At 44.9% G+C, this 69,271-nt stretch overlaps 8 protein-coding genes across 14 annotated transcripts; 4 read left to right on the top strand and 4 right to left on the bottom strand.

The window, feature by feature from the left end:
* Positions 1,882–2,749, top strand: LOC8056021 (two-component response regulator ORR5). The gene is made up of 5 exons (XM_002448158.1): positions 1,882–2,002; positions 2,113–2,159; positions 2,262–2,339; positions 2,448–2,518; positions 2,662–2,749. Exons 1-5 carry the CDS (start codon positions 1,882–1,884, stop codon positions 2,747–2,749), a joined length of 405 nt encoding a protein of 134 aa, XP_002448203.1.
* Positions 19,673–21,321, top strand: LOC8082846 (UDP-glycosyltransferase 73D1). The gene has a single exon (XM_002448157.2). It carries the CDS (start codon positions 19,705–19,707, stop codon positions 21,214–21,216), a length of 1,512 nt encoding a protein of 503 aa, XP_002448202.1. The 5' UTR covers positions 19,673–19,704; the 3' UTR covers positions 21,217–21,321.
* Positions 23,706–25,392, bottom strand: LOC8082845 (UDP-glycosyltransferase 73C7). Its single transcript, XM_002446760.2, has one exon. The coding sequence runs from the start codon at positions 25,320–25,322 to the stop codon at positions 23,856–23,858; it is 1,467 nt and encodes a 488-aa protein (XP_002446805.1). The 5' UTR covers positions 25,323–25,392; the 3' UTR covers positions 23,706–23,855.
* On the bottom strand, positions 27,107–32,563 carry LOC8056020 (cytokinin dehydrogenase 8). 2 transcript variants are annotated; one of them, XM_002446759.2, is made up of 5 exons: positions 31,731–32,563; positions 31,438–31,565; positions 31,061–31,345; positions 30,615–30,877; positions 27,107–27,778 (listed from the first exon to the last, which is right to left on the bottom strand). In XM_002446759.2, exons 1-5 carry the CDS (start codon positions 32,308–32,310, stop codon positions 27,442–27,444), a joined length of 1,593 nt encoding a protein of 530 aa, XP_002446804.1. In that variant the 5' UTR covers positions 32,311–32,563; the 3' UTR covers positions 27,107–27,441. The 2 variants fall into 2 exon arrangements, with proteins under 2 accessions (XP_002446804.1, XP_021318380.1); XM_021462705.1 differs by having other exon boundaries at positions 31,438–32,563.
* Positions 42,505–44,681, top strand: LOC8056019 (regulator of nonsense transcripts UPF2). The gene is made up of 3 exons (XM_002448156.2): positions 42,505–42,720; positions 43,166–43,333; positions 43,923–44,681. The coding sequence occupies exons 1-3, from the start codon at positions 42,505–42,507 to the stop codon at positions 44,490–44,492; spliced, it is 954 nt and encodes a 317-aa protein (XP_002448201.2). The 3' UTR covers positions 44,493–44,681.
* LOC8082844 lies at positions 55,454–61,140 on the top strand. Of its 2 annotated transcripts, none has more exons than XR_002454077.1 (9): positions 55,454–55,997; positions 56,713–57,186; positions 57,421–57,520; positions 58,365–58,433; positions 59,090–59,189; positions 59,865–59,953; positions 60,181–60,242; positions 60,337–60,452; positions 60,620–61,140. XR_002454077.1 is itself a non-coding variant. In XM_002448155.2 (9 exons), the coding sequence occupies exons 2-9, from the start codon at positions 56,891–56,893 to the stop codon at positions 60,668–60,670; spliced, it is 864 nt and encodes a 287-aa protein (XP_002448200.1). In that variant the 5' UTR covers positions 55,454–55,997; positions 56,713–56,890; the 3' UTR covers positions 60,671–61,133. The 2 variants fall into 2 exon arrangements, 1 of the variants encoding a protein (XP_002448200.1); XM_002448155.2 differs by having other exon boundaries at positions 60,356–60,452; positions 60,620–61,133.
* Positions 60,692–62,476, bottom strand: LOC8082843 (psbQ-like protein 3, chloroplastic). Of its 2 annotated transcripts, XM_021462828.1 has the most exons (3): positions 61,540–62,476; positions 61,331–61,425; positions 60,692–61,227 (listed from the first exon to the last, which is right to left on the bottom strand). In XM_021462828.1, the coding sequence occupies exons 1-3, from the start codon at positions 62,029–62,031 to the stop codon at positions 60,894–60,896; spliced, it is 921 nt and encodes a 306-aa protein (XP_021318503.1). In that variant the 5' UTR covers positions 62,032–62,476; the 3' UTR covers positions 60,692–60,893. The 2 variants fall into 2 exon arrangements, with proteins under 2 accessions (XP_021318503.1, XP_002446803.1); XM_002446758.2 differs by lacking the exon at positions 60,692–61,227 and having other exon boundaries at positions 61,241–61,425; positions 61,540–62,435.
* LOC8056018 lies at positions 64,229–68,355 on the bottom strand. Of its 4 annotated transcripts, XM_021462830.1 has the most exons (4): positions 68,257–68,338; positions 67,879–68,026; positions 65,132–65,424; positions 64,229–64,669 (listed from the first exon to the last, which is right to left on the bottom strand). In XM_021462830.1, the coding sequence occupies exons 3-4, from the start codon at positions 65,381–65,383 to the stop codon at positions 64,532–64,534; spliced, it is 390 nt and encodes a 129-aa protein (XP_021318505.1). In that variant the 5' UTR covers positions 65,384–65,424; positions 67,879–68,026; positions 68,257–68,338; the 3' UTR covers positions 64,229–64,531. The 4 variants fall into 4 exon arrangements, with proteins under 4 accessions (XP_021318505.1, XP_021318504.1, XP_021318506.1 ...); XM_021462829.1 differs by lacking the exon at positions 67,879–68,026 and having other exon boundaries at positions 68,257–68,355; XM_021462831.1 differs by lacking the exons at positions 67,879–68,026; positions 68,257–68,338 and adding an exon at positions 68,102–68,204.

Raw genomic sequence — 69,271 nt, 5'->3', positions numbered from 1 at the left:
CTCGAAGCGCCAACTCCCTCCGATTCCCGCGCCCGCCGCACGCACGCATTAAATTCGCAGGCGAAACGTCCCGTCCAAACAGGGGCGAGACGGCACAGCCGTTTCGAGTCCCCACGCGCCGCGCCTCAAAAGGAGCGCCCTGAAAAGTTATGACAGGGCGGTTCCTTCCAAGGGACGCGGTGCCCGACCCCCCTGACCAAGCGTCGCATGGAGGTCTCTGTCAGGCGTCAGATTACGTCTCGCCCGACCCCGACGCAAAAGAACGAGTCTGAAGAAAGCCTTCCGAGGCCCAAAATCCCCAGGCCATGACCCACCTACTCGTCAATTCCGACCAAACTGTGTAATTAGTTTTTATTTTCATCTATATTTAATTCTCCATGCATACGTCTAAAGATTCGATGTGACGGGGAATCTGAAAAGTTTTGCAAAATTTTTTGGGAACTAAACAAGGCCTAGTGTGTTATCCTTGCTCCCGTGGACTATTTGCATTTGTGGTCACCACTGCTTATCTCGTTGGTTTAATTGACTGAGTTCCTTAGGAACGTGTGACGATAGATCACGATTTGCCTATCAATGTACGACTGAGTGAACGAGTTCTCTTCATTAACGTGTGTGGAAACAAGTTTGGAGGAAGTACCGTACCGTCAGCGGCTGTAGCTGTACTTGCATCTGCGCGTAAAGGTAAGTGTTCGTGCGGTTAATGTTGTACTTAGTCTTATTTAGTGGAGACTTGATGCTAGCTAGCTGCATGCACGCACGTACGCAGTAGTATCCACCATTATCCAATCAAGTACGTCACTGCTGTACAATGGACCTCCCACAGTACCGTATCATCTCGGTTTGGAACGAAAATATACAGCGGCTGCGGAGTAGTACACTCCAATGTTAATGACAGGAGGACGCAAAAAAAGATATTACCGAGATTGTGTCTCGAGATGCACTGCATAAATACTACGTACGTAAGTAGGAGTACCTCTAAAAGTGTAGTAATTCTAGCGTACAGCAAGTACCGTGATTACCGAGATTGTGCGAAGTTAACGTACTAGTCATCAATACATGCATCACGGCATGTGTGTACAACGTATCCTCACGTGACGCCCCCTATACTATGTGTACGGGGCAGGCGCACAGTGATCGATCTACTGCCGCGCGCGATGGAACGCATTGAAGATACGGTGCCGGGGCGTGGCGACGCTTGAGTCGCTGAGGCATGGCAGCGGCGAGCCAGCGACAAAAGATCTCTTCGTTTCGGGGTGGCCGCTTCGCAATCGCGTCAGAGATTTTGCATGCGATAATACTGTGCCTAGTGCATGCGTCGCGCCAGCTTTTGCATGGCTCGGCCGGCGGTGACGGATGTCATGCTCATGCATGTCCCCCGGATCCACTGTACCGGACGCCGCCGGCCCGGCTCTGGCTGGCCCCCTGGGATTGCATATGGACAATCTGGGATCCGGCCGTATCCGATCCGCGCCGCGGCGCGGGCTGCGTATCCACCAGATTCACTAGCCAACCTGCCTGCCTACTCGGCTACTCCTCCTCCTCCCTCCCCTGCTGCCGCGCGCGGTATCTCTCGGTCGCCGCACCGCCGCTGCTCTCCGTCTCTCGCCATGCATAGCCCCCCCGTAGCCCGCCCGCCCGCCCGCCTCCCAACCGTCCCGCGTCTCAGAGGGCGTGACGAGTGATCTACCACTCCACCTGGCCTCCCTCCTCTATATATATAACCCCACGCCCCGCACCGCGTCACAGAGATCCATTTGAGGTCCCGGTACTAGGTAGGTTCAGCGTTCGTCGTAGCTCCGCCCACTCTATCGTTCCGTAGCTAGCAACAACTAACGCAGCACCAGATCAGAGGGCCGGGGGAGCGACGACATCCACACGCCGATGGCGAGCCGCACGGGTAGTCTCGGAGGCGAGGGGAGCGCGCCGCACGTCCTCGCGGTGGACGACAGCTCCGTCGACCGCGCCGTCATCGCCGGCATCCTCAGGAGCTCACATTTCCGCGGTGAGCAAATCGTGCCTTCTCTCTATGCCGTGGCTTGGCTATTAGCTGCTGGCTGGCTGTTGTTATCCTCAACCAAATTCGCGTTCCGTTCCTTCTCTGCATGCATGCAGTGACCGCCGTCGACAGCGGGAAGAGGGCGCTGGAGCTGCTGGGCACCGTACGTTTCTTTTTTTACTAGTCTTTCTGTTCATTCTGTCTGTGTGTGTTTGGTTTGATGTAATGTACTCAATTACTCATGTTATGTGTCGTTTGGTTTCAGGAGCCCAACGTGAGCATGATCATCACCGACTACTGGATGCCGGAGATGACAGGATACGAGCTCCTCAAGAAAGTCAAGGTACACAAACCATTCACCTTCCTTCCAGCCTTGGTGTAGCACTAGTATACAGATGCCAAATCACTGGACTCGTGTGACTGCATAATGAGATTCGTGGATGCATTGCAGGAGTCGTCCAGGCTCAAGGAGATCCCTGTGGTGATCATGTCCTCGGAGAACGTGCCGACCAGGATCAACAGGTTTGTTTGCATATCTACACATATCCCATGCCCAAACACCCAATCTATTCCTATATATATTCATCGTTATAGATACGGTACTGCTTATTTCCTGCTGGATGCATGTTTCTTGACATGTTTGTGTGCATGATATGATTCGCCAGGTGCCTGGAGGAAGGCGCCGAGGATTTCCTGCTGAAGCCCGTCCGCCCGGCCGACGTGTCGCGCCTCTGCAGCCGCGTCCTCCGGTGAGCACGTCGACGGTGACAAGGAGGGAGCATGCATGCTCGATGGTTCTTTTTGGAGGATGCTTGCATGGCCTGATCATCGAGGTAGCAGTAGCAGCAGCGTTCCGGAGTTGCGTGTTTTCTACTAGTCGTGAAGCATGGGGCTCGTATACGTTGGATATGGGGGAGCCAGCTGTGTATTTTGCTCCTCTTTCTCTCGTTTCTCTTTTGTCGTGCTAGGCTAAGCTGCTAGCTAGTGTGCTAGTTCAACCGTAGAGGTGGTGTGCTTGGTTAGACAGTTTATTACCCCTGTATGTTCAGCTAATGAGGTTCCGTAAAAAAGGATGTTGCCTTTTCCCTGCATGAGTCAAGTTCTCATGAGTTTGAACTTTGTGACATGTGTTTATTTGCATCGGCCGGCACGAGGTTTGCGTTCGATGCTATCCGTTTACATGGAGCAGATGTTGTACTTGTACGGCTATTTTCTTGTAGCCTGGGCTCCTGGCACAGTACATAAGCATGTACCGTGATCTCGATCTCGCGTTCCAGCATGTACGTAGTACAGTACTGGAACCATGGCACGGTGGGCCCTGGGAGTAACTAGCAAGATCTTTTGCTGAACGAAAATGATATCAGATGGCACAGTGACTTCTCTCCTACTGCGAACATAGGTCCTTGTTTGGTTTCAAAAAATTTTATAAAATTTGTAAAATTCTTCGTCACATCGAATCTTGTTTCAAAATAAAACATTAAATATAAATAAAAAAATAATTAGTTTACATATAAAACATTAAATATAAATAAAAAAATAATTAATTACACAGTTAATTGTAATTTGCGTGACGAATCTTTTAAGACTAGTTAGTCTATAATTGAATAATATTTATTAAATATAAACAAAATGCTACAGTGCTCAGTTTATAAAAATTTTTGGAACTAAACAATGAGATAGTACTTGTCCCTGCTCATCTTGGTCATGGTTGCATATTAATCGTCGGTTCGATTTTAGTCTAAAATCCATTTTTTTTAGTATATTTATGACTAGCGTCGTTTGTTTCTGTCAAATAAAGTTATTGTGTATATTCTTAATCGACCGCCGGCACTCCTCGATGAGCTTGTAATTTTTTTCTTATCTTTGCTCTCTCATTTGTCCCTCACTCTAACACAAATACTCGTATAGACATCTTATGAACTTTTTCTTTAGGGCCTGTTTAGATTGGGGATGAAAATTTTTTTGGTGTCACATCGAATATGTCGGAAGTATGTCGGGAGGGGGTTTTACAAAGTAATAAAAAAACAAATTACATAGCTCGTCAGGAAACTGCAAGACAAATTTATTAAGCATAATTAATCTATCATTAGCATATGTGGGTTACTGTAGCACTTAAGGCTAATCATAGAGTAACTAGGCTTAAAAGATTCGTCTCGCGATTCTCAACTAAACTGTGTAATTATTTTATTTTTTATATATATTTAATGTTTTATGCATGTGTCTAAAGATTCGATGGGATAGATGAAAAAAATTTTAGTAGGAACACCAAAGCTCTTCCATATAGTACGTATTAAATAAGATCTGCCCCCCGCGTGGTTGTCATATATTTTATTTAATACGTACTATATGGAAGAGCTTTGGTGTATTTATTATAGTGATGATGTGTGGAATGTAGATGGAAATTTGAAGCTATCTTAGGCCCTGTGTTTGGATAAACTAAAACTAGTTATTGGTCTTGCCAATAAGTCTTAAAAATTAGCACAATGATAAGAGAAAATAAATAAGTGTCCCAACACATTTAATAAATCACGTATTGCAGGCGAGTCATCTGCAGTTGTCTGCTAAGCGTCCACACAAGTTTCCAAAGTTCTCGTGAGCGGTAGTCTCGCATGCAAACGCTAGAATTTGCTTTAACTTGGTCATTGACGGCAGCCCGCCTGCGGTCTCTAGTGGACACAACTGAGTGTCAAGCCAGATATGGCCCAAGAACACCATCTCTGAATCATCAACTACCGAATATTCTATTAAATCTGCAGTTGCCATCGAGAGAAATTTCAAGGGGATAATCTGCGGTTGGCGTCAGGAGAGAACAGTTGTAGGCAAAATCGCAACATTCAGGATCGGTGTAAGCCAGCAATGGCGCCATGGCTTCGAATTCAAATCGAACAGCTCAACCTCCCAAGACCAAAGCCTATTTCTGTGTGATCGAGCTGTATACAAACCAAGGCTTGTTTAGTTCACCCTAAAACTAAAAAGTTTTCAAGATTTCTTATCACATCGAATCTTGCGGCATATGCATGAAGCATGAAATATTAAATATAGACGAAAACAAAAACTAATTACACAGTTTGCCTGTAAATCGCGAGACGAATCTTTATCGATTCTAGTTACTCTATAATTGGACAATATTTGCCACAAACAAACGAGTGCTACAGTAGCAAAATTCAAAAAAAATCGTATCTAAACAAGGCCCAACAAATAATCTCCGATTACATCAACGAATGTAGCAACATTCACACTGACAACAAGCAGAACCGGCGGTATGCAAACCCGGCCGCCGCCCTGCAAATCACCGGCGTTATGAAAACCGACGAAAGCCATGGTGAATCTACGGTGGAAGTAGGCGTACGTCTAGCTCCAGCGCTATGCCGATGTGGGCAGCCAGCCTAGTTAGTTCAGGCTATACAAAAACGACAATGCACACATGTCGCCACGCCACCAATCTTGTTTTGCTTGGCTTTCTCCACTGCAGTCCTGCGGTGTATATAAGGCATGGTTTAGTTCGCAAAAAATTTTAAGATTCTTCGTCACATCGAATCTTTAGTCGCATGCATGTAGCATTAAATATAAACAAAAATAAAAACTAATTGCACAATTTAACTGTAATTTGTGAGATGAATCTTTTGAAGCTAGTTACTCCATGATTGGACAATGTTTGTCAAATAAAAACAAAAGTGCTACAGTAGCCAAAACCCAAAAATTTTGCGAACTAAACTGAGGCAGAACCTCCTGAATTAAATGGCCCACATGCACACATCATTGTCCCAAAGACTTCTGATCAACGTGCACGAGTTCCAAATGACTCAAGAAGTCTGTCGGGTGTCCTCGGGAAACCCGAATCATCCACGTAACAATCTTTTCAGGAATTCCCTCATCAAGCATCACAGTATTACAACATTTCATAGATAAGAGAAATCAGAGTAAAAGCGGAAAGGTTACATAACATAGATTGAAACTTAAGTTCATAGTTTACAAACCATAAGTATTTGATACATAAAAGCTTCGGAACTTTATTATTACATAAACCATAGATTCACACAACAACTTTTACTTGCCCAAGGTCACACATCAGAAACCTCATCGTCATTTTCCTCCACAAGAGTAAAGTAACCATGACCATCGAAATGATAATCAAGAGATTCACCTGCAACATGGGTTAATAAAACCCTGAGTACAAAAGTACTCAACAAGACTTAACCGACTATAAAAGAGGTGAAGACTCAAGTATGCAGGCTATAGGGATTCAATGTAAAGCTTTAGCAAGATCAAAGCATTTCTTTTGCATAAAAGCTTACTAAGAGTAAAGCCTACTTTCAAGTTTTAACTCAAGATTATCACTTATAACTAGCCAAGATCATTATCCAACTTTCATAAGCAAATCACCTCTTTCTTATACCAAAGATTCACTTATTACTACGATGATGGTGTGAGGATTGAGGCTCCATATCCGAGGAAACACGGCGATTCGAACCGATTAAACCCAGCTGGGGATTCAGTACCACACGACATATGTAGAACTTAATCTTGCATATGTCAACCTTTTCTATAGATCCTCCCATACAAGAACGGGTCCAGCGTCACCCGAGAGTACAGTACACCACCATCCTACAGCCAATCTAGATGTTTCCCGGTCATCTCAGATCCGTAAGGTGGGTACACGCTACTCTCGCCATCTTTCCACTCCCAGTACGCGGTTAGCCGTTCTCAAGTATCGGAATAGCTATAGGTAAGGCTTACCGCCGCATGTGGGCTGTACTCAAAGGTCTCAATCACAACAGGCCAATCAACGGTACGGTCCTTAATCGACACAGTTGGAGACACTACTTTAAGACTCCATTCTTAAAGCAAGTCCACCGACCGGTCTCAAATTGAAACATTATTGACCATAAAAGTATGCCACAACAACCCTTCAAACTTTCTCATTTGAAAGCCTATCTAATAAGCAGGGCTAAGCATACTAAGCATTTTCATAAACATGTATCAAGGTTAACATGGAAATCATCAAGGTAGATAATGCAGCAAATAGGATTCACTCAACTCCTATTCACCTAATGCATCATATTAACTCAAGTGATATAAATAACTTTATGAAAATACAAGGATAGGGTTTAATGTCCGGGGCTTGCCTTGACCGGAAGGGAAGTTCGGCAACTCAGCAAAACCAGATGGTTCTTCAAACTCGGAAGTGACCCACTGAGGATCTGATTCTTCCGGAGCGTATTCTATACGTAAAAGTGCATATGCATGATCAATGATATACTCAAGGTATGATAAAGACAAGTTACATGGTCTTGGATATAAACAACAAACTATGATTATCTCGAGTACAATTTACTTTCACGGTATAGAAACAACTAACTTAACTACCCAAAAACATGGATTATTTCTAAACAAGTTTTATCATCTTTATTAAGCAATAAAGTGAATCTATCATATCATAAAGATTATTTATATGAAAATAAACCATAACCAGGGAGCATATCATGCTAAGTAACCATGGTTATCAAACAATCCAAAATATCATCCAAATCCTAAAAGGATTAATTATTTCTATTTCTTTTATAAGCATTTTAAATAGCCTTATTAAGAAACAGAGCATACTTGATCAAACAGAGCTGAAATTAATCATGAAGCTAAATAACATTAACACAAGCTCACATATTAAATTTCATGATTTTTGGATATACCCATAATTTACTAAAAATCATGGAAGATTTATTTATTATTAAACAGGGGCAATTTTCATATATATGCAAACTGCCAGAAAATAGAATCTAATATTTTTCATGTGTTCTACTCATTTTAAGAAAGCCATACAAAAATTTTCATAATTTTTGGATCAGCAGATAATCCATAGCATAAATTCAAACATCACTCATTTTTAAACAAAAAGAAAAAGAAAAGCAACACTGTGCTTCTGCAGCCAGGAGCTCGGCCCAAGCCCGCGTGAAACTTGGCCCAGCCGGCCCTCCCCCGCGCGCGCTGGTAGCTTTGCAGAAAAGCCCTCGGCTTTCTTAGCAACCAACCCGCAGACCAGGCTACTATTCACATGAGTCTACGGCTTTGCAAACGAACCCCTCCCTCTTCTCGTCTTTACAACTGCGAGGTCCCCGATGCACCCGGCCGTCCAGAGCGCGACATCCCGCGGCGGCGTGGCTTACGCCGGCCAACTCCGGTCACCCCGAGCCAAACTGAGGCGAGCACAAGCACCAGCAAGCAACCCGCAACCGAACAAGCTAGCAAACCCGTACTCTACTGCTCTAGCGAGCTCTGATCACGAGCGACGGTGGACATGGCCGCGGCGGTGCTTACGCCGGTGGCTCTAGACTGGTAGAGAAAGAATGGAGAGGCCAGGAAGCATCGGTGTCTCACCCTGGGTGTGCTGACGCAGAGAGAAGGAGCGGAGAACAGTCGGGTGTTGCTTGTCCACGCGACCAGAGACTCCGGCGGCGAGCTCCGACGAAGAAGCCGACGTTCCGGTGACAGCTGTGAAGCAACGGAGAAAAGAACGAGCCGATGAGCATCACAAGGTCATGACGAAGCAAAGACGAGAGAAAAAGAGAACAGAAAGTTGCCCGGATGGGCTGACCACGACGAGCTTGACCACGGTGGCGCTCTGTCGCCGGCGGAAAGGAGAATGGTGAATTCCGGTGCTCTGGTGCGAAAGAGGGAAGAAGGGTGGGTTCTGGAGATGCGCAAGGAAGTGATGAAGATATGCCCGCGGTGAATTTGGATATGGATCAACCGTGGCGGTGAATTTTGGATTGGAATGGAGAGCTGTCCGTCGGTGCTCCGGTGGCAATCGACGTCGGTGAGCGCAGCAGAGAAGGGCACGTCGCGCTCCACTTTGCCAGCAGCTGCTTCACCTTGCCACGGATGCGAGCACGTGCTTGGACGAGATGAAACGGTGGTTCACGCGCTGGCAAACGTCGATCAACACCCGGTTGTCCACCGCCATGAACAGGGGCTGGAGCTTATCCCCCTCCTTCCCCAAAAGCCCTTTCTGTCCTTTAGCGAAAAACAACCAAAATTTGAACAGAAGTCAAATTTTCACCAAAAATAAACTTGTGCAAAATTTTGTAAGCTACAAAACATCTTTAATGACCAAAGACAGATTTGAAATGGAAAGGGATGAATTTGAGCCAAACAGTTTGAAATTCAAGTTTAATTCCAAATTTTTGAATTGGGGCAAAACAGAATTTCAGAAATTACTTTTGATTTTACACAACAACTTGAAAAACTTCCAACATGAAAGTTGTTCAACTTTTCAAGCTCTACAACTTTCATGTTGACAAATTTTCAAAATTCCAAACAGATTTTGAATTGGAGATTTAAATTAGAAAAGGGGACACTTTCCGGAAATCTGTATTTTCAAAATTACTTTGAATTTTGCTTTGAAACTTCAAAAACTCAAAACACCAAAGTTGTACATCTTAACAAGATCTACAACTTTGCTTTTGAACTTAACTTCAAATTTTGCTTGGTTTTTGATTTACACAAAAGGGGACAAATCTAGGGTTTTTGAAATTAGGGTTTCCCCCCTTAAGTCTTTCGGAAAAACTTTCACCCAGGGTTTTTAAACTCCAAAACAAGCATCCACACATAAAATAAACACACTTAAATTCCTAAACACATTCATCCAAAATAAACTTATTTTAGGTTAATGCATTAGTGTGTGCTTAACATATTTTTGATGCAATGCTCATGATGACATGTCCCATTTTTAGTTTGCTTAACACGAGAGTGTTACAGCTCTTTCCCCCTTAAAGAAATCTCGTCCCGAGATTTACCTTAAAGGCTAACTAATGGAAAAGGAAATTTGTCAAGCATTTCCAAAACCAACCTTTACAAAAACAGGGGTAGATCATTACACTACAGATTACAAGGATAAGACAGAAGAAAGAAACTCAGGAAAACTTCTTAAGAGAAACTCTTCGGATTCCCACGTGGCTTCATCTTCGGTATGTTGATTCCATTGCACCTTGTAATATTTGATAGTTCTTCTACGGGTAACTCGATCTTTTTGATCCAAAATCTTGATAGGATACTCTGAATATGTCAGATCAGGCTTTAACTCAATTTCTTCAACATGAATGATATGATCAGGCACTCTAAGACATTTCTTCAACTGAGAGACATGGAACACATTGTGTACTGATAACAACTGTGGTGGTAAATCTAGACGATATGCCACCTTTCCACATCTTTCAAGAATTTGATATGGACCTATATATCGAGGTGCCAATTTTCCTTTTACTCCAAAACGAGTGACTCCTTTCATAGGTGACACTTTGAGGTATACATAATTACCAACCTCAAAGCTAAGAGATCGACGTCTCTTATCAGCATAACTCTTTTGCCTGGACTGTGCTACCTTCATGTTCTCTCGAATGAGCCTGACTTTTTCTTCGGTTTCTTTGACTAAGTCAACCCCGAAGAGACTATGTTCTCCAGGCTCTGACCAATTCAAAGGTGTCCTACACCTTCTGCCATACAGAGCTTCGAATGGTGCCATCTTAATGCTCTCTTGATAACTATTATTATAAGAGAATTCTGCTAAAGGCAAACATTCGTGCCACTTCTCTGAATAACTGAGTACACAAGATCTTAACATATCTTCTAAGATCTGATTGACTCTTTCAGTCTGACCTCCAGTCTGTGGATGATAAGCTGTACTATGCAGAAGTTTGGTACCCAAGGACTTATGCAGATGCTTCCAGAAAGCATTCACAAATTGTGTCCCTCTATCAGATACAATAGTCTTTGGAACACCATGTAGACTCACAATTCTGTTAAAGTATATCTTAGCATAGTCAGAAGCTCGATAATCTTTTCTTACTGGAATGAAATGAGCCGATTTGGTCAGACGATCAACAATGACCCATATGGAATCAAACCCTCTCGAGGTTCTGGGTAAACCCACTATGAAGTCCATACTAATGTCATCCCATTTCCAGGATGGAATTGGCAATGGTTGCAATTCTCCAGCAGACCTAAGATGAACTGCTTTCACCTTTTGACAAGTATCACATCTAGCCACATAACTAGCAATTTCAAGCTTCATCTTAGTCCACCAGAATCTTTGTTTTAAATCATGATACATCTTATTACTGCCTGGATGGATTGAAAACCTTGTTGCATGAGCTTCATCAAGAATTTGTTTTCTGAGTTCAGGAACTTTTGGGACTACTAACCGATCCTTGAACCAAATCACTCCAGCTTCATCTATTCTGAACTTGGAATTCTGCTCAGACTGGATCTTTTCTTTCAAAAAGCTCATACCCTTATTTTCTCTCTGAGCTGTAATAATCTGATCTTTGATAGATGACTGAACTGTCATATTTGCAAGACTTCCTTGTGGAATCATTTCAAGACTTAACTTCTCAAATTCATAACACAAGGTAAGGTTTATTGGCTTAACTTCCAGACAATTGCAATGACTCTTTCGACTGAGTGCATCTGCCACTACATTGGCTTTGCCTGGGTGATAGTGTACCTCAATATCATAATCCTTTATCAGTTCTAACCATCTCCTCTGACGCATATTCAACTCTGACTGAGTAAAGATGTATTTCAAACTCTTATGATCAGTATATATGTGACAAGTATTTCCCAATAGATAATGTCGCCAGATCTTCAGAGCATGGACTACAGCTGCCAACTCTAGATCATGGGTTGGATAATGCTCTTCATGACGCTTAAGTTGTCGTGAAGCATATGCAATGACTCTGCCTTCTTGCATTAGTACACACCCAATGCCCTTGCCTGAAGCATCACAATACACATCAAAAGATTTTTCAATATCAGGTTGAGCTAGCACTGGTGCAGTGGTCAACAACTTTTTCAAGGTCCGAAAAGCTTCTTCACACTCGGATGACCACACAAACTTGGTATCATTCTTTAGCAGTGTTGTCATTGGTTTAGAGATCTTGGAGAAGTCAGGGATAAACCTGCGATAATACCCTGCTAATCCTAAGAAACTCCGAACTTGATGTACTGAAGTTGGTGATTTCCAGTCAAGAACTTCTTGAACTTTGCTTGGATCTACTGCAACACCTTCAGCTGACAAGACATGGCCCAAAAATTGAACTTCATCTATCCAAAATTCACACTTGCTAAACTTAGCATATAACTGATGTTCTCTCAGGCGAGTCAACACTATCCTGAGATGCTCTTCATGCTCTTCTTTAGTTTTGGAATAGATGAGAATGTCATCAATGAATACCACCACGAACTTATCTAACTCTGGCATAAACACTGAATTCATCAGATACATAAAATGTGCTGGGGCATTTGTCAGACCGAAAGACATGACCAGATATTCATACAAACCATATCTGGTAGTGAATGCTGTTTTCGGAACATCTTTTGGCTTGATCTTAATTTGATGATACCCCGATCTCAAGTCTATCTTTGAAAATACCTTAGCACCAGTTAGTTGATCAAAGAGAAGATCAATACGGGGCAAAGGATACTTATTCTTGATTGTTACCTCATTCAAAGGACGATAGTCTACACATAGTCTTAAGGTATGATCCTTTTTCTTCACAAAGATTGCCGGACAACCCCAGGGTGATGAACTAGGTCGAATAAAACCTTTATCCATCAATTCTTGCAACTGAGTTTTTAATTCTGCTAACTCTTTTGGTGGCATTCTATAAGCTCTTCTAGATATTGGTGCTGTCCCTGGCTTGAGCTCTATTTCAAACTCCACATCACGATCCGGTGGCAAACCAGGTAAATCTTCTGGAAACACATCAGGAAACTCACAGACCACTGGAATATCCTTGATTTCCTTAACAGAGGTAGCACATACTTGCTCAACTGCTCTCTTAAGGGTAGGAAGATGGATAAGAAGTTGAGATTTACTATTAGGTAAGTTGACCCTGATAGTTCTATTTAAGGTGTCTATAACTGCACCTCTCTGACTCATCCAGTTCATACCCAAGATCACATCTATACTCGGATCTTTTAACACTATCATGGATGTTGGAAATATATATCCACCCAAGTCTATTGGTACCTGATGTACCATTTCCTTAGTGCATAGTCGACCCCCAGGTGACTGTATAAAGAACTCATCTTTGGTTGCACCAATAGGTATATTATACTTTTCCGCAAATGCTCTATTCATGAAAGTATGTGATGCTCCAGAATCAAAAAGTGTAAGTGCTGGGTGTTGGGCAACAGGGAACATACCAAGCATCACTGGCTCTCCCTCAGGTATAGCTTCAACTTGAGTATGGAAAACCCTTCCTGTTTTCTGAGTACCCTTACCTTTCTGCTGATTCTGGGCATTACCCTTGTTGGGATTTGCTTGCTGATTTCCAACTGGTCTTGGTGCATTGGCATTTGGAATATTTTGCCTTGGATATGGACATTCACGAGAAAAATGTCCACTCTTCCCACAATTGTAACAAGGGTTGTTTACAGCTTGTGACATTGGCGGACGGATGGCAGGAATATTTGGCTGACGTTGAACATTGAATGGCATTGTCGGCCTTGCAAAATTCCTCTGCATATTCTGCTGCTGAGGTGGTTGATAAGGAGGACGATAAGATGGTCGGAACTGTTGAGCTGGATGATATACAAGCCTCTGACGCTTCTTGTTGCCGCCAGATGATCCAGACCCTGAGACAAACCCCTTCTTCTTCTTAGCCTCCTTATGTTTGCGATTCTTTTCTTCACTGGAGATAGCAATGTTCACTGCCTCATGATAAGATATATTGCCACATGATGCCATCATCAGCTGAAGCTTTGTATTCAAGCCTCTCATGAAACAATCCTTCTTCTTTTCATCAGTGTTGACTTGCTCAATTGCATATTGGGACAGATGATTAAACTTTCCAATATACTGTATAACTGAGTCATCCCCCTGACGGAGAGCTAAGAACTCTTCGAGCTTCATTTTCATAACTCCCTTGGGAATGTAATGAGCCCTGAAGGCTTCCTTGAATTCTCCCCAAGTGATTCGGTGGCGGGCTGGTTGAACAGCTAGTAAATTTTCCCACCAAACTCCTGCTGCTCCTCTCAGCTGCTGAGCGGCAAAAGCTGGCTTCTGAGTTTCAGTACAGTTGATGAGACTGAACTTTTGTTCCATAGTGCGAAGCCAATCCTCAGCTTCAAGAGGTTCATCAGCTTTCGTGAATACTGGGGGACGAGTATCTGTGAAGTCAACATATGTGGTTTCTTCTCTGTTATGGCGACCACGGCCACGCTGACCAGCATTCTGATTTTGTGCTAACAGAGTTGTTGCATTGACCAATGCTGCAATTGCATCAGCCAAAGAGGGTGGAACTGGTGGTGCATTAGGAAAATCATCCCCACCCTGGGAAGAACTAGCTCCATGGTTGTTAGCAGACATCTGTTTAAAAACACATCACACTTTAATTAACATGCACACTTAACCATCATACATCATGGCTTACATAGCACAAACAGTTCATCTTATTTATCATACAAGTCCGCTCCCGGGCAGGACTACTTGAAACCACTATCTTACACAACTTCCCATACTAGAGGTTTTCTGACTAACTAAGTTACAAAGTCAGAAGATCACACTCGGTCATACTTCTTGCCTTCTCAACACCTAGTCGTCATCCATCTCCGAGTCACTGGTGGTAACACCCTCATCTGGAGTGGGGGTTCCTGGCTCCTCTGCTTCATCCTCAGAAGTATCACTATCCACTTGGATGACAACTGGTCCTTCCTCGGCTGCTTCAGGAGCCTCAGGTGGATTGAGAGCATCCTGCAGCTGGTGCACTTCCTCATGGAGGGTGTTGGCATAGGCTTCAAGAGTGACCACATACCCCGCCATATGGTACAGCTGAACTTCCATATTGATGTTGTCAGTGAGCATCAGACGCAGATCATTCTTCATAAGCCTGTAGGTCCTTGGCGAAGGAGGACCTCCGCTGGTGTCACTCCCGTTTCCGTCGCTGGAGTTGTCAGTGCTGCTGTCGCTGCTATCGGAGGGTGGCGGATCCCTTGATGCCAACTGGTGCCTGGGGACACGACCTCCGGTGGACTTGCGAGCGGTTAGGCGGGTACGAGCCATCTGCCAAAATATTTTTATTTTGAATATTAGAACTATATATGTTCCAAGGTTAAAGGATAGAGTTTTACAATTAGATGGACATATTACCCCTAGTTATTAACAACTTTAAGGAGGAAAGTCTATTACATGTTATCATTAATGATGCATGAAGCGTACTTACGAACAAAGCATACATCAAACAAGTAATTATCTTTAAATTAGTCACTTGATATAAAAGTGCATAAACATTCTTTTCATAAATAGGGCAATATTATAACATTATAAGCATCGTTCCTTGTATATAAATATCACCATAATTATACTAAGAACATATCCAGTTGGATAGAAGGATAAGTCTAAAGAATGAATTGAGACAAGTTAGAAGCATAAGACAAGCTTAGAAGCAATTTGGACTCAAACTAATTTGAAATTTAGTTTGACTCAAAAGCTTTTGAAGTTTTTAAAATCGAATACTGCTATACTTTCTAAGGGAAACCAGGCTCTGATACCAGCTGAGGCAGAACCTCCTGAATTAAATGGCCCACATGCACACATCATTGTCCCAAAGACTTCTGATCAACGTGCACGAGTTCCAAATGACTCAAGAAGTCTGTCGGGTGTCCTCGGGAAACCCGAATCATCCACGTAACAATATTTTCAGGAATTCCCTCATCAAGCATCACAGTATTACAACATTTCATAGATAAGAGAAATCAGAGTAAAAGCGGAAAGGTTACATAACATAGATTGAAACTTAAGTTCATAGTTTACAAACCATAAGTATTTGATACATAAAAGCTTCGGAACTTTATTATTACATAAACCATAGATTCACACAACAACTTTTACTTGCCCAAGGTCACACATCAGAAACCTCATCGTCATTTTCCTCCACAAGAGTAAAGTAACCATGACCATCGAAATGATAATCAAGAGATTCACCTGCAACATGGGTTAATAAAACCCTGAGTACAAAAGTACTCAACAAGACTTAACCGACTATAAAAGAGGTGAAGACTCAAGTATGCAGGCTATAGGGATTCAAGGTAAAGCTTTAGCAAGATCAAAGCATTTCTTTTGCATAAAAGCTTACTAAGAGTAAAGCCTACTTTCAAGTTTTAACTCAAGATTATCACTTATAACTAGCCAAGATCATTATCCAACTTTCATAAGCAAATCACCTCTTTCTTATACCAAAGATTCACTTATTACTACGATGATGGTGTGAGGATTGAGGCTCCATATCCGAGGAAACACGGCGATTCGAACCGATTAAACCCAGCTGGGGATTCAGTACCACACGACATATGTAGAACTTAATCTTGCATATGTCAACCTTTTCTATAGATCCTCCCATACAAGAACGGGTCCAGCGTCACCCGAGAGTACAGTACACCACCATCCTACAGCCAATCTAGATGTTTCCCGGTCATCTCAGATCCGTAAGGTGGGTACACGCTACTCTCGCCATCTTTCCACTCCCAGTACGCGGTTAGCCGTTCTCAAGTATCGGAATAGCTATAGGTAAGGCTTACCGCCGCATGTGGGCTGTACTCAAAGGTCTCAATCACAACAGGCCAATCAACGGTACGGTCCTTAATCGACACAGTTGGAGACACTACTTTAAGACTCCATTCTTAAAGCAAGTCCACCGACCGGTCTCAAATTGAAACATTATTGACCATAAAAGTATGCCACAACAACCCTTCAAACTTTCTCATTTGAAAGCCTATCTAATAAGCAGGGCTAAGCATACTAAGCATTTTCATAAACATGTATCAAGGTTAACATGGAAATCATCAAGGTAGATAATGCAGCAAATAGGATTCACTCAACTCCTATTCACCTAATGCATCATATTAACTCAAGTGATATAAATAACTTTATGAAAATACAAGGATAGGGTTTAATGTCCGGGGCTTGCCTTGACCGGAAGGGAAGTTCGGCAACTCAGCAAAACCAGATGGTTCTTCAAACTCGGAAGTGACCCACTGAGGATCTGATTCTTCCGGAGCGTATTCTATACGTAAAAGTGCATATGCATGATCAATGATATACTCAAGGTATGATAAAGACAAGTTACATGGTCTTGGATATAAACAACAAACTATGATTATCTCGAGTACAATTTACTTTCACGGTATAGAAACAACTAACTTAACTACCCAAAAACATGGATTATTTCTAAACAAGTTTTATCATCTTTATTAAGCAATAAAGTGAATCTATCATATCATAAAGATTATTTATATGAAAATAAACCATAACCAGGGAGCATATCATGCTAAGTAACCATGGTTATCAAACAATCCAAAATATCATCCAAATCCTAAAAGGATTAATTATTTCTATTTCTTTTATAAGCATTTTAAATAGCCTTATTAAGAAACAGAGCATACTTGATCAAACAGAGCTGAAATTAATCATGAAGCTAAATAACATTAACACAAGCTCACATATTAAATTTCATGATTTTTGGATATACCCATAATTTACTAAAAATCATGGAAGATTTATTTATTATTAAACAGGGGCAATTTTCATATATAGGCAAACTGCCAGAAAATGGAATCTAATATTTTTCATGTGTTCTACTCATTTTAAGAAAGCCATACAAAAATTTTCATAATTTTTGGATCAGCAGATAATCCATAGCATAAATTCAAACATCACTCATTTTTAAACAAAAAGAAAAAGAAAAGCAACACTGTGCTTCTGCAGCCAGGAGCTCGGCCCAAGCCCGCGTGAAACTTGGCCCAGCCGGCCCTCCCCCGCGCGCGCTGGTAGCTTTGCAGAAAAGCCCTCGGCTTTCTTAGCAACCAACCCGCAGACCAGGCTACTATTCACATGAGTCTACGGCTTTGCAAACGAACCCCTCCCTCTTCTCGTCTTTACAACTGCGAGGTCCCCGATGCACCCGGCCGTCCAGAGCGCGACATCCCGCGGCGGCGTGGCTTACGCCGGCCAACTCCGGTCACCCCGAGCCAAACTGAGGCGAGCACAAGCACCAGCAAGCAACCCGCAACCGAACAAGCTAGCAAACCCGTACTCTACTGCTCTAGCGAGCTCTGATCACGAGCGACGGCGGACATGGCCGCGGCGGTGCTTACGCCGGTGGCTCTAGACTGGTAGAGAAAGAATGGAGAGGCCAGGAAGCATCGGTGTCTCACCCTGGGTGTGCTGACGCAGAGAGAAGGAGCGGAGAACAGTCGGGTGTTGCTTGTCCACGCGACCAGAGACTCCGGCGGCGAGCTCCGACGAAGAAGCCGACGTTCCGGTGACAGCTGTGAAGCAACGGAGAAAAGAACGAGCCGATGAGCATCACAAGGTCATGACGAAGCAAAGACGAGAGAAAAAGAGAACAGAAAGTTGCCCGGATGGGCTGACCACGACGAGCTTGACCACGGTGGCGCTCTGTCGCCGGCGGAAAGGAGAATGGTGAATTCCGGTGCTCTGGTGCGAAAGAGGGAAGAAGGGTGGGTTCTGGAGATGCGCAAGGAAGTGATGAAGATATGCCCGCGGTGAATTTGGATATGGATCAACCGTGGCGGTGAATTTTGGATTGGAATGGAGAGCTGTCCGTCGGTGCTCCGGTGGCAATCGACGTCGGTGAGCGCAGCAGAGAAGGGCACGTCGCGCTCCACTTTGCCAGCAGCTGCTTCACCTTGCCACGGATGCGAGCACGTGCTTGGACGAGATGAAACGGTGGTTCACGCGCTGGCAAACGTCGATCAACACCCGGTTGTCCACCGCCATGAACAGGGGCTGGAGCTTATCCCCCTCCTTCCCCAAAAGCCCTTTCTGTCCTTTAGCGAAAAACAACCAAAATTTGAACAGAAGTCAAATTTTCACCAAAAAGAAACTTGTGCAAAATTTTGTAAGCTACAAAACATCTTTAATGACCAAAGACAGATTTGAAATGGAAAGGGATGAATTTGAGCCAAACAGTTTGAAATTCAAGTTTAATTCCAAATTTTTGAATTGGGGCAAAACAGAATTTCAGAAATTACTTTTGATTTTACACAACAACTTGAAAAACTTCCAACATGAAAGTTGTTCAACTTTTCAAGCTCTACAACTTTCATGTTGACAAATTTTCAAAATTCCAAACAGATTTTGAATTGGAGATTTAAATTAGAAAAGGGGACACTTTCCGGAAATCTGTATTTTCAAAATTACTTTGAATTTTGCTTTGAAACTTCAAAAACTCAAAACACCAAAGTTGTACATCTTAACAAGATCTACAACTTTGCTTTTGAACTTAACTTCAAATTTTGCTTGGTTTTTGATTTACACAAAAGGGGACAAATCTAGGGTTTTTGAAATTAGGGTTTCCCCCCTTAAGTCTTTCGGAAAAACTTTCACCCAGGGTTTTTAAACTCCAAAACAAGCATCCACACATAAAATAAACACACTTAAATTCCTAAACACATTCATCCAAAATAAACTTATTTTAGGTTAATGCATTAGTGTGTGCTTAACATATTTTTGATGCAATGCTCATGATGACATGTCCCATTTTTAGTTTGCTTAACACGAGAGTGTTACATAAACAAGGCCTAAGCTCTGCAAGCAGAAGCAAAACATGCATTGTGAATCCTTGCAAGCAGATACCTCCCCTGTGCAAAGTTCTTGCAGTCTTGAGCAAGGTGACAGCAATATAGGAAAAAAAATGGAGGTGACCCTGTGCCCAAAGCCTCATTTCGTGGTCATCCCATGGCCAGCCACCAGCCACATGATTCCCATCGTGGACATCGGCTGCCTCCTCGCCGCGCACGGCGCCTCCGTCACGATCATCACCACGCCGGCCAGCTCGCAGCTCGTCCAGAGCCGCGTGGACCGCGCCGGGCAAGGCTCAGCGGGGATCACGGTCACCGCGCTCCCGTTCCCGGGCGCGGAATCCGGCCTCCCGGATGGCTGCGAGAGGCTCGACCACATCGCCTCGGTCGACCTAGTGCCAAACTTCTTCGACGCCACCACGCAGTTCGGCGAGGCCGTGGCGCGGCACTGCCGCCTCCTTATGGCGACGCACCGTGACCGCCGGCCGAGCTGCGTCGTCGCCGGGATGTGCCACACGTGGGCGCACGGCGTGGCGCGAGAGCTCGGCGCGCCTTGCTTCATCTTCCATGGCTTCTGCGCGTTCGCTCTGCTGTGCTGCGAGTATCTGAACACGCACAAACCGCACGAGGCAGTCGAGTCGCTGGACGAGCTCATTGACGTCCCCGTCCTGCCGCCTTTCGAGTTCAAGTTCCCCAAGAGGCAGCTCCCGATACAGTTCCTGCCTTCTTCCTCCATTCCGGAGCACCGACTTCGGGAGCTCCGGGAATTCGAGCTGGCCGTGGACGGCATCGTCGTGAACAGCTTCGAGGAGCTGGAACACGACTCGGCCGCGCGCCTCGCGGCGGCCACGGGCAAGACCGTGCTCGCCGTCGGCCCCGTCTCGCTGTTCGGCGCACCACCGCCTAGCCTCCTCGACTTGAGTGCCAGCTCGGATGACGCCAGACGTTGCATGGCGTGGCTGGACGCCAAGAAAGCCGAGTCCGTGCTCTACGTCAGCTTCGGCAGCGCCGGGCGCATGCCTCCAGCGCAGCTGATGCAGCTCGGGCTGGCGCTCGTGTCGTGCCCCTGGCCTGTCCTTTGGGTCATCAAGGGCGCGGACACGTTGAACGACGATGTCAGCGAGTGGCTACAGCGCAACACCAATGGTGACGGCCTCCGCCTCCCGGGGAGCCAGTGTCTTGTGGTTCGCGGGTGGGCGCCGCAGGTCGCCATTCTGGAGCACCCGGCCGTCGCCGGCTTTCTGACGCACTGCGGGTGGGGCTCGACGCTGGAGAGCGTCGCGGCGGGCGTGCCCATGGCCACCTGGCCGTTCTACGCCGAGCAGTTCCTAAACGAGAAGTTGATCGTTGAGGTGCTTGGCATCGGAGTGTCTGTCGGCGTGAGGAAGCCCACGGAGAGCGTGCTGACCGGTGCCATAGACGGCGGCGGCGGCGGCGGCAAGGCGAAGGCAGATGTGGGAATGGAACAGGTGAAACAAGTGTTGGATATGCTGATGGATGGAGGTGTGGAGGGGGAGGCAAGGAAGACGAAAGCTAAGGAGCTGAAGGCCAAAGCAAAGACTGCTTTGGAGCTTGGAGGATCGTCATATATGAATCTGGAGAAGCTGATACAGCTTGGTGCTTGAAAATGGATTGGTCTTGGGTCATTTTCAGCACGCAACTTAGTTTATTTCTGCACTTTTCCTAAATGTCATGTGCCTTAAAAATTGAAGTTACATCAGGCACGTGCTGGCTGTATGGCAAAGCCATATTGTATTTGTCCTATTGTGATTTGTTTATAATTTGTTAATTGTCTTCATGTTATAATATATTTTTTTATTTTTGTCTGCCTATAAAAAATATAAATTGTTAATTATCTTTGTGCCAACATATATTAGACTTTTGTCAAAAAAAATGGGAATATGATGAGTAAAAATAATGAGTGTAGTTTTCCAAAAAAGAAAGGAAAAAAAAAGAGTGTGGCGGGATTCAAACATCACATAGTTATAATGTCAGCTACCTACAACTACATCACATAGTTATTTTGTGTTATACATGAAATATTTTTATGATTATATAACAACCAAGCAATTTCAGTCTAAGGAAATACTTCACCTCACAAGAAAAACATTTTAAATAAAAATATTACCATAGGACATCTCATGAAATATGGGGAAAAACTTAAGCAATAGGAAAACAAACAAGGAAAAAAGGGGATGTAACAGAGAAACAAAATGAAAATATAAACTAAAAGAAAATAGTAACCAGTGTAAATAAGTGGAAGAAAAAAATATAATAAGTATAATACAAAACATAGCATACAAAACAGATAGAACATTGCATGGATACTAGAACAACCTAAAATATACAGAGAACATGCCATAAGTATACGTGAATACTCAAAGATAATCAAGTAACATTCCATTTATATTAAGTTAACATCACGAAATGCAACATAGAATATCACATGTACACTATGTGAATATCATAACAAAATATTTAGGTGTATATTACGTGAACATCATAGAAAAATATAGAAATAATGAAAATAAAAAACATATAATAGAGGAGAATAAAAAAGAGCACCACATAGATATTATTTGAACAACTTAAAACATATCATAAAACATCTCACAAATACTATATAAATAACTAAAGATAATCATAGAGCATTTTACTTATAGTATGAGAACATGCGGAAACATATAGTAGGGCACTACATGTATACTATACAGACGTTATATCTATATTTCTCATGAAATATATTAACTTAAAATTAAAAGAAAAATGGAATTAATAGAAAAGGAAGAAACTATAATAAATGAAATAAACAAAAGGAAAAAGAAAGGAAAGGGAAGGAAAAAAACAATCACGTAATAGTGGGAAAATAAAGAAAGAAAGAAAGAAAGAAAGAAAGAAAGAAAAGTGAAAAAATAAATTAAAAAGGAAAATTACAGAGCCAACAGGAAAAAAAGAAGGAAAACAATGATAGAAGAAAAGAGAAAAGAAAAAAAAACACAACCTGGGCTGCATGGTTAATCGTAACGTATCCTTGTGGCCCAACAGTAGTTTGGGCTTGCTTCTATGTAGTCTAAAACAACGTCTAGAAAATATGGGTGTCTTTGGTTGGGTCATGGCTTTTGAAAAAATAGATGTGAGTTGTGGCTTTCTGAGAAGTAGTTTTGGAAAAGTAGTTATGAAGAAGTTAAAAGCCCATTTGGTTTAGCAACTGTGGCTCCTCAAATGCTGCCCTCACTGACAAGTGGTCTCCGTTCGTTGTCCTCTTTTCTCCTCTTCTTCTAGTGCGTGCTGGGGAGGGGGATGGAGCTCGCTGGGCGCTGCCTCGCTTGGGAGGAGGTTCATCGGGAGGCACCACACAGGGGAGAGGACTCGCCGAGCACCATCACGGAGGGGTGGGGGATGCTGGACGCGAACACGTAGGGGAGGGGAGGGGGCTCGTCTGCCATAGATGCCGGAGGCATAGAAGGAGCTCACGCGCGCCGGTAAGGATAGGAGAGGGAGACTCACCGCTGGATCTAGGGCCGCACCTATGCGCGCCGGAGGCAACAAAGGAGCTCGCGCACCGCCGCTGCCGGAACCAGGGAAGGAGCCCCCATGTGGCCATTGAGGACAAGGGAGGGGGCTCGCCGGCCGGAGAGGACAGGGGATGGGGCTCATCGCTAGATCAGGGCTTGGGGCTGCATCAACACCCGTCGGAGGGAGGGAAGGACCTCGCGTGGCCGGTGAGGGGCGGCAGAGCTCTTCCATGCCGCGTGCGAACCTCGCGACCTCTGCTTTCTTCGTGACAGATGAGGATAGAAGAAGAAGAAAATGAATCGGTATGTTCCATAACCAGTGGCAAGGTGGATAAATTTTTGCTCCAAAAGCAGTTGGAAGCAAGAGATAGGTTGCTTTCAAGTTTGTACTATATTAAAAGCAGCTTTTGAGCTAAAGCAGTTGTGGCTTTTGGGCTCTTTGTTTGGTTTTTGGCTTTTGGAAAACCAAAAGCAGGTTGGAAAAGCCTAACTAAAGAGACCCTTAATCGAGCGCTGGCCATGGACGACTAAATGACTATTTTAGCCCCGGTGAAAAAAGATTAAAATGCAAAACTTTGATATGTTACGACATAAAAGGATAAACAATAAATGACATAAGTGACAAATTACTTATGTTGATCGGTAGTACAAAAGTGTTGCTTGAAATTATCTTAAAATTCAGGCATTTATAATATAGGAGAAGTGTGAAATAATCTGATTATTTATTACCAATGTAAGCCAAGACAGATTTAAGCGGCGAACTGGATCAACTTCTCCAGATTCATATACGATGATCCCCCGTTCTCCAAAGCAGCTTTGGCTTTGGCCTTCAGCTCCCGAGCCTTGCTTCTCCGATCCTCGCCTTGGGCTCCTCCATCCATGAGTTTGTTCAGGGCCCTCTTCACCTGTTCCGTTCCCACCTCCGGCTCCGCCCCGTCTTTGACACCGTTCAGCAAATTCTCTGTGGGCTTTGTCACGCCGACGGACACGCCGATCCCTAGCACGTCAACGATCAGCTTCTCGTTCATGAACTGCTCGGCGAAGAACGGCCAGGTGGCCATGGGCACGCCCGCAGCCACGCTCTCCAGCGTCGAGCCCCAGCCGCAGTGCGTCAGAAATCCACCGACGGCCGGGTGCTCTAGGATGGGAACCTGCGGCGCCCACCCGCGAACTACAAGACACTGCCCGTCGGCATCATCGGTGCTGTGCTGTAGCCACTCGTTGACGTGGTCGGGCAGAGTGTCTGCACCCTTGATGACCCAGAGCACAGGCCAAGGGCATGCGACGAGTGCCAGCCCGAGCTGCATCAGCTGCGCTGGTGGCATGCGCCCGTTGCTGCCGAAGCAGACGTAGAGGACGGAGCTGGCTTTCTTGGCGTCCAGCCACGCCACGCACCGCCTCGCCTCATCCGACGACCCGGTGCCGGCGCGCGAGTCTGCGCCGCACAGCGAGACGGGGCCGACGGCGAGCACGGCCTTGCCCGTCGCCGCCGCGAGGCGCGCGGCGGAGTCGCGTTCCAGCTCCTCGAAGCTGTTCACGACGATGCCGTCCACGGCCATGTCGAACTCCCGGATCCCTCGAAGAACGCCATCCTTGATGTTAGTGGACTGCTGGAAAAACACCGGCAACTGCCTCCGGGTGAACTTGCACTCATCAAAAGACGGCAGGACTGGAACATCGAAGGGCTCGTCCAGTGACGCCACCGCCTCTTGCGGCCTGTGCGTGTACAGGTAGTCGAAGCACAGCGAGGAAAACGCACCGTGCCCGTAGAAGATGAAGCAAGGCGCGCCGAGCTCGCGCGCCATGGCGTGAGCCCACGTGTTGCACATCCCGGCGACGACGCAGGTCGGCCGACGAGGCGCCATGAGACGCCGGCAGTGCTGCGCCGCGGCCTCGCCGAACAGCTCGGTGGCGTGGAAGAATTTCTGCAGGAGGGCGACGGACGGGACGTGGTCCAGCCTCTCGCAGCCATCTGGCAGGCCCGCCTCCGCACCCGGGAACGGGATCGCTGTGACCGTGATGCCCGCCGAGGAGCCTTGCCCGGCACGGTGTACGCGGCTCTGTACGAGCTCCGCGCTGGCGGGCGTGGTGATAATGGTGACCGGCGCGCCGTGCGCCGCGAGGAGGCAGCAGATATCTACCGTGGGGATTATGTGGCTGGTGATTGGCGATGGGATGACAACCAAGTGAGGCTTCGGGAGCTGGGTGGTCTCCATTCCTATCGCCGTTAGTTTCTTCAAGACTGCACGAACGCGGTATAGTTATTCTGGCTTGCTGTTTAAGATGTGTTTGCCTCTACTGGGATGTTTGGTTGGGGTTGTTAAAGTTTAACAAGTATTATAATATTTTTGTTTTATTTGGTAATTAGTGTCCAAACATAACTAATTAGGATAAAAAGATTCATCGCACAAATTACTCTCTAGTCATGTTTTTAGTTTCATAAATAATCTAAATTGTTGTGACAGACTTGCTTCCAGTTGAGACAAATTAATGGAGACAAGGTTGATGGCGACATACAAATTATAGTTTTTCCAGGCCAAATGTTATAGTTACTTGGAATTGTTAACTCGATGATTGGCTGGATTCATCCGAATTCCACAAAATAGAGGATAAGATTTGCATCAACCTTTCGCGCCTGTGAGTGCTTTGGTTGAACTTTGGTCGCAGCACTCGTTTCGTATGTAATCGTTATACTTGCTTCCAGTAGTTAGGCTTGTTCTTTGGTTGGCTAGTTGTTGTTCGCGCCTCGCGGCCGGCGGCGGGCTGCTGTCTGTATCTCTGTTTTTTTCAAGGGGCATTACTACCTTTAGCTACACTAACCTCCTCCCTTGCCTCGAGATGTTGAATTATCTCTACCAAAGAACTCTGTATGTAGCAGTACCTTTTTTTTTAAAAAAAAGATTGATTAGAATTATATTTATGTGAACATGTCATCATAATTCAGTCAAAATGGATTGATCTAAAATAATTGCACAAAATGTTGTGATGGATATTAATATAGCCTTAGATGAATTGATGGTACATTAGGTTTTCAAGGAGCACTTTTTAGGATTGCTGAACATTGAAATAGACGCTTTTATATATTAGTAGTGAAAGAAGTGGATAATTTAGAAACATATACAAATAATATTTAAGGCTATTTAAAAAATTTCATAACAATATATGCTCATATGTAAACTTGGGGGTTGTATTTTATTTAAATTTGAAAAGGCACAAGTCGGTAGTTTATATGTAATTTTTTAGGGGTTACTTAATTAGGTAATTAAAAAGCAAAATTTGTCGGTCACTATAGATTTTGTTTCATATTAGCAGAAGTAAGTAATTTAGGTATAAATTTAAGAATTTCCTTTAAGTTATTTTAACGACGAGACAAATTTTAAGGAAAAAATAGTTGTTACCGTTAGCAATGGTAATTACTATCTTTAGAGTTGGCGGCTAGATCTTTTCTATTTGATATGAAAAATTTACATATATTAGCATGTCTCGTAAGGATTAATATTGAGCGCCATTTTGTTGCAAGGACTTGTTTCTTTTTAATTCTGGTGCTACCGTTATTTTCTTGCAGTACCCTAATTATCTTCACGGCAGGGGCGAATTTGTGTGCGTTCATTGGGGCCAGTTGACCTCGGTAACTTGCTAGAAATTCACTTAAAGTTATTTGATCCACCGGCAAATTACTCTATCAAATTGAGAATCAAAGTTATTTAATCCACCTGCAAATTACTCTATCAAATTGAGAATCAACATGTATTTGGCCACGTTGCTTAGTTGTTGACCCCAATGACATGATTTCCTGGATTTACCCCTACTTCACGGTAAAGCAAGTTGTGTCGCTTAACTTTTGTATATAAAACCAAATGAGATTTAGGAGGCAATGCCTACTTAGCATTTGAGATGCCTTGGACATGAGCTCTCGAGCTAACGTTTGATTGAGAGGAGGGCTCGCAAATTAGGTTTTCCGATTGATTTTATATGTTTTCACATAGATATGAAAATGTAGTGGCATGCAGAAAACCGATGGTCATTCCAATGATCGAAATGGAACAAAACCAGCGGAGGAATTCTTTGTTCTCGCCAAACAACTACTTTTAGGATCCGAGGCCACTAATCAGCTAAACACAGCACAAAAATAAGTAGCAAAAAAAGAATGAACATTAAACCTTGAGCCTCCTGCCAACAAAGTACCTAGGAACCTAAATAGGAACTCCACCTGAATGAACAATATGACAATCTCATCTAAACTAGCATCATCAACTACTCATCAGCCTAGCTACTACTTCCACCGCTAGCTGCTAAGTTCGTGAGTGGACCAAAAGCCCACCACCACCACCACCGTCACAACGAGCTCGCGGAGTCGTCGGCCCACGAGAAAATCCCCTGGCCCGGCCCAAGCACGTGCATGGGGTCGAAGCGGGCCTTCCGGGCCACGAACCGGTCCCAGGCCGCCGGCCCGAAGTGATCCCGCCAGTGCGCCCGCGACGGCTGCCTGGCCAGGTACTGCTTGGCGCCGAGGCGGCGGCAGGCCTCGTCGGCCACCCGGCGGTGCTGCTCCAGGATGCCCTCCACGCAGGCGCCGCCGCACCGCGCCGGGTCCGTCGACCGGAGCACGCTGAAGACGTACACCACCCCGTCCGGCGACGCCGGAACCACCGCCGACATGTTGCCGTCCCACCTGAAACATTGCAGCGCAGCAGGCAAGCGATGATCAGCGCTCGGCAGGACTGGACTGACGGATCTGGCATGTGACAGAGTCATAAAGGATGCTCATGATCCGACAGTGTGCTGTACTCCCAGCATTGCCATAATGGTAATGCCATTGATGATGCTGCAAAAATCTGAACGGATTTTACGTTTTCGGGCGGTGGTGGCACCCTACAACGCCTTCCTGAAATGGCAAGGAGGAGCCAGGCCGTGACAGGGTGGACGGCCTCTCTGGCCCTGCCAGGTAGCGAGTGGCAGGATGTAATTTTCGCTGTCTGGGAAAAGCAGAACATGTGTTCCGCGCCTGGATCGTGTCAGCTCTGAAGGGGTTTTTCATGAGTGCGGGGTAATCTTGTTATTTTCTTTAAAGAAAATAAATGGAGTAGAGAATCTATTTGACCATAGGTATTCTTGTTATTTTCTTTAAAGAAAATAAATGGAGTAGAGAATCTATTTGACCATCAGAAAGTGCGGCCGTGCAAGCATCTTCTCTGCTAGCCTACTGCGAACAGAGTGGCACAGAGCCTGCGAACGTGACAAACCCCTGGGGGCCTGGTAATCCCGAGTTCTGAACCTCACGAGCAGGAGGTGTTCATGAGTTGCTTGACACATGCTGATGCTGCCCACAAGCAAACAAAACTAAACGAAACAAGCACTATATACGAGTATGTCCAAAGAATGAAAAAAAAAAACTAATGAATCATAGTATATCTCCGTTCAAAAGAAGATGCAATTTCATATTTAGATTGGTAAAATTTTCATTAGGTTTGACTAGGTTGACAGAAAATATAGCTAATATTTATGACTCCAAACAGAAACACTATAAAATATATTCCATGACAAATCTCATCGTAATGATTTAATAGCATTAAAAATATTAATCTTTTAGTATCCATTATTTAGTTAAAGTTGGGGTAGATTGATTTGGTAGAAAACTAAAATTATAGCATTTCTAAGATGGGGAGAGTAATTACCACCATCATGTTACCACAGTACTTTCTCCTAGCAAAGCCAGTCAGGATTCAGGGAGAGGGAGGGCTTGACCATGGGCAGGAAAGGATGTGCACACAGTAGGGTGCCACCAAGCACCATACTGTCCATTTGAGGAGACTGCACTGCACTGATGAATACCCTCGCGACTTGCTGATTGCTGCATCAGAGCAGTGGCTACGAGTAGGTAGCAAGCTAGGCCAGGCGACTGCATAGAGCTCACACAGCCTCACAGGCTCACGCTGTGTTACGCCACACCAGCTGGGCAAGCAAGCGCTGCAACTTGCAAAAGGTAGCACTGGGCTGGGCTGTAACTCGAAATAACTAATTGCAACGTTTGTATCTAATTTACGATAAAAATATTTTGATTCTAAATAGTCTATAATTAAACACTAATCATCAAATAAAATAAAAATACTACAGGATTTGAATCTAAAAATTTTGGAGAACTAGAGAGATTCACGGACGAAAAAGACTGTTGTTTCTTTTCTGAAAGGAAAAAAAACAGAGTTTTCATTGTGCCTAAAGTTGAGTGCGAGTGTGACCATTGACAAGCGACGCAAAGGTGCTGTCCTTCTGGGAAAGCTGTGTGAGGCCTTGTTTAGTTGGCAAAATTTTTGGGTTTTGGGCACTGTAGCACATTCGTTTGTTTGTGGCAAATATTGTCCAATCATAGACTAGTTAGAGTCAAAAGATTCATCTCGTGATTTACAGATAAACTGTGTAATCAGTTTTAATTTTTTATCTAAATTTAATACTCCATGTATGTGCCGTAAGATTCGATGTGACGGAGAATCTTGAAAATTTTTGCGAACTAAACAAGGCCTGAGTGTGAGTGACTGTGACTCTGAGGGAGAATCGGAGGAGAGATGCCATGGCATTGTCACAATTGGGCCAACATGTTGCGCCGAGTGTTGGCAACCCATTTCTGGGAGGATAAGGGCCTGTTTTGATTGGAAACGAAAATTTTTAGGTGTCACATCGGATGTGTCGGAAGGATGTCGTGAGGGGTTTCTAGAAACTAATAAAAAAACAAATTACATGGTTCGTCAGGAAACTACAAGACAAATTTATTAAGCATAATTAATCTGTCATTAGTATATGTGGGTTACTGTAGCACTTAAGGCTAATCATGGAGTAACTAGGCTTAAAAGATTCGTCTCGCGATTCTCAACTAAACCGTATAATTAGTTTATTTTTTTATATACATTTAATGTTCCATGCATATATCCAAAGATTCGATGGGATGGATGAAAAATTTTTGGGTGGGAAACTAAACAGGGCCTAACAACGTGCCAAGCAAGAGAAAAAGGGCCGGGTAAAGTTTTTTTTAAAAGAAAAAAACTAAGCTAAGCCTAAACCTTAAACCACAAGGTAGGGCTGCACTTGACTTGATGACGTGCAATCTGCCGTGTTCATTCATAAATCGCCCAGAAGAGAAAACTAAAAGGCATGCGCTTTCGTCTCATATTTTTGGAATACTTTGAGATTCCCTGCGGGTGAAAAGGCGATCACGCCACATCATCCAAACGATTTTCTGCGCAGGCAAATCTTGCAGATTAATACTATTGTGATGTGAAAGAGACCCCCTTTATCTACCCGCGTGGGCCGTGGCCATCAGTTTTTTTAAAAAAAAAAAATCAGTGAACCCTTTTAACCCAGCATGAACAACTTCTTTTATGAATGAATAGTATGAACAACTTTTATTCATGGCTAAGCTATCCTAATAAGCCACTAGTTCGATCATGCAGCATGCAGCCAAACGTGTCTTCTTCTTTTTTTTAATAAAAAAATAGAGTGAATGTGATGGGTCTCACCTGTCAGTGAGGAGGGGGTAGACGAGGACGGGCCCCTCGAAGTCTCCCTGCGTGACGGTGTCCATGAGCATGTCCTTGAAGCGCGCGGCGCCATGGCTGGGCACGAAGAGGTTGAGCCAGGGGTGCGGCACGTCCCAGAGTCCCCGGCTCCTGAGGCTCTCCTCCTCCACCCGCACCCTGTTGAGGAAATCCCAGTAGGCCACCTCCACGCTGTACGCGTGGGGCCTCAGATAGCTCAGCTTCCCCGAGACCAGGTCCACAACCTGCATGCATCGCAGAGGAAACAAAATCACACAAAGGCCCCGATCGTTCGTTAATTTCATCAATGCTCAATCATTAACCAATGGTCCTTGTCGCGGTTACTGTTGACGACACTAACGCGACGACGGGGTTGCTGTCTGTTACGTTCCTGAATGAGTGTGAGTGGTAGGAGGAGACTGACATACATGATCAGCAGTGGCGGCGGCGGAGTCTTGCTGTTGGAAGTCATGCACCGCGTACTCGATGCAGTAGTAGACGACCTTGTTGCTGCTGCTGCTGCCGGCGTCGGAGCCGAAGTCCGGGGTGAAGTTGACCGGGGCCGGGAAGGCGACGGAGGAGCTGTGGAGGGACTGCTCGTTCAGGACCATGAACCCCTCCACGTAGTCCACCAGCTCCGGCATTGAGACCAGAAGCTCCTGGTCCTTGGTGAACGTCTCGAAGCTGTCGTAGAAGGCCCTCACCCATCTCACCTAACCATCAGGATTCAGGACCAGGCCGCAACGCAACCATAGAAAATCATCGGCCAAAGCTAGCTTTCAGCTGGGCGTGTGTGTGTATGTACCTTGGGCGGAGCAAGTTGCAGCGGGATCCTTGCCCTGGTTATGACACCGAACTGGCCGAGGCCACCAAGAACGGCGAAGAAAAGCTCCGGGCTCTGGGTGGGTGAGCATGTCACCACCTCCCCTGTGCCTGCAACCGACGGGACGACAAGCAACACATAAACAAAACAGCAAAGAAACAAAGCCCCGGCAGAGAAAAGGAAGGGACATGGAGGGGAGGGAAAAAAAAAGAGAGACAGGGATGATTTGGCGCGCGGCAGATGGCGCATGCGCGCAGCGAGGCCTCCGGGCGTACCGGTGACCACCTCCAGCTGCAGCACGTTGCTGATCTGCGGGCCGTGCTTGAACGCCTGCCCGCTGATGCCGCCGTTCGACAGCGTCCCGCCCACAGTCAGGTACAGGTAGTCCGTCCACGACCGGGGCGCCAGCCCGGCCCTCAGGCACGCCTCCAGCACCTCCACCCACAGCGCGCCGCCGCCCACGTCCGCGTAGCCGCCGTCCCCGTCCCCGTCGCTGTCCCCGCGCCGCACCACCTCCACGAGGCGCGGCAGGGCGCGGGTCTCCACCACAATGCCGCCGCGCGCCTGGGCCTGCCCGTGGAGCGAGTGCCCCGCGCCGCGCGCCGCCACCCTCGGCCCCGACGACGACGACAGCGCGCCCAGGAGCCGCGCGATGTCGGCGGGGGACCCGGGCTGCATCACCGCGATGGGAGCCTCGGAGACCACGGCGCCGAAGTCGCGCGCCGCGGAGGGTGTCGGCTCCAGGAGCGCCACGGGGCCGAACACGTCGGAGGGGCTCTGGATGAAGTTCACCGCGGAGCAGAGCAGTAGCGCCACGGTGCCGGCGTACATGTACAGCACCCTGTTGAGCTCCATGGTTCTTGCTCTGTAACGTAGCTAGCAGCTTGGAGAGCGAGCTCACAGCAGGGGTAGCATGTGCATTTGGGTTGCCGCTCGCGCGCTTGCCAGTGCTCGTCAGGGCCAAGACGGATCGGAAGAATAAGGTCGAGACGTCCCCGTCGAGATCGATCGATCCCTGGGTTCCCACAAGAACTGTGGACGGATGGAATGGAACGGGAAGGGAGAGAAGCAACGAGAGGGAGAGGGGCCGGAGATAAGAGGGGTGACGGGGCAAAGACATGAAGCGCACCGCGAGGAGTGCGTTTTTATATAGCCGGTGACCGGTGTCGTCGCTGCCGAGGCCGGGCCCCGAGAATCTAATGGAAACCGGGGTCGGTGTACGCGGGCCCGCGCCTGCCCCTGCCTGCGTTTTGCTTCGCCGTCGCATTGCATTTCGGTGGTGATCGCAGCTTCATCTGGCCCTGGGGATAAACACGAAACGTGTCTATATTGGACGATTGCCTTGCAATGATCAGAAATACACCGATGCATGGGCTCCGCCTCCAGCACGCTACTAGAGTAGTACTAGTAGTATTGAATAAGTAGGCAGCTAAATTATATGCACACCCCTAATTTCTGCGGAGACCAGAACCAGACTAGTCTCTTCGCTCGTGGTAGGGAGCAGGTGCCGATAGAGACCAAGGGTGACGCTTGTTCCAATTCATCACTGCCGTGGATCACTGTTGGCTTTACACCGACCATAAACTGGTGAAATCGAACCCGAAATGAAGGTAGTAGAAATGAAGGTCACTGACCGGTCAAGCGTCTGCCTATCAGGGGCACTCTCAATGCGAAACTATTTCTATACCTAGGCCTTGTTTAGTTCCAAAAAATTTTGCAAAATCGACACTGTAGCACTTTCGTTTGTATTTGACAAAAATTGTCCAATCATAGACTAACTAGGCTCAAAAGATTCGTCTCGTCAATTTCGACCAAACTGTGAAATTAGTTTTTATTTTTATCTATATTTAATACTCCATGCATGGGTTTAAAGATTCGATGTGACGGAAAATCTGAAAAATTTTGCAAAATTTTTGGGGAACTAAACAAGGCCCTATTAATTTTTATAGACACTATATATAGAAACTATGGTCTCAATGGCTAGTTTCTATAGAATATTTTTTTATCCAATCACATTCATTCTCTCTTCATTCTTAGCCAATCATAGCACTTCATGTCTTGAATTTTGTATAGACATGATTTCTAACTTAGACCTAGTTTCTATGATTTTTGCTCTCTCTCTTTAATAACTCTCTTGCCACATCAGCAAAATGCTTAGGTGGTACTGCAATTAATATCTATAGAAACCACGATGGTTTCTACATTGGGAGTGCTCTTAGGACACTCACAATGTAAGACTCTATCACAGAGTCCAAGACGCTTAATTACATATTATTTATGATATTTTACTGATGTGGCAGCATATTTATTTAAGAAAGAGGTAGAAAAAATAAGACTCCAAGTCTTATTTAGACTCCAAGTTCACATTGTTCGAGATAATAAATAACTTTAGACTCTATGATAGAGTCTGCATTGTGAGTGTCTTTAGTGATATGATATTCCGTGCTACGTTAGTGGCTACTTGATATATTTATTAATGCTTCACATATATCTCACTGTCATCACTTATCTCGCATGATTTGGTAATAAATACATCATAATTTGCCCTATGTTCGATTCTTCGAATCACCTAGAAGCTCAGGGGCTAGACCCATCGCGTGAACCTAAGCGACCATCACAAATAAGAAAAAAAAAACACTCAGGCTTCAATTACAAGGAACCCTCCATTCGATTATCTGAATCGCACAAAGGCTCAAGGATTCAATTACAAATAATGAATTTTTGGACTTTACCACCACAGTTTGATGGCATTAAAATATGAACTTTAATTACATGTATGAGGTTATAAAGTTTTTGGAGCTACATTTCAATGTGCACTCAACTCGTTAATGACCTGTATGAAATTATAAACTTTTTATAATGTCGCACGAGGAAAAGACTCTTTCACCGACGGACGGCGCATTGGCGCTCGTCGTGGCCCCGCCATGTGTGAGATGGGCCCCTGGATCCAGCGACATCAGCACCCAAACCATGGTATTGATGGATGTGGCCATGGGAACATGAACTCTGTACAGTACCACAGAGCAGCCATGCAAATGCATGTCGTGACCCAGTCAGAGTTCCGAACGCGCCTGACCGCATCTGAAGCCTTGCCTGCCTGCCTGCCTCGCTCCACGCCTCCACGGCAGCCCGGGCCCGGCCGATTGCTTCCCCCCGCCCGCCCAAGGGGTTTTGTCTCCGCAAACGCAACCGAGTGATCGAAGGCTGAACTTGTGTGCTGGGCGCTAGCGTGCGGCCACAGTAGTTCTAGTTCTTTTTCTTGGGGGCTCTGCATCACTGCATGCCACAGTAAGTCCGTGTTTTGAACGACCAATGCAGCTGCTGATCGTAGACGAAGATCTCCGCGCTGGCGCTGTGTCGATCTCCGTGTCTGCGGCGGCAACATGAATGGCGCGTGGCGAGCGACCTTCCAGGGATGAATCGTGAATGCGATCGATCGATCGATCGCTCGCTAGCTCGGTCTCTGATGAAGACGCTGCTATACATGGCCGTACGTGTGCCATCGATCGGTCGCCATCCGATCTGCGCAGTACTGTATCTTAGGCAGCGTTGGACTACGGGCACGGAAAGGACGATCTCGCATATACTGTATCTACTACCAACGGAGTATACTGGCGTTGGACTACGGGCACGGAACGCCGTCGTGATGCATGCGGCAATGGTTCGTCGGTCGCCAAGGTCTACGGATACGAAAGCCAAGTGCATTTTTTTGGTAGCCAAATTCTTTACTTGCATCGATCCATCGAGAGGCGCACGAAATCCGCATGTGTGACTGACTAGTACTAGTAGTACAGCTCAGACGATCGCGAGGAGAGTACAGCCGGCGTGGCGTCCAGGACCATGATCTATCGCGGAGCAGCAGAGACGTTGGCTCCATGCGGAACAGAGAGAGGCGTCCGAATCCCACAAGATCCCAGTGATTGGACGCGCGTGGACCTGCTCCTGTGGCAACAGGCACTGTTCTTCTGACAGATAGTCTATTTGACGGGCAGCTTTGACCGTTTGTCGTCGTTCCGTCGTGTGGGCGCCAAACCAAAGTGACCCGATCGAACACGAGATACGGTACACCACAGTCCACACACGCCGTAGCCATCCTTCCCAGCACACACAAGCCAAGAAGCAACCGGAGTAGTATTAGAATTTCAAAATTCGAAATTTGCTACTCTATTTCACTGGCGTGAACACCGTGCAAAACACTGTCTGGGTAGCTATCCTAGCAACCCCTCCAAGGATGTTTTTTCATCGCGATGGATATATACTCCACCAAGCTGGGTACCTCTTCATTTCCAGTCCACATCTCCTCATAGTTGTGTCATTGTGTGCATTGCATTGCTCACGTGGATCCAACCCACCGAGCTGTGCTGTTGCGATTTTCTCTATTCGTTCCCTGGCTCACTCTCTACCACAAGCTCATTCCACAATTCTCCTTCGATCTGTGTCTCCTTCTTTCATCTTCTATACAAAACTCAAAAAGAAGAAAAAAAAAAGAAAGGAGAGATACAAACAAGCTGAGGATAAATCCACTTAATTTGGAGAGCAAGGCCAAGCCTAAACATCATTCTTTGGGGGCATGGATATACACTTGCACACAGAAAGATCCTAATGGTGGACAATTTATTAAAGGACGGTCACTATCACCTGTGCAAAGATTGTCCATTCATGTCGCAAGTGTAGGGGGAAAAAATCCAACGTGGGGAAACATGCATGATGGTCTCCTTGCGAAGTACTAGCTCAAATGGTTCCATCTACGTACAGTTGGTGGAGAAAGGAGTAGAGCAAAAGTTGATAAAACGTTTCATAAGGGATTTTATGAGCTATCAACTTCTACTTTATGATGAAACACATGGTACAAGAAGACTTTCTAGCAAATTTCAAAAGGCACAGCTGGTATTAATTGCTCTCTTAACCAAAGAGGCAGTGGATCAAGATCATTTAGCCAAGTCAGACTATACTCAAAATAAATGTGTAACATCTTTTATATATTGTCTCCTTTTCCGGCCTCTTCTCTTGTGGGTACCTGTAGTCTGTTTGGTAGGTCGAGGGTTGATCTGCAGGATGTAAGTAGTTTGTTGTTGTCGTCATTGTTCATATATTTTCATTTTGTTCAACTAAATAAAAATACGATAAAACTCCTTCCGCCTTTTTTTTAAAAAAAAACAGCTCATGATATCCAACCAGCTCTTAATACAAAGTTCGTAGCCATGGCATGGTCCTGTATTCCCTGAGCTGTAGTTTTAGAGTGGCAGTGAGTTCGTTGGCCCCAGCCGCTAAAAAAGGAGAGTTACTCCTAACAAGCTACGAGCACTAAAGATTAGGCAAGGAGATCCTGCGACAGTAGTCACTATTCAGTAGCCCCGGTCTTTGAACGGACAATAAGCTAGGCCTTGTTTAGTTCCGAAAAGTGAAAAGTTTTTGGTACTGTAGCACTTTCGTTTGTTTGTGACAAATATTATCCAATTATAGACTAACTAGGATCAAAAGATTCGTCTTTTGATTTACAGCTAAATTGTGTAATTAGTTTTTGTTTTCATTTATATTTAATGTTTCATGCATGTGCCACAAGATTCGATGTGACGGGAAATCTTGAAAACTTTTTGGTGAACTAAACATGGCGCTAGCAGTATATCAACTTGCATTGTAGATTTGTAATGTACGTGTACAGTGTACCTGCCCCTACGGCGCGCCTGGGCCTGGCCCTCACCGTATTCGTTCTTTTCTGTAGTTTTACACTTTTCCAGGCTGCTGTGTGCGGAAGAAAACAAAATGCTGGATGCACTGAAAAACAGTGATAGCGATATACTACATACTGATACTGTGCGGCTCAGGCGAACGCCGGTCCTCTCAATGAGAGACCCGTGCGCCGAGACCCGAGACGCCGCTTGGAACCTGTGTGAAGCAGTTGTGTCCCGATCCCCGACTGGGCATCAGCACATCGATCGCTGAGACCGAAGTGTTTATTACTGACGACTGTGTGGCTCTGTTGTTATTAATAATGACAAGTTCATTCGTCTCAGGAACTTTTTGCAGCCACTGTGTTTCACGAGCAAACAGCTAGCAATGCAGTGCTGTAGCGTACTCCTCCTCATATCATGTGTAATGTATAAGCCCGATCGAGGTAGATCAGCAATGCACGGATGATCAATACTAGCCCACCAGCACAGATACACGTGAAGAAGCCCCCCTCGCCGTATCAGACAGAGAACTCAAGGGACAGGCGGTTCAGGCGGTCAGGCCATGGCGGCACAGGGCGCGCAACATCCCAGTCCCAGCACAGTGCAGTGCATGCCGCACGCGCGCACGGCGAGCGAGAACGAGAGCGTCCACACAGCTATGGCAAGTTGGCAACACCTTCGCGTCCGATCAGGCGCCCCCAGCTTAGGCAGACACATCTGCCTGCCCGTGCGGCCGGTGTATGATAAGAGAGGAAATCTACGTACCCGTCAGGCAGGCAGGATCTCGCAAGGGCAGGCGCGCGTGGCTGGCCCGTGCATGCGGCCTGCGGGGGGATCTCACGACTCGCGTAGTATACTCATCACATGCAAGGAGGATACGCGGCCCAGCAGCCATCAGTCGATCGGCACTCTCCACCAACAGTCTCACTGCTCGCAGGTGCATGCACAGTACAATATATGTGGACATCAGACTCACACGGCTGCCCTCCTCCGCTGGGCGTAGTCACATGACCAACTGACCAGTGACTCCCGCATGAACACTACACGTACGGCCGGTCGTCCACTCCAGCAACAGCAGTTCATCTACTCGGTGTCCCGGTCATCAGTACCCAGCACGGCAACAGCACACAGCTACTATCTGCACACTCATGTCAGTTTTTACTACTGTACGTGACATTGCACTAGTAGTACAAAGCAGGTGACAAGAAGTATGATATGGCTGCTAGATTTCTTGGTCTGCTGCTTGCCGTGGGACCGGCCGGGTCGATCACGATCAGTGGTCTCGCCGATGACGACCGCGTCCGATCCGCTTGCGATCTCTCAGTCGTCGTCGTCGTCGTCGCAGGCTGTCATCTCGATCGCTTTGCTTGCCCGCTGCGCGGGTTCCATGAACCTGAATTCGAGCAAGCAGACATGGCTCGCGATCTTTGCGCAGAGATTGGGCGCTCCTGCCTAGTCTGGAACCACGAGTAGCTACATACAAGCCGCCGAATTTAGCTGAAGGCGCCCATGTTCTTGCCGCCGCATTGGTCCATCTACATCTGTGCGTCGATCGCCCCTCTTGCAATCGCAAGCGTGCATGTACAGATGATACTATTTGCTCATGACCTCATGCTATCCTGGAAGGTTAGTTGGTGGTGCTGTATATCGTCACCCCCTCTGCAGACTTTGGTCCTCCATCTTGGTGGCAGTTTTTCCAGCTTGTAGTCATGCATGTTAGTGTTAACATTGAGATATTTCTAGCAGCCTCATCCCACTTTAAAGCCTAAGAGCAATAATATGCTTGGGATATGCTCGATTAGGTTGCTGATCAGATTGACTTGAAAAACCTTACGACAAAGAATACACTGCTCTTCTTTGCTCAAAATAAATAAATAAATACAAGTGGAAGAAAACATGACGTACGTCTTAGAAGGATTGGCACATCAGAGTATCAGACAAACAGGACGGGTTCTGATATCACTATAGCTTGATCCGATAGCGTTCCCTTTGGATGACATTGTACCTTGCAGCTCTGCATGCATCCATATTGCAAAATCGTCATTTCTTGCAATTTGCACTGGTTACTTGCTGCTTGTGTGTTCTGAAAAAAATCCAAAGTGCCATCTCTCTCTCTCTCTCTCTCTCTCTCTCTCTCTCTCTCTCATGTGAAAATACTTTTGCAGGTAATGCCAAGAACCGAGAAGCCAATTGTGTGTTAGGAATCCATGTGTTCTCGGTTGCAAAATATACTAATCATTGACGCTCTACTCCGTCAATTTTAAGCTAAAAAAATAAGCATTTTGGTTGATCCATTTATGTAATATCAGTCCACATAACTCTTTGCTAGGTCGGTCTAGCTGGTGACCACCTAGCGCGCTTGTTGTGCATTGGTTGTATTGTAAATTCTTTCTTTCTTAATATAATGATACGCAGATCTTCTGCGTACTCATAAAAAAAATTTAAGCTTAAAGTTTGATAACTTGCTTATCAAACCCTCTACACTAAATTTTGGTTCATATGGGCTTTTCAGTCTGGCACACTGTCATGTAGTATTTTGTTATAGATATTTGTGTGTTCTTAGAAGAGTCCCACACCCAAATTAAAGGTGCTGCAGGTACTGGGTGAATATTTCTTCACCGACCCCATTTTAATGTTACACTAATTTTGCCTAGAAACTATACCAAAATAATCACCATAATTTTAGTATACATCGAGTGTAAAATCCAACAAAAGTTGATGCATGGTAACTAAAAAAAGGTATGAGAGAGATTTGTTTCTTTTGAACCCTGACAAAAGTTGATTTGAAGTGTTTTATATTAATCAGTTTTATTTTCTTACGAAGTTGTAGGGGTTTGGACCCCTAGGAAGATTTATACTAAACAAAAAAAGACAAGTTGTTATAGGGAACAAAATTAAGAAACAAAAAAGTAATTGAAGAAAATAAAACTCAAAAGGGAACAGGAAAACAAAAAAAAACATGGGTTTAATATTTTCACCCAAGCACGAAATAAACAATCCCCAACCATTAGCTTTCACCAACTCTGAAGTCTACTCAATTTCATTCTGGAAATGTCATGCATGTTCATGGTGGCCGATCGATCCTGGTCAGCATAACTTGGATTTTTGGATGTAGTTGTCTTTTATGAACTTTAGATTTAGATGTGACGAATCCCTTTTCCGCCGATCAGATCTTGTACTAGATTGTATGCTTGCGTATTGATGAGCCATATACTTCTGAAAATTCAAGCTTTAAGATCTTGTTAGGTCACTAGTCCAATTCTTCCTTATACTATGAAGGGACCAACAATAATTGTCCAACCAATAGCCTACACTTAATACCAAACCAAAGGCCTGCATACCTCACCCCTGATGTTCACAGAAGAATACTAATATAAGACCAAACCTGAAGAATGTATTAGTATGTTCATACCTGAAGCCCTGAAGGGAAATGATATTAACAAAGAAAAGCATTTACAAATTGCAAGACTGACTTATCAATTACAAATGCGCAACAATCTGAAGAAGCTCCCTAACAGTGTGGACAGACGGACACGCATATCTAGATGTCAAAAGGGTGACAGTGTGCTACTGATCCTATTGGCTATTTGTCACCTGCTCCTGTGATGACATCACCGTATCTAAAAGTTATTTGTTACTGATGACAAGTGCATATCCAGTCTGATAGGTACAACTAATGAGCTGAAATAATCCTTTTAGAGGACTACAATAATGTTGGTGAGCACGGGAGCACCTTTTCAATCCAGCACTCCAAGCTCTCGCAGTCTCGCTCACTTTTGGACTTTTGGTCACTGTCAATTCTAACTTGAGATCAAACTTTCAGCCAGAGGATTATGCAGTTTCGAGTAGAGATTAGCCCTTTCAAGTCATGATCGTCGAGCACTTACTTGGCGGTTAAACTCCTCCACTTTGCTCCTTTTGTCCTGTGCAAAACGTAACATCGTCAGATTCAGATTAAAACACAATTGAACATCAGATTGAGTTCAGACTTCAGATGTAAGCTCGTTTTCTGAATAACTAGAGTCAGTGTTCAAAAAATAGAATTAACCAGTGCTCTGTGTTGAGGACCAGTCCAGGATATGTAGCTGTGACAGTGATTCATATAACTTATTAAATCATCGGTACAATAATAAATTTTATTGAACTACCATAGCACACACCTGAGCCACATACTATTTGCTTTGTACGGATAATTACAAATCACTACATAGAAATTAGAGAAAATTGCCGATCATACAAAGTCTTCTCTTCAAATCACTACATAGAAATTAGAGAAATTTGCCGATCATCCTAAGTCTTCATGGCTAAGTACATCGTGCCTTATTTCTTGAAGAGCTGATTTGTTCTCGAGGCTTGTTCTTCTTGGGACACCTTTCTACTTTCACTCAACATTTTCGCTTTGAACATGGAAAGTTGTTGGATCTGAAGAATACAATTTCACGGATTCAAACTACAAACAACTGAGTAGACATTTGAAATAATCTTCTGCCAGCACATTTAGTATATGCTATAATGGCATCCTTCTAGGATTAATATTAACTAAATAAATCTAGTATCATGCAGATCAAGTAACATTCATACAAGAGGTGTATTATTTATATAAGATAAGATGAACATAAATCATGTCTCAAATCCTCTGGAATGGTGACCGGCGGAAGAAACATAGTAGAACAGTACTTACTGCCTGTACTCCTAGTTTATAGAATAGTTATATATAGAGTACAAAAAAGTAAGAAAAAATTAGTGGAGGTTTTGATATTTCTCAAAAAAAAAGCTCCATTGGAATTTCTATTTGTAGATGGTTGTTTTTAATCTTCCCATGGCTCTGATATGACTAATGCATACTCTATTTTATTTGAAAATCAATGTTATTGTAGCAGATCAATATACTCAAAACATGGAACCATGAAATTCATAGAACATTTTAAATAAATGGAGGATGGAATACTGCAGTTTGTACTTCAAATCTGCTGCAGTATCTTAGGAGGGGCATTTAATCGAGTGCCTTGCCTGCATGTTCTGGTAGAGGAAGTTGGAAAAGCATTGATTGAAGGAGAACGCATAAGCATGTGACTTGGAATGAATTCACGGGCTTCACGCTGGTTGGAGGTTGACGATTGGCGAGTGAGTCAGGGTCAGGCCGACGGCAAGGTAGCCGAACGGTGCAGCGCGGTTGGGTAAGGTGTGGTGGAGGTCGAGCCCACTGCCCGCACCGCTGGGCACGGCGGGGTCGCAAGGGCCGCTGGTGCCCCTGCCAGGATGGACGGGATCGGAGCGGCCAGGTCCGCCGCGCCCGCACCGTGCCTACGCTGGGTTGCTGGGGCCCTCACTCGTAAGTGGAGTTGGAGCCTCTAGAGGGCTCCATGGCGTCACCACCATGGCAGCGGAATTGACACGGGCGGGGGCGGGGCAGTGGCGAATCGTGGTAGCCACGCCTGTTGCCGTCGCCGGTGGCCCGTGGCCGCGGTCGGGGGCGGGGTGGTGTCGTCGCTTGTCCGCGGCCGCTGCTCTCGCCTCGCGCTTGCCCCGCGTCCGTGCCGCCGCCGCCGCGCTCGCTGGTGACTTCCAGAGGTTTCGGGTCCTGGAAGAACTGGTTGGAGACTCGAACCGATCCATATCCGCTGGACGATATGGCGAGTTGCCTAGATCGAACGGCTTAGGGGTTAACGGGCAACGTGGACCGATCCACTAGCCCGCTTTTGGTTCCAGAATCGTATATAGGGCCTTGTTTAGTTCCGAAAAGTTTTCGTTTGTTTGTGGCAAATATTATCCAATTATAGACTAACTAGGATCAAAAGATTCGTCTCGTGATTTACAGCTAAACTGTGTAATTAGTTTTTATTTTCGTCTATATTTAATGTTTCATGCATGTCCTACAAGATTCGATGTGACGGGGAATCTTGAAAACTTTTTAGTTTTAAGAGAGAAGAGATGATGTTGCGCCAAGAAGATGTTGCAATCGATGGAAAACTGGGCCGCTTGATGTGTCACACACGAGCCCAGAGTAAAAAAAAAAAGGCCCATCACTATATTGTCAGCTCAAGAGTTTGCATCGGCATAAAATTGAAGTCCACCAAGGCCCATTACTATCATTCCACCAGTACTCGCATCACGTCTGCAGTTCTCCGCTCTCCCCTCGCCGCGCCCGAGTAGCCGACCGAGCCCTCGCCGCTTCGCGCTTGTCGCCGGCAACCACCACCGCGACGGTAAGCATCCGCCCGCCTCCATATTTCGCGGGCTAATTGCTCGAGCTCCGACGCCGGTTTCGACGCGTCCGCGGGCCTTAGAATGCAGCGCCATCCCGACAGCTTTCCCCCGCTAGGTTCAGGCGCTCCCCCTCGCTGTGATCACCTTTCCCCTTTGTTTATTTTTTCATTCAGTTTTGAGATATATTGTTTTAGGTCGCAGCGCAGCAACGCTGATTTAAACAGCCCGGATTAATTTGTTTCTCTGTGCTTTAAACGGGGCTTACCTACACATAGCCAACCCTTCGCCTCTCACAGCTTTAGAATTTAGTGATGCTTCTATAAACTGTAATACGCACGAGTGCAGGAAGTCATTCGTTCTACTGTTCTCGTTCTAGTTCGTATGGTCAGGTGTCTAGCAGGTGACCTGTGCTGTTCTGTTAGGAGGATTCATACAGATTCGAGTCACTGTCACCATTTACTAGTACTAGCCTACTAGGTCCCCAGGAAGCCTCTACGGTCAGCATGGTGGATCATCTGCCAGGTCGTTCAGAAAGAAAATTCAATAGTTGCCAGTTGTTACAATTCTGGAATGTTTGTTCTATTGCAGGGTCTGTTGAAGGTGCTAGTTGACCCTAAGGATGAAGAGGACTTTGACAGGGAGCTGAAAGCCATTCTTCTGGAAAGCTTGGAGTCACGTAAGTTGGAGCCGGCCAGGCCCACCGTGAACATGAAGGAACCAATGAGTACCTTTAAGGGGTCAAAGGACTCGACTACTGAAGCAGCGGACAAAGGAAATATGTGTGATGAGTTAGTCAAATCTGGATCCGGTGGTGGTAGCGAGGTGTGTTTCAAGGTGCTTGTGAAGAGAGGGCATAAGCAGCACATGAAGCAAATGCTCATCCCAGGGGACTGCCCACTAGTGCAGAGCACCAAGCAGCAGAGTGCTGCTGAGCTCGAGGAGAAGCAGAACATCAAGCGAAAAATTCTTGAATACAACGAAAGGGAGGAAGAACTGAACGCAGCGTCGCTGGAAAGAGGGAATGGGGTTGAAGGAGGAGGAACCGACGAGACTCCTGCTGGTGGTCGTGTTACCTGGGTTGGCCCGAGCAGAGGTGGTGGTGTTCGGCAGCACTACTGGGTCGCTGGTGGATTCTACCGTGGCTATGGAAGAAGGTGAGCTGATGCCACTGCGTTCATGGTTTGTTGTTCTTGTCCCAGGAAAGAGCCACCTCAGTATTGTCCCATGAATGTATTTGCTCGATGGTGTAATAGTATTTACTCGGTTACGCGACGTGAGAATGGTTGCACAAGGAGTTGACTCATGGGTATGGTTGTGGTATGTTCTTTTGAGCAAGTGGTTGTGGTATACTGGCCAGCCTTATCTCGGGAACTAATTTGGTTAGGTTGCTTTGCTTGTACATAAGACCGTTTTCACAATCTCGGATCAGGTAATTTCGTACCTTGCAATGGAACCCTGGAGACCCGTCGAACCTTGAACAGTTAGGCCGTGTTTAGTTCATGAAACGAAAAAATTCGCGACACTAGCACTTTCGTTTGTTTGTGTTAATTATTGTCCAACTATGGACTAACTAGGCTCAAAAAATTCGTCTAGTAAATTTCGATCAAATTGTGCAATTAGTTTTTATTTTCGTTTATATTTAATACTCTACGCATACGTCTAATTCGATGGGATAGGAAATCTTGAAAAATTTAGGTTTTGGGTGGAAATAAAAAGGCCTTAGTTGACTTTTTTTTATGTTTGCTCTGTCAGATGTCAGGATGCTTATGGGCGCAAGATCTGTGAGCGTGAGAATGCTAGGCCTTGTTTAGTTCATCCCGAAATCCAAAAAGTTTTCAAGGTTCCCTATCACATCGAATCTTACGGTCCATGCATGAAGCATTAAATATAGATGAAAATAAAAACTAATCACACAGTTTGACTGTAAATTACGATACGAATCTTTTGACTCTAGTTAGTCTATGATTGGACAATATTTACCACAAACAAACGAAAGTGCTACAGTTTCCAAAACTTTTCGTTTTCGGAACTAAACAAGGCGCTAGTACATTTTCAGATCTAAAGCCGCTCCTTCACTGCCCCGTTTACTCGTTCTATTTACGCTGGGCATGCCCCTGGTGCCTCCTATCATTCCAGCTCGTTTATTCTCTCATGCTTTCAACCCTCCATGATTATTCTTTTCCCTTCTTTTTTCTGAGCGCAATTATTCTTTTCCCTGTATACTGCAATCCGTGCATGTCTGCCATGAGGTCGAGGTCCTTCGCGTTGCGCCCAACAATTGCGATGCGAGGGAGAAAGCGAGTGCGGGCCGAGTGAGTGACCAGAACCAGGGGAGTGACGAGCCCCGAATCCCCGATGCCAATGGCGTCGTGCGGCGGTGCCCAAATGGCCAAATTGCTCTGGCCTGGCGTCGCCCACCACGGCGCGCGCGCGCGCGCACGAACCCTGTGCTGTGCCGCCGTGTCGGACGTCACGTCCGACGCCTGCAGACGTACTACAGTGAAGGAAGGCAGGAGCATCTGGAAGCGCGTCCCATGATTACGGCTCGGAATCCACCGCGAATCCGTGCGTGGTCTCTGCTGTTCTTCAGGCTCGCACGCACAGGCACCGGATAACCTCGGTGCCTAGAGGCTAGAGGGGCTATATGGAACGAAATGGAATCGGTAGTGCTATTTTTTTTTTCTCTCTCTCTCGGATAAGTGCAAGAGCTCTGTCAGTCATTCGTTGAAGAGGACGCGAATACAGTCGGCAGTGGAATCGGAATCGATCTCAGGGCCTTTCCTTTACACGGATATGTGGAAATCGCGCAGCTCCCGCCTCGGCGGATCGGATCCATCATGCCGGCGGTAACACACACACACACTGACACGCAAGCAGAGCAGAGCAGAGGGACTGACAGGCGCGGCGAGCAAGTTGCAGGCAGGGGAGGAAAGCCGGCCACCCATAGTTGCGGGAGCACCAGCACCAGCACCAGCGCAAGCGCACTGCCGGGGGAAAAGAGAGCGAATAGTATCTGGGTGGCCTCTGGAATCTCCGAGCCCCGAAGTGGATTCTGTCAGGGTGGCACTCGCTCGCTCGCGCCCAGCACCCCGGCCAGCCTTGCATGCAACCAAGGAATCTGATGTGCCTGGCTTTTGATTTTTGTGTGGTTTTGACTCTTGGAGGGATCTGAAAGAGAAGAAGGAACGAACCGATAGGCGTTTAGATTCTGCGCCAGCCAAGTTGGTTCGTCTCTACTACTAGTAGGAGTACTATATACTGCATCTTTTGGCGGTGGGCCGGACCGAATAAGGACACTCACAATGCAAGACTTTATCATAGAGTCCAAAACATTTAATTACATATTATTTATGGTATTTTGCTGATGTGGCAGCATATTTATTGAAGAAAGAGGTAGAAAAAATAAGACTTCAAGTCTTATTTAGACTCCAAATCCACATTGTTCGAGGTAATAAATAACTTTAAACTCTATGATAGAGTCTGCATTGTGAGTCTGGCTCCTGCTCCCTCTTTTTGCACTCGCTCCTCTCCTCTCCTCTGCCCTGCCCTGCCCTGCTTCAATCCAAGAATAATATCTTGGCCGGCCTCTCAGCCTCTCAGGTGTGTCGTGTGTGTGTTGATTGATGTGCAAAAGTGTTTCCTTTTTCCCCCACTGTTGTAGTACATGTTGGGCTGTTTGTTGCCCTGGTGCTTTGCGTTGAGGCGCCATAGTAGTGAGTGTGCGCCCATCGCTTCAGAAGACCTTTCGCCGGCGACTTCACTTCGATCGTGGCTCGTAGGCTCGGTGGATCGACCGGTCGCCGTCCTACTCGATCGGTGAGCCATGACGCCGGCTGCAGCGTCGTTCTGCAGGCACGCGTAGACACTAGCCTAGAAACGTCGTTGCCGAGCCGTGTTCTCCGGTGGATGGATGCGTGGAGCCAAAAAGAAAAACGAGCGTGACGGTGCCCGCGAAACGGACGTGGAGGGAGGAGCGCGTGCCTGCCTGCTGCTCTGGTGGTGCGATGGGCTGATTGATGGGCCGCCTCGCGGTTTTTTTTTGGTGGGCCCAGGCTCCCACCTGGGAGGGTCGGAGGGACTGAGGGAGAGAGGGGGAAGGGACCACTCGAAAAGGCCGAAACGAGGCCCACTGACTACTTTCATTTTTATTTGATAAAATTGTTCAATTATTTATAGAGTAAGTAGACATAAATGCTTTGTCTTGCGATTTATAGATAAACTATGTAATTGGTTTTTATTTATTTATATTTAATATTCTATACATATAAACGTAAGATTCGATGTTACTGGAAATCAATCTTAAAAAGTTTTTACATTTACGGACAACGCAGTCGCTGGCGACGCCGGCGAGTGTTTGCTGTTACGCTGCTGTGCATGTGCTGCTGCTCGGATTTTAGTGACCACCAGCGATGCATTGCAATTCCGGCGGGTTGAGTGGGGGTCCGACGCAGTTTAATATGCGCCCGTACGTTTCACACGATCGGCCTCGTGACGGAATGAGGGAGCCCGGGAGCAGATTTTTTTTTTAATGACAGAATTATTTGGTTGTTCCTACAAAAGATTCGCTTCCTTCTTTGATTTTCTTTTTATTTAATTTTTGAAGTTAGTACCTATTTACCCCCGAAAAGCTATCTTTGATTTTAAGCAATATTTATTCGGGGGCAAAATGCTTCCATGTTTAAAAATAATATGTTCCTTGTTTTATACAATTATGATAATCTCAGCCATTTGAAATATTTCTCAAAATCAAACACAGAAAAACTAGACTCTACACTGATTCATTTTGTGTCCAAGGGTAAAATCATCGTTTTATCCCTGTTATAAGTGTCAACACTAACATACGGAGTAAGTGCCACAAATAAGGAACCAAGGATAGCTTTCGGGACAAATAGCTAACTTTAAAAGAAAAAAGGGCTAAGAAAAAAATAAAACTTTTTTTAGGTCTAAGGAAAAAATATTCTCTCTCTCTCTCTTTCTCTTTATGGCGTGCGTGGGTGACTGAATCTGGGTGCGCTCTGTGGCGGTGGGAAGAGAGCGAGGTCCAATTTCCGGTAGACGAAACTCGAAAGGAAGTGAAAAAGAAATAAAACCACACGTCGCGTCCTCTCAAAGAAGGAAAAGAGATGAGGAGTGTAGGGAGATTGGTAAAGTCGTCCAAGCCCTTTCAGCTAAAACTACACTGCAGGTTATTACTTATTAGTAGAAACTTGGAGTACATTTGCTTCCATGTCTGCCTCCTGGAACAACAAACAAAGATTTGTTCCGCCTCAGGACCATATTTTTTCTTAAAAAAAAAAGATATGTAGGAAAGGAAAAACATCAATGCTTGGAGTTGGTGACAGGTGACAGCCTGACCCCACACCGCGTGCTATGTGTCATGAGCGGCCATGCATGCAAAAACGTTTAACACACGTTGGCCTCTCATCGCCGGATCTCGTTGCATTTGCAGCGGCCACCGGCCAGGTTGTCGCTTGCTGGTACCAGTGTGGTCGCCGCCGCCGCTTCCTCCTGTCGAGCCTATCCATCCAAATCCGTGCATGCAAGCACGGCGCAAACCTGCCACGGTGAACAACAACGCCAACGCCACGATTGTTCGCAAATCCATATTCCATACTCTAGCAGCAGCAGCACAGCAATTCTTTACAGCCCACACCGTACCCGGCTGGCATGCCAGTTGGGACCGTCCAGTCTCTTCTTCTTCTTCTTCTCTCACAATAATGCGCGTGCGCGGGCGAGCGACGCGATGCAATGCACCGAACCTCTCTCTCGGTCTCAGAGAGAGTCATGGCACGGAATGGAACGCCCGGCCGCTTTCCGTGCCCGCGTGCGCCCCACTTGCCGTGCGTGGATGCCCGAGCGAGTGGTGTGAACGTCCCGCTGTCGCTTGCGGTCGCGCGCGCGCCGCCGGAGCGGAGCGGGGCGGGGCGGGGTAGTTGAGGCATGATTTCCTGCCACCCGCCCGGAATGGCCGTTGGCTTGGCGCGTTGGGTGCCGTTTGCCCGCGGGCGCCGGCCCATGCCCTTCGAGCCCTTTTTAGTGCTATAATATAGACCAATGTTTTAAATAGCGGGCTAAGACGTTTAGCGGTTCATGTCTAAAACAGCTAATAGCGGAGCTAAATCGGACTATGGCGGAATATAGCGGCTAAATTGTATATGAACACAAATAGCGGCACTCTGCCTCAAAAGGCTATAGCGGCAGCTATAGCGGGATATTTAAAACTATGATATAGACACGCACTGTGGACAAGCGATAGTCTAAGAGCAACTTCAGCAGGGTTCTCCTAATAACTAAATATGGATGTTTAGGTCAAAAAATTAACTCCAGCAGAGCCTACGGGCACCAAATTTGTTGGCCCAACAAAATCCTCCCACCAGCCCCATTCCTGTTGGGTCACCCCCTCAGGGCCATCCGCCTGTTTCACCCCACGCAGTACGAAAGTGCCGTGAGCACCACCACCTCCCCCTCCATTGTAAGACTGCGAGCCGGCCTCCACTCCAGCAAATCGCCCGCCTCCGCTCCGGCAAGCGCCTCCACCTCCCATCCACCGCGCGAGCGCAAGCCTCCCTCTGCTCCAGTGAGTTGGCACGGCTGCCCTGCTTTCTTCCCTTCTCACCGCCTCCCTTCTTTCCTGCGGCCGGTGCCCCCTCCCTCGCTTCCCTCCGCCGCGCGAGCACGCTGCCCCAGCCACGCGAGCGTGATGCTCGCCTCGCGCTCTCTGCCTTGTGTGTGAAGAGGATGAGAAGAAAGGCCTGGCCCAATGACACATGGGTCTCCCATGTCATTGGTTGTTGATGTCATTTTAGGGGCTTTGTTTGGGGCTGTTTTTGAGTAGAATAAATTTGTTGGGCCAATAAATATAGAGGTGATCACCTAAATAAAAAGTAGGAGCTCTGTTTTGGGCTATTATTGGAGTTGCTCTAACTAAACATTACAATATTTCCTAAAAAATAAACATTATTGTGGATATTATATATGTAATAAAGAGTAAATTGAACAGTGGCGATTGCATGGCAGGAAAAGTATTGCCCCAGATTCTCTACATGTAGGGCCAAGCTTGACACGTGCCGACGGAATGTGAACCTGATCCTCCCTCCCAGCACAAAAATCTGAGCCTGCTGCAGCCCGATTCAAATAATTTATTTATTTATTCATTCATTTCATAATATTCTACACTAGCCAATAACACCGGCCATTTACTCTGATACACTCAATTGCTCCACCGAACTGATTCCCTACACGGTCACATGGCTGTAGACGACTTTGCGTGACATGACATGGCTAAACTTTTTTGGTTACCGTCACTACCCAGCAAACCCATTTTGTCTCAACTAGCAGATGACCCTGGCCGTGCGATCTTCAGAGGGCTCCGCTTTTTTAACGGCCAGGATCGACCATAGCTAATGAATGAATCTTTGCGCAGCGCAACAGATGGGCGGGGCCCCACGGCAGATTCCGCCTGCTAGAGTAGATGGTGGTAATTGGAGTCGCTGAGTCACGCCCAAATAGCGTGTGTGCCTTTACATGCATGCAATCTAATCTTAGTTTTGGTTCTCGGGAAAAATTAGTAGGATCCGATTCCAAGTCCACATTCAGATCAAAAGGGGAGGTTCTCTGTAAGAGAATAATGGAACGGCCACTCAGTCTCAGGTTGCACTAGAAAACAACAAAAGGGGAGGAGTAAAAATAAAAAGGACATGCAAAATTTTAGGTTCGCTCACTTTGCAAAAAGGACGTGCAAGTGCAAGTTTATAGGAAGCTAAAGAGAGGAAGAGGAAGACTTCACTCGATCGATCGCTGCTTATAAAAATAGAAACTGCTTTAACTGATATGCTAGGTAAAGTCTTTTGGGGGATATTAGTTAAAGTAGTTTCACCACATATTTTCTGGCGCAAGAAACTTTTACCACCACGGCAGCGATCGAGGTCCAACAGGAAAATAGTTACCGGGTATCTTGGTTGCACCAAGTGGAGAGGAATTGGATTCTAGGTGTATGGCAGACCACTGTATCTAATAACTAACGTGATGTGTCACTCAATAATCCAAACAAGCTCTTATATTAGAGCAGTTTTAGCAGTGACCTCAAATTAGGACCCCTATACACATTTTATAGTCTACTTTTACTGCACCTACTTCACGATAACTTTTAAATCAGGGTTTGAAAACTTATTTCAATAGACAATAACACATATGATTCACTTTATCTTTGAGTGCAACATGTTTATTTTTTTCTTCCCTTTCTCTTTATTCCTCTCTGGTGGGGCAGCCATGTTCATCATGGTCCTCATTTGTCCCAAGATCTTACCTGCTGGGAGGGAAAGTGCCTCTGGGGGAGGAGGAAGAACATAAGCTACCGGGGAAGATGTCACACTATGGAGGGGGGAGGGACCACGACAACGCCACTGGAAATGACCACGCTGGAGGGCAGCATCGCACGGGAGGTAATGCTAGAGGGCGGTGATGAAGCGACGGTAGCGGCCAACACAGTACGATGGGGACAGTGCGGGACAATAGAGATGACGCGGTGGAGGGTGGAGCTGGTACAAGGAACAACGTGGTAGAAAGTGGTGAAGCCACATGTTAACTAGGGGGTGCAAATGCACCCCCCAAATTATGAAGATTAGGTCCAAAATTTCATCATATATGCAACCCTCGCGAAATATGTCTATGCACCCACAAGCTAAGTGCACCCCCTTCTAATTTGCTCTAGCTTTGCCAATGGTGGTAGAGGGCAAAGGCGACGCGAGTCAAACAGATGTTAGCAGGATAGAGGCATGCACACGAAAATAAAACTATTATAACTGTAGTTTGAGAGGTCCAAAAAAAGACCCTTTAAACGAGATCATGGAGGCCCCATTTGAGAGCCTCTCATTTTTTTTAAGCCGAGTAGGAGCCCTAAGGACTTGCCTTTATTGGCTCTGGCTCTCAAAATAAATTTGAGAATCTTGCTCTTTGATAACAATGCAAGCTAATATAGAAAGTTAAGCCTCTTCTAGTCACATGTTTTCCTTTCCTTAGGATGTTGGTGTAATGGTCTCATTGGAAAATAAAATCGACTATATAGTCGTGAATCTCGAATTTTTTTTTGATGGGAGTGAATCTCGAATTGCATGGTCATTGAAGATTTAAAGACACCTACCCATAATTCATTTAGGCCTTGTTTAGTTTCCCAAAAATTTTGCAAAATTTTTTAGATTCCCCGTCACATCGAATCTTTAGACGTATGCATAGAGTATTAAATATAGATGAAAATAAAAAGTAATTGCACAGTTTGGTCGGAATTGACGAGACGAATCTTTTGAGCTTAGTTAATCCATAATTGAATAATATTTATCAAATACAAACGAAAGTGCTACTATTCCTATTTTGCAAAAAAAAAATGGAAGTAAACAAGGCCTTAGATGGTGTTTATTTCTATATTTGGGCATTTTTAACATTGTGGTTGTTTGTCATGAATTTGAATGCTTTGTTCCACAAGCGTTAGTTAACAAAGTTTAGTCTCAATATATTTCCATGACCCAATTGTGTAAGTTCTAGAGGCCTAAGCCAGAGGAGCTTTTATAATTTTATAGTTGAACATGCCTCGCAAAACAGGAAATATGATTCACATATGGAACGGACTACTAATTAATAGTTTGATTGCTTCTCTTGCTCACCTCTGCCTAGCCTTGCGTGGCAAGGTTAGAGAAGAAGAAATCATTTTTGGATGCTTTGCATGTTTGAATTTGGGTAATGCGCACAAGAATTCCCTGCTTTCAAGGGGAACCCAAAGTTCTCTCCGATCCTCACCTAGCAAGGTTTGTCTTACCTAAGGTTGCTAAGGAATTCTTCTGGGCAAGGTTGGAAACTGGAAACACGACAAAAGTATCATAAGACGAATAATAGTGATGGAATAAAGGTATGTTTAGACTCGTTAGTGCTAATTAATAGCTAAAATCAGCATATAAGAATCTAACATATCTGCTAACAATTAATTTATTAGTTCGTGGTGTACTAATAATACATTTGCACCTCCAACTATTTATTACTAGATGGATTCAAATAGCCCATACTAATAACTACTTAAAAGCAACTCCAACAGATATGATATCCATGTTATCTAGGCTATTTTTAATTTTTTAACGCAAAAATTAAAGTCGAATAGGTGTGCTATCTGGTTTGCTAAAATAACAAGTCTGTTATCCCTAAACTTTCATTTATCAATTATCATAGATAGCACGCCGCCCTCATTGGCTATCCTATACAAATGCTATTGTGAAACTCTACGCTTTGGATGATTTTTTTAGTTTACACAATAGCTAAATCTTATAGTTTAGAATATAATTTTATCTAGTCTCTTGGAGATGCTTACTCTTTCTATCTCGAAATTGTAAGCGTACAAAATCAATACACGAAAATTCAAGAAGAACCAGGTTCAAAATATTTTTTTGGATCAACCTTTTTTTTAGTTTGGAATGAAGGGAGTAGTTAGTAACTATTAGTTGGCTAACTTTTAAATAGACGTAGCGAGTAGTACTTAAGTATAATGTACTCTTGCATGGGACTTGCATTTGTCATCTATAAAATTCTAAAACTACGAAGTAGATGTCTATATTATCAGAAGCTGCCGCCGTACGTGCCCCCTTTTCTGGTCCCTTCTTGCCGTCGTCCTTACCGTCATTGTGTAGGGTCCTTCTCCTTTTTCCTTTCACTTGAGTTCACCGGTGGCAAAAAAGATAGGAGACCCATCTCTTATTTACAGCAACTCTTAGATTTAGTTTTGCTTATGTTTAGCTAAAGAAATGTATCATTAAATCAAATGTTTTTTGATCGAGGTCTTGTTACCTCAAATACCTTGGTGATTACCACAAGCCCACGACAAGGCCGTTGTTGCAAGCGCCGATTGCATCAACATGAAACGAATCTATGACCATTATTTGCAAGGGCACAAAACTTTGGTCAGTGATCTCATTATTAACGTCGTGGAGAGGAAATCAAGCATCTAACATGGTACAAGGGTTGGAGGTGATGAATCTGAAACATATAATGTACCCAATGGTGCAACTATTGATGTTCTTTCATCATTTCAGATGTGTTTTCGACTAGTTCTACAATGTTGGATCTTGCAATGTGTCTAATATTTTGAGTTTATCATTGGATTCAATATTAGGATTGCACTTTAGCTTTAGTGTTTAATGTCTATAATACTGGTTGCATGGAGAAATCCATTAAGAAAAAAGCAACAAAAGAACCAGGATAAAATATTATAACTGTTTTATTTTAGGTATTTTCATGTGTAATTTGAAGATGTATATCTAGTTTTAATATAATTCCACCTTGTCATAGAAAAAAGTTCTAAAACTACCATGCTAAGGACTAGTTTGATAGGGCTCCTACTCTTGTGGAGGAACTTCTCTGGTGGAGTTGAAGCTATTAGTGATAGTTTTTAAATATTTTTTATCAAATTTATAAGGAGGAAGTCATGTTTTCGTGGCTCCTGTTTTTTAGTAAAAAAAGGCTTCAACTCCTCCTTAACTCACTGCAACAAGCCACTTTTTAGATGGCTATTTAGCATAACTCTATGATAATAGCTATAAGAAGTCAGAGGCAGAGCTGCCAGCCCGTTCGTTTGAGATTATCAGTCAAATCTATAGTATTTTTCTCTCACAATAAATCAGCCAATAGTACTTTCTATCATAGCTTATCAGCCAAATGAATAAGGCTGCCTTGATAAAATCTAAATCTACCATGCCGTATTCATCTCTTTGAATGTTGGATTTTGAGTCAAGGTCCCATGAAATAAAAGTTTTATTGCAGTTTCATCTTTTTATGATATAATACAAGAATAGTAGCAATTCAAAAAAAAGCAAATAAAGAGTAAATAAAGTTATCTAACTGCCGCATCATACATCCAGAAAGATTGGCAGCCCAACGAAACAGGGCCAAGAAAGATTTGGAAGCTGTTTCTTAGTTTTTGCAGTCACTTCTGATGCTCTTGGTTTGAACAGGTTATGAAGATTTACACATAAAAACACAGAAAAGGAGTTAGGATTTTAAAAAATAAAAATCATGAGCATGTTGCTTTCATGGCATGACCGCACAACTGCACGGGGGAGCTGGAACGGAACCAACCAAGAAGGGAAAGGGGCAGACGAGGGGGAAGCTAGAAACCAATAGTGGCAATTATTGTTGGGAGGCCATTGCCGCTGGTGGGCGGTGGCTTCCCCTTCCACCCCGTATTAGCAGCAGCTCTGGTCTCTGGACCTCGGCCGGTGAACTCCAACAGAGATCGCCTCCCCTCTCCCTCCCTTCCGTCCGCCATCTCTGATTCTTTTTGCGTGCGCAAGTTGTTAAATCAGCACACGACCTCTCTGCTTTTGGAGTGGAGGAGGGGCATATACGGGGGTTCACTGGTGCGCCGGGGCCGCCGCTTTTTCTGCTGGCCTCTCCCCGGCCCTCCCATTGGAGCGCGCAAAGCTGGGCGGCACACCATTTAAAGAAGCAAACTGCACTCCACCACCACCAGCACCAAGGCGCCACCACCAAGCACACCGCCACGCCACACGATCCAACGCGCAGGCAGGCGAGGATCAGACCGGCCGGAGCTCAATTGGCTTCTCCGTCAGGGGTCGGTCCCTGCTTGCTGCGGCGTGAGAGCAGATTTTAGATCGGATTTGGGCTGGGGTAAGTTTGTTGAGCAGGATTGTTCTTGTCGCCGCCCGTGCTTCTTGGTTGATCCTGGTCCGGCAGGATCGGGGCTGGCGTCCCTTTCCCAGAGTTCTTTTGGATTGCTTCTCTCGCCAGCCGGAATCGTGCGTGGTTAACGAAGTTTTGGGTTTTGTATGAACCCTCGTGTGAAAATTCAGTTCCTTGCCAGCGCTTTGCTTGCATGCAGACTGTACGGCCAAGGTTGATTGGCGAGGTCTGACTTTCTGGAGTACTAATCATTATCACTGCTAGATTTGGTTTTCCTGGGTCATTTTCTAGTACTTATGAACTGCAGGTGTAGGCTGGCCAGGTCCCTGTCCACAATTTAGCCCTTTTTTTAATGGGCTGACCTTTGTTGTTCCGAGGATTTGCATGCAGCATACTCAGTTATGCTTAATTTTGCCTACCGATTTGATCATTTGGTGTTCTAGTGTTGTGTTCTTCATACGGTTTATGAAAATTTGGTTTATGAAAATTTTTCAGTTACACAACTGACTGAGCGTGGTTTTGAATTGGATACTTGTGGAGTGAAAGAAAATCTGTTTCTGAAACATACATCTTCATCTTCATGTTTCTTGAGCTTCTTTCTTTGCCGGCAGTCTTAACATAGAAGTTTCGAGATTCCTCTCTTAAAGCAAATCTGTTAGTTTGGAAGGTTAGCTTTCTTTGACATATTTAATGTCATGTGCAGGTTCTTGGAGCAGTAGGCACAAAACTCGTCCAGGTTGTGCAAAAATGCAGTGCAACCAGTAACTAACAGGGCTCTCTCATCTTGTACTGTGGCATTTCTTAAGTTGTTTGGGAGAGCTGAGCTTCCTTCTAGGCTGGAAGATCCAAAATCTGTTCTCGAAAATTTACTGTGCCTACAGATGGCAGACGATCCTAATATGAATTTTGGGGCATTCTCCCAGTCACTCTGCAACCAGCATGTAGTTTCATTTCAGACAACCGTAGCCACTAGTGGCTCAGGAGGCATGCCAACATACCTGGATTGTTCCACTGGGATGGATGCCAGTGTGGGGATGTTGACCACACCTTCAGTGATTGTTTCCACTGGTTCATCTAATATGCCAGCTGATTCCGGGCAGAGCCTCAAATATGGTGGGCCGCTGGCTGCAGATTGGACACAGCTTGAGCTTGAAATTCTGAGAGATGGCATGGATAAGTAAGCCATCTCAACTATCATATGCAGACATACTGTTTTGCAATTCTGTTCCTTTCAGATTTTTTTTGCCGTTATTGTTTTTTTTATCTTAATGCTGTGTCCAATGGATTCAGATTATATGAACGATGCTGCCACAAAGTTTTTCTATCACTTGTTGAAGTTTGGATCCGTTTAACGCGTTGCTAAAATATTTCCCTTTGTTTTCTTTTGTGTACTATCATGAAAAACTCTCAGATATGTTCATGAACAAGGCATCATGAAGTATATAAAGATAGCAGCATCGTTACCGAACAAGACAGTAAGAGATGTTGCAATGAGGTGCCAGTGGGTAGGGGTAAGCAGTCTCTATCCTGTAAATGCTGCTGTAAAATGATATTTCTTCTTTAAAAAAGGATCCACTTTTTTTCATTTCTGACTACGAGGATACTATCCGCTTAAGATGCATAATGCGTAAGAACACTGAATATATGCAACTTGTGCAAGATGTTCATAAATATCAATCACTTCCTTGGGTATACACAAACATAGTTCCTTTCTTCCTTGTTCTGTTTTCTGACTTGCCATGCCAAAACTTATATTATTACATCTGAAAGTTGATCTGAATAGAATTCCACTAACCATGTGTGCATATACTAATACTAGCATGAATGATAGATGACTTTGTTTTCAATCTATTAGACTTGAGCATTTGGACCATGATCATAGTGAGACCTGAGTTGGCAATCACTGTATGATTGCGGTCTATTATTCTATCGCTTTTGATTTGTATTCTGAAGAAAAAGGAAGGGCTATCAAAAGACAGCATGACCTTATTTCATAACAAAGCACTATTGGCATTATTCCACCTTTTTTGTTCTATATATATGTTTGTTAGCTGCAATAGGTCTGCTGCTGAAATTAACAAACCCTCACTTACATATTCCTTTTGATTGATATGGTTACTGTAATATTCAAATTCAACTAAGGTATGAATGCATGGTAACTATTTCATTTGATGTATGTGATGAACTAAATTTTTTATTTTATTTTGATGTTCCATCAGAACTATAGCTAGTAGCTAGCTAAATAACAGATAATTTCTGCACCAATCCGTCTTTACTTGAATGTGCATTTTCTATCTAACTAACTGTTTTTCTCATTTTATTTAATATTACCAACAATTTGGATATATCTTGTAGAAGAAAGTAAATACAAGACGAAGGAAGCCCCAAGAACACCATACTGGGAGAAATACAAAAGAAAGAAAGGTATTAATATTCCTTCCTATTTGATGAACTTTGTTCTGTATTGTTCTCTTTATATTTACTGCCACTGATTATATGAAAAATTGAAATAATTCAATTCGAAAAGTTAAGGCTCGTTTCCAAATCCAAATTTGAAGTCGGTGGAAAATAGTCAAAGTCAGTATATGAGAATGTATCATGTGCTTCCATGCTCCCATGATAAAGAAAAAACACAAAAAAATTCCACCAAAATATGGGTGGTTAGATGATACAATGATGTACTCAAGGGGAAAAAATGTTGAGGTTGAAAAAAAAATGGGCAAGGAGGGAAAAAAATGAGAATCAGCATGTGATTTGGTGTGGGTTGCTGATCCAGATGAACACTGCACCGGACCCAATTGCATGCTGATTTTTAGTTTTTTTTTCTGTTTTCACAAAGTTTTATTCAACCCTTAAAGTTTGCATCAGCATAGATCATTGCATCACTATCCATCCATGTTTCTGGTGGAATTTTTCGTCCATTTTTATTTTTTTCTTTTGTGGGATCATTGGAGCACCTAGGGGGTAGAGCACAGATACATTGTCGTCATTATATACAATGTCAGTTATCTACAGGGTCTATTCATACATCACTTGCATTTATATATTTTTAAATGGTGCCCATTATGGTTGTTTATCAGGATAAATTTGTAGAGCCAGCACCGTGGGGAGCAAATCATCCTCTTCAAACAGGCATGAGAGCCTCTTCATTTGTGCCGCATAATGTTCAAATATCTGGAGGTTGGTAGGTCACTTGACTACTTGAGTATCGGATCTAATTGTTTGCTTCCATATATCTTCTTTGTTTCTTGTTATCTGCTGCTAACTGTCTAGTGCAATTATAAAATATTATGATCTGGCATTTGAAAATTTTGCATTTGAGAGGATATACTGCTGCCAATACTGGAGTGATTGAACTATTTCACTTTTATATTGACTCCATTGCTAAGTTTATCGCAGGTAGGCACCCCACTGGAGCTTGATATTTAATATATAATTTTAAATGCGTATAATTTTTACCTGTAAGTCTTGGATGCCTATAATTGTATATATTGTCACAGTTTCTAGTGTCAAGTGACAGAAAGGGATAAAAATGTTGACACTTCGGATGTTTACTATTCAAGAGCATGAATTAGAATAGCTTTGGGTTTGTGGAACTTGTTAGAACAAGTCTGGGATTACACAGCCTTCTACTTGCTAGTATTTGGAACTACATACAAATATGTAGCACGCTGTTTCATCCTTGGTTAATGAGATACTGTAAATCAGTTGATTTGTTCGTCATATAAATTGCACTTGAGATCCTTGTAGTTTTCAGTAGTGCACTATAACAGATTCAAGTCCTAAACTTCGGCAAGATTTAACCAATGCTTGTTTGTAATATGATATGACAATGCTGTATTTTCTATCATGTAGCATCTGAGATAGATCGTCCAGTGCAGCATCTACTGGAGGAAAATAATAGACTTCTTAATCAAATAGAAATAAATATTCAGAGATTTCAGGTGTGTATAGTTCTCCTTTTGTTACTTTACTCTGTTTACAGTTTTTCATTCATCATTTCTATTATTCAATATTATCAAGAAATGCTCATCGAATAGAAATGTGTATATTTCTTTTAGAATAGCATAACCCCTTCAATGTTAGTTAGACAGCATCTGGAGCATTACTTTTTTCCTCCAATAATACATGATGAGCATTATTTTATAGTTATCTTTACTCTCCCTTGCAGCCTCATAACAACTTCGATCTCTTCCATCAGGCAAGAAGGAACATTAATGATCTTCTACAAATGTAAGCATAATCTAATGAAACGCCTTTGCAATTATTATTGAAGAAGATTACTAGATTAGAGTTATGCTTGAAAAGGTTCGGTTTTGTAATACAGCTGCTTCTTCTATAAACAGCACGACCCAACTGCCTGGACTGAGAACCAAGATGCCTCCACTTAGCGTGTCAGTGGATGAAAATCTTGCTAGCTTCGTGCTTCCTGGCATTACAATGGTAAGAATTTGAAGTGCTGTTTGCCAATTAACACTCTTTTCCCACACAGACGACTGCATTTTACCTTGAGATTTCAGGTCCTTTCATTCATGAATTTTCTTGAACTTGAAAATGCACCAACTGTGTTGTTCTTGGTTTACTGACCAATTTATGTTCCTTATTATCAGGATCAAGTTATTGGAAGCAACCATTTGAAGGAGGAGCCAAGAGGATGGTAGGTCACTGCCAACAGGCTTCAGTTTAGGAAGACTTTGGGACTTTATTATTGGTAGATGGATGGAACATATGGAGAAGTACTGTTTGATTTTGCACACCAAGTGGCGACACCAATTCACCAAGGACCCCTGCTTTCTCTATCTGAAAGCGAAAGGAGAGGTGACTGAAACCGTTCAGCTGCCCTGCAACTAGCCTTAAACATTGGTGGCTAAAGAGCGAGGGTTTTTAGGAACTGCAGTTTTTGTGGCCTTGCTGCACCTGTAAATAACTACTATGATTCCTTTTGGTTTCTCCTTCAGACATTAGGCTAAATAGATGTAGCGGAGGAAGCTCACAAGAACTAGCTAAATAGTTCTCTAGGAAGAACCCGCTACATAGCAAGAAGGATCCTTTTTGCCTGTCGCCATTTGTTGCTCTTCCTGCATGTGAAGTTGTGAACGCAATCCAAGTTCCTAATTCTATATCCGTGCTCCATCTTTTGTATCCTAGAAATGTAACAACCTGTTTGGCAGGTTTCTTTTGGCTAGGAATAATGGTTTTACCGGCTCCTAATTCGTTTCTGGAAAAGAGAGAAAAAAAAAACGGCTTCTTGTTAACATTCCCTAGAAGCTGCAGCTGTTCTGTGAGAAGAAACCTCTCAAACATATATGAGCAAAATCTACATGATCTTGGCGAAAATCTCATCGAGCGCGGAGACGATGTTGCCGTAGTGCTCCTGCACCTGGACCTGGTCCTTGTCTCTGGCGGCGTAATCCAGCTGCGGTCAAGAGCAGAGCACAAGATGAGCAAGCACATTCATCCACGACGCCATTGCCCACCTGCAAGGCTGCAACGGAGATAGTAAAAGATTACGAGGAGCAGCACTGCTTACGCTGGTGACGCTGTTGAAGAGGTCGGAGTAGAGCCTGCGGAGCTCGGGGCGCTGCCCCGTGGGCTTCGCCTGTATGATGGCGTACAGGTCCTGCTTGAGGTTGGACGCGCTGGCGCGCAGCGCCGCCTGCAGCTCCCGCCACGCCCCGGCGTCGATGAAGCGCTTCACGCCCAGCAGGTTGCGCGCGTGCGTCCGCACCACGGCCTCGGCCTCCTCGCTCGACTTCTCCGGCAGCGTCAGCCGCAGGTCGAACGTGCCGGCGCCGCTGCTCGCCACGGGCGGCAGTAGCTGCGACGCCAGGACCGCCGCCACCGACGCCGTTGCTAGCCGCCTCCCGCTGGTGGTGGTGGCGGCGGCGGCTGCCCCAGCTGGCCTTTGGGATTGCTGCTTGCTGTTGTTGCTCTTGCTCGGTGGCTTGGGGCTGGGGGACGTGGTTTCTGCGCGCGACAGCAGGGTTGCGGACAGCGCCTGTACGGCGAGCCGCAGTGCCATCGCGGAGCTCGCCCGCCGGCTGTGGTTCTCGTCGCCTTCTCGACGGATGGGGTGAGGTTTTGGCGGCTTGCTCAGCCAGACAGTTCCGATAACGTGGCAGGCGCCAGGCGTAGGGCACGCTCGATATCCGTCGTCTGACAAATCGTATGCTCGAGTTCGACAGGAAGATGGTAACACTGACTGCAGTTACTTTGTTTTGCATCGCATCCACGCGACGCGTTTGAAATGTTTACTCGGATGTTTTTGACTCGATAATTTATAATTTAGGAGGAAGTAGGATAATTTTAGTTTGACATCGATTTGATCTTCAAGACATAGTCTTGTCTACTACGTTTACCTTTTGAGTCTTTTAATTGATCTGAATAATGATGTATTTTTATGAAATTATAGTTCAAGACAAATTTACATGTACTCACTCCATTTTTTTCTCATGTCATGTAGCTTTATCATAAGTGAAACATCATTGTCTTTAATTTTTTTTTCTGATTCTATCAAATAAAATTGGAGTGAAAGATGAATTTAACTAAATTCTTTTGAATATATATATATATATATATATATATATATATTAGGCTCAAGTGAAAAATACAATATTTCGAAGATTTCACCGAAATTGTAGACGCCCAAAATTAGAATTGGTAACGTCCACAGCCTGCGTAAAGGAATGTCTGGATGCCGTTGGGATTCTGGGATTCAGCTAAAAATATCTCCGGTGTCTCGAAACGGGAGAGATAATGCAATGAATAAAAAAAAATCCGGCAACCAGATTCTTCAAATATCTTTTCATTACTTTTGAATGTCTGCCAGTTTCTGATATTCCTCACTTATTGGGCATCATCGGCCCAGAAAACTCTTGTCTACTGGTCGAACCAGTTTTTTTTTTTTTTTTTTTTTGAGAAAATCGTCACCCTTCTTTAGTTATCAGGTAACTGGTACAAACTCTATTAGGCCTTGTTTGGATGTTGTCGGATTCACTTCGATCCATGTGTGTTGATGTGGTTTGGGGTAGAATTTAGTTTAAATTTCGCTCCAATCCACCTCAACACATGTGGATTGATGTGAATCCGACTACATCAAACAAGGCCTTAGGTGGAGCAACAAACCAAATGGGTTTTTCATGAGGCGCAAAAGTGTGGATGGAAAATGGGCCTTCTTTAGTTATCAGTTTCGCACCAAGAAGTTTACGAAGCTCCTAGCTAAACAATAAGCATCAACATTGGAGCGTTGTCTTCATGAACAAACTCCACTAATTACCGCGTTTTTTGTGAGGCGCAAAAGAGTGTGGATGGAAAATGGGCTCCCTCTTGAGCCTTGACCGGCAGACGTGTTGTACAGCCCACGCTAGGCCGTGCGAGCACAAGCCCAATTAGGCTGCATTCGATTGCCATAATTTTACCCCTGGAACTATTCTAGCTTATCTAAACTATGCAAATTAGTGAAGCAAATCCATCTGAAATCATTCCAGTAACCGGATCAACCGAACGAGCCCTTAGTGGGCCGGCCACGTTCACCTGCTGCTCAAACCGGTCCAACAGCACAGCCAATGTGGATCTTGGCGAGCCGTGAGCCCGCGCGCCGTGCCGAGGCCTTGTTCCGCTACCGCTACAGTCGTCGTGCTCGTGCCCCCCGCCGCGCGTTGCCACGTTCTCTCGCGGCAGAACAGCACGGGCACGGGCACGGGCACTGCTGGTTTCCTTGCCCAGTGCCCAGTGCACACGGGGCGCATCAGGGATCGCATGGCAGCCCCGTTCATTTGGGCATGAGGTGACCAGGAATCCACTTGGAATAGGTAGACACACACAGTCCCAGAAACCAGTGCACGACGTTGTCGTAGCTTCAGGATTTCGTGGCTTCTACACAAGCGCCTCTGGATCAGGCTCTCCCTACGTGCCTACGTTCACCAGCCCGGGTCAGGCCACGATCACATCAGGACAGTTTTGAGGCTACCACAGCCTAACGCCTCCGAGATGGAACAGTCACTAGGTTGCTTGGACGGGACGCGTCTAATGCGATCCGTCCCGTTCTCTAGACAGGTGACGAAATCCTAGAGCCCTGGCTACCCCGTTCTCCTAATGCTGCATGGGCACGTTGTGCAGAGTCAAATTCATGTCGTGTCTCCCTACTGATCTGCGCATCAAAGCTCACACTCTGTAGAGGAGCCATGCAGCGTTTCACATAGAGGGTTACAGGATGAGGATCAGAGAGCAGCAGAGCATATATCGGCAGCACGCGAAACGCAAAGGGGGCGGGGAAGAGACGGCAACCCAAATCTGAGACATGTATACACAGCCACACACAGGTGTGAAGGTGATCGCACACGGCATTTTTCTGTCACGCTGCCTCACCCGTCTCACCGTACGTCTGTCCACTGTCCTGCAGGTTTCGAGCTATATATGAGCTATCCTATCTCTATCAGCTCCCAGCTCTCGCCCGCGTCACGACGACATATCGCGTTTGCACTGCAGGGGCCAGGCAGGGGGCGCATCTGAGACTGATCTCTCTATTCCTCCGGATCATGCGGGCCGACCTGCAGCAGGGACGGCGCGAGGACGGCGACCACCTCGCGGAGCGCGTCAGCGGTGTCGCTGTACCGCACCTGCGTCAGAGGGAGGCTTCTGCTCTCCACTGCGTCGCTCAGCTGCCATTTTGTGCAAGCACGTCTTGTTAATTATTCAGAAAAACAGTATCAACAAATCAAGTGTGCTAATTGCCTACATACATGAAGCTTACTCTGCATGTACAAAGACCACCACCAAACATTGATTTAACATAAGGCTATCCGAAAAAATAATTTTGATGCACTAGTCACTGCGTTCCAAAACATGATTGATGCACCTGAATTGTACTCCGTATTTGCTAAGCCTAGACTAGTCAGTAAGCACTAGTACTACTTGCTTAAGGGGCGCAAAGGTGTTAAAATATCCGGAAGATCCAAAAGGTTCATATAACCTGCTGCGAGAACTAAATACTTGCCTTACAGTATCATGGCACTTAAATCCAACACATACTACCCTGAATTTGCAATGGACCAAGACGTGCTTTGTATTGTGAAATTATGAAAAATTATGAAATGTTGTAAAAGAGGGGAAAGGATCCTCACCTCATCCATGGAGTAGAAGAACTTGTTGGCAAGGACAGTGAGCGCCTTCTTATGCTCTTCGCCCTCGCAGAAGGTGATCACACGGCTGAGGTCAATGTACAGGAAGGTGGCCTTTAGCCGAAGGTCCCTTCCAACGAGGTCCCACGAGTCCTCGTCGTCCACCTCCAGATCCTCCTCCATAGCAGAGAAGAGCTCGATGGCGCAGTTCTTGATCCGGCAGAGACATCCCTTCTGCTCCATCTCATGGTCCATCGCTCCTACCGCTCTGTGTATATATGGGGGAAGATCGAGACCTGTGTGTGACACGTAATTATAAGGATGAGGGCAACAGCGAAACGAAGCAAAGTGAAAGAAAAATCGATTCTTGGACCATGTTTATAAGCAACAGATATCACCAAGTGCATGAGGAAAAAGAAGCCACGTATAAAGGGGTAAAGTGGTCAATGAGAAGGCAACAGATTGGTCAGCAGTGACGCTCCTCAAACTCAGATAAACAAAAGGAGACACGTTTGGGTAACGGGTTCGTTGCCTGGGCTTGGAGATCAAGAAAGAAGGCAATGACTTAAACCATAAGAAATTGGTCAGTTCCTGAGGAAAAGAAAAGGAAGAAAGAAAGAAACTGCTCAGAGGGCAAATTTGTGAAGTGGTCATATAATAGAAACTCGCAACCATAAGAATTCAGAGGGCAGCAGGAAAGGCCATGAACTCAGTAACCTTAGGAGTGAAGAAAGGACTCGTCTCACAAACCCATAAAGAAACTACAACAAATATATCAGCATCCAAGCCTTCACTATTTAGAAAAGCCTCTTTGAAAGCACATTATTTAGCGGCAATTTCAACTACACTGCTTCCTTTGTCAGAAATAAAGAATACTTAAACTTGCTTTCCTGATTGTTTTGACTCAGTTTCAGACGTCTAAAGTTAAACCCTCCCGAACGTCATGCCATGATTAGATGTTTCTGAAATAAACTCAAGGAATAACAAGCTCCACTCTCACATTGTTTCTTGCAAGTCCCAATGTGAAACTTCAATTAAATACTACCTAAATGGCCAAAAATAGTAGTTCTGTTTGCAGCTGGGCAAAGGCATCATATGATGCACATGGAGAAACAATGCTTTCACACTAGGTATCCCATATTGCAGATAGGGACTATTTCTAAGGGACGATTGTCAAAGCTTTCAGCTTTTAGTATAAAATTGTCTTCTGAAAGACCGAGAAGTTATAGCAAACAAAACCCTGGTTATGTCTGCCTCTGTTTTGACCTCAATTTTGGCTCAACAGCATAAATGATCAACTCAAGCTTTGTTTTCCTCTCCTATAGTCCTATCCACCCACCGCCCCGTGCCTTTCAAGAAAATTCTAAATGGATGCATGCCCAATGAGCGGCTGAGATGTGGGGCCTAGTTCCCATTTTAATTCATTTTCCTGGGTCGCTGTTCCAGTTCGGATAGCAGTGGGAGGACTGGACGGGGACAGATAGCAGCTGACTGAAACAGCGTCCGAAACCAAAGGACTAGCTGGGGCCTGGGGGGGCCTGGGGGAGTCTGAGGGGTGAGGGCCCAATTCCATTTCTGGTCTTCTTCCCTGTCTTCCCCGACTGCCTCCACAGATGTCAGATGGACTTCACAAATCACACATACGAAGATTAATGGAGAATCTCGAAACCGAAAGAGAAGAGGCTTTCTGAGGTTGTGGTGTACTAAGATAATTGAATATAGGCTTTGACCAATTGCGTTCAAAAAAAATATAGGCTTTGACCAATGCACAGCACCTCAATGAGGCCTTGTTTACTTCCAAAAAATTTGGTAAAATATGAATAGTATTACTTTCGTTTGTATTTGACAAATATTTTCCAATTATGAAGTAACTAGACTCAAAAGATTCGTCTCGTCAATTCCGACCAAACTGTGCAATTAGTTTTTATTTTCATCTATATTTAATACTCCATGCATACGTTTAAAAATTCGATGTGACGGGAAATCTGAAAAATTTTGCAAAATTTTTGGGGAACTAAACAAGGCCTGAATCTACAGGAAATGGCTGTAGCATAGCATGTTCAGCAGGAGTTCGCAGATAAGTGATGGCAAAGGCAATGACATTGTGGATGGATGGCTGATGAGTGATGGGTGATTGGGTTAGGAATGGAACAAGTGGAACCGGACAAGTAAAGAGGAGAGAACAGGTGTCTCCTCCCATCAACTTGCAGAGACAAAACGAAACCCGTTGATCCGAGTAGGAATTTGAAGAGCGGGTATACTTTCCTGTCGTGGGATATTTTATTTCTAGAGCAAAGGAATGAATCCATTTGGGGCCCTCCTTGCTTCCTCGTGAAGAACGTTTCAATCCAATAAGGGAGCTTTGGGGTTTCTTCAGAACAGGGAAGGAAAGAGGGTTTTTTGGGATCCCAAAGAAACAAGCGAGGAAGATGCAGCATTCCGTCGCCAAGGGAATAAACCCGCGCATTGTGCATCGGATGGAAACAGACAATCCGAGCAGTGGGAGAGAGAAAAAACGGCGAAGGGCAAAAAAAAAAGTTCTAAAAGGCTATGCCGATCAACACCAAAATGCATGCGATCCGAACGAACCGCTCCCAAGACAAGATTGGGGGAGGGGAAGAAGACGGAGCAATCAGTCAGATTCCCAGTGAGCTCCGACGACTCAACTCAAATCCGATGCTCCCTCATCTCCCTCCCCCAAACAAACAAACAAAACAAAAAAAGATAGAGAGGAAGGGAATTGAACCAACGACGGCGAGAAGCTCGAGAAGCTCTTGTTTCTTCACAGTTGGCGAGAAGCTCGAGCCCCCCAAACGGAAAGGGAAAAGAAAAAGTCGCCTCTTTTTCCAATTTATTCGAAAGCCCGATCGATGCATCCGAAGCAGCGCAGCTTCATCACTAGTTTAAGAGCCCCAGAAAACAAACAGTGAGTGCCTTGTTCTATTCCTGTCCTGCCTTTACGGCGGCCCTTACCCTAGCGATTTCGCTTCATGCGGCCGCAATTGATTACCACCAAAAGATCCAAACTGAAGCAAAGCTAGTACTACCACTAGCAAGCTAAAGCCACAGAGAGGGGACAAGCAAGAGGAACGGAACAGAGCAGGGCAGAGCAGGGCTGGTGTCTGTACCTCTCGCGGTCTCTCCTCGCCCTCGCCACCAGTTTCACCTCGTGGTCCTGGGTGGCTCTCCTGCGACCTGCGCTGCGCCGCTTGCGTGACAGCGCCTGTAAAAGGGGAGGTGGAGGGGGCGGATTCTTTAAGCCTTGTTTAGTTCACGAAGTTTTTTTGAAAAAATCCAAAAACCCAAAACCTTAAGATTTCCACCAAAATTCTAACACCAAAAATTTTTAGTTTTGGTGTTCACTTCCCAAAAAATTTTGCAAAACTTTTCAGATTTTATTTACATCGGATCTTGCGGCACATATATAGAGCACTAAATATAGATAAAAAAATAACTAATTACATAGTTTATATGTAATTTACGAGATGAATCTTTTGAGCCTAATTATTCTATTATTAGATAATATTTGTCAAATACAAACGAAAGTGTTACAGCGTCTATTTTGCAACAAAATTTGGAACTAAACAAGACCAATGTCCCTATTTAATTTTGCAAAAAGTTTAGAGCCAAAATATTTTGGACATATTTACTTCTAAAATGCAAAATAGCAAAAAAATTTGTATTTTGTCCAAAATATTTTGGAACTAAACAAGGCTTCTCTCAGGCCTTGTTTAGTTCCCAAAAAATTTTGCAAAATTTTTCAGATTCTCCCTCACATCAAATCTTTAGACGCATGCATGGAATATTAAATATAGACAAAAATAAAAACAAATTGCACAGTTTAGTCGAAATTGACGAGATGAATCTTTTGAGCCTAGTTAGTTTATGATTGAACAATATTTGTCAAATACAAATGAAAGTACTACTATTTCTATTTTGCAAAATTTTTTGGAACTAAACAAGGCCCTCAATCGCCTACGGATTTACAGACCCCGTGGGTGCGCTCCCTCTACTCGGCGTCCATGTAGTCCGGTGGTGTGGTTATATGGACGTGGCGGTGGGCGGGGCAAGGATCGAGTTCCCACTCTCTACCGCTGCAGGTGGGCCCTGCACCTATGCTCGTCGACTCGTAGTAGGAGTCAT

Source organism: Sorghum bicolor, chromosome 6 (genome assembly GCF_000003195.3).
Source record: "Sorghum bicolor cultivar BTx623 chromosome 6, Sorghum_bicolor_NCBIv3, whole genome shotgun sequence".
Classification (NCBI taxonomy): domain Eukaryota; kingdom Viridiplantae; phylum Streptophyta; class Magnoliopsida; order Poales; family Poaceae; genus Sorghum; species Sorghum bicolor.
The sequence above is the reverse complement of the archived record's forward strand: the minus strand, read 5'-3'. Positions and strand labels throughout refer to the sequence as shown.

Bases quoted from the DNA above. Each gene is read 5' to 3' on its own strand.
- LOC8056021 (XM_002448158.1), top strand. From the start codon at position 1,882: ATGGCGAGCCGCACGGGTAGTCTCGGAGGCGAGGGGAGCGCGCCGCAC. The intron at 2,160-2,261 runs GTACGTTTCTTT...GTTTGGTTTCAG, and splicing joins CGCTGGAGCTGCTGGGCACC to GAGCCCAACGTGAGCATGAT. The intron at 2,340-2,447 runs GTACACAAACCA...GATGCATTGCAG, and splicing joins AGCTCCTCAAGAAAGTCAAG to GAGTCGTCCAGGCTCAAGGA.
- LOC8082846 (XM_002448157.2), top strand. From the start codon at position 19,705: ATGGAGGTGACCCTGTGCCCAAAGCCTCATTTCGTGGTCATCCCATGG.
- LOC8082845 (XM_002446760.2), bottom strand. From the start codon at position 25,322: ATGGAGACCACCCAGCTCCCGAAGCCTCACTTGGTTGTCATCCCATCG.
- LOC8056020 (XM_021462705.1), bottom strand. From the start codon at position 32,310: ATGGAGCTCAACAGGGTGCTGTACATGTACGCCGGCACCGTGGCGCTA. The intron at 31,346-31,437 runs GTACATACACAC...CCTGATGGTTAG, and splicing joins TGCAACTTGCTCCGCCCAAG to GTGAGATGGGTGAGGGCCTT. The intron at 30,878-31,060 runs GTATGTCAGTCT...CGATGCATGCAG, and splicing joins CCGCCGCCACTGCTGATCAT to GTTGTGGACCTGGTCTCGGG.
- LOC8056019 (XM_002448156.2), top strand. From the start codon at position 42,505: ATGGCAGCGGAATTGACACGGGCGGGGGCGGGGCAGTGGCGAATCGTG. The intron at 42,721-43,165 runs GTTGGAGACTCG...CTATATTGTCAG, and splicing joins TTCGGGTCCTGGAAGAACTG to CTCAAGAGTTTGCATCGGCA. The intron at 43,334-43,922 runs GTAAGCATCCGC...GTTCTATTGCAG, and splicing joins CGGCAACCACCACCGCGACG to GGTCTGTTGAAGGTGCTAGT.
- LOC8082844 (XM_002448155.2), top strand. From the start codon at position 56,891: ATGGCAGACGATCCTAATATGAATTTTGGGGCATTCTCCCAGTCACTC. The intron at 59,190-59,864 runs GTTGGTAGGTCA...TCTATCATGTAG, and splicing joins TAATGTTCAAATATCTGGAG to CATCTGAGATAGATCGTCCA. The intron at 60,453-60,619 runs GTAAGAATTTGA...CCTTATTATCAG, and splicing joins TGCTTCCTGGCATTACAATG to GATCAAGTTATTGGAAGCAA.
- LOC8082843 (XM_021462828.1), bottom strand. From the start codon at position 62,031: ATGGCACTGCGGCTCGCCGTACAGGCGCTGTCCGCAACCCTGCTGTCG. The intron at 61,426-61,539 runs GTAAGCAGTGCT...TCTTGACCGCAG, and splicing joins TCTTCAACAGCGTCACCAGC to CTGGATTACGCCGCCAGAGA. The intron at 61,228-61,330 runs GTAGATTTTGCT...TCTCTTTTCCAG, and splicing joins GAGATTTTCGCCAAGATCAT to AAACGAATTAGGAGCCGGTA.
- LOC8056018 (XM_021462829.1), bottom strand. From the start codon at position 65,383: ATGGACCATGAGATGGAGCAGAAGGGATGTCTCTGCCGGATCAAGAAC. The intron at 64,670-65,131 runs GTGAGGATCCTT...ACAAAATGGCAG, and splicing joins TCTTCTACTCCATGGATGAG to CTGAGCGACGCAGTGGAGAG.